This window comes from Cetorhinus maximus, chromosome 2, assembly GCF_964194155.1.
Source record: "Cetorhinus maximus chromosome 2, sCetMax3.hap1.1, whole genome shotgun sequence".
Classification (NCBI taxonomy): domain Eukaryota; kingdom Metazoa; phylum Chordata; class Chondrichthyes; order Lamniformes; family Cetorhinidae; genus Cetorhinus; species Cetorhinus maximus.
In genome coordinates, this window is record NC_135880.1 from 38,917,214 (window position 1) to 38,989,302 (window position 72,089).

At 42.1% G+C, this 72,089-nt stretch overlaps 2 protein-coding genes across 3 annotated transcripts in view; both read right to left on the bottom strand.

Annotated features, from left to right (window-relative positions):
* Window positions 1-16,268: 16,268 nt before the first annotated feature.
* On the bottom strand, window positions 16,269-41,151 carry crhbp (corticotropin releasing hormone binding protein). Its single transcript, XM_078563448.1, has 7 exons — window positions 40,846-41,151; window positions 40,011-40,101; window positions 38,306-38,463; window positions 34,400-34,610; window positions 25,067-25,209; window positions 21,429-21,546; window positions 16,269-18,193 (listed from the first exon to the last, which is right to left on the bottom strand). Exons 1-7 carry the CDS (start codon window positions 40,924-40,926, stop codon window positions 18,036-18,038), a joined length of 960 nt encoding a protein of 319 aa, XP_078419574.1. The 5' UTR covers window positions 40,927-41,151; the 3' UTR covers window positions 16,269-18,035.
* Window positions 41,152-67,515: 26,364 nt separating this feature from the next.
* s100z (S100 calcium binding protein Z) overlaps window positions 67,516-72,089 on the bottom strand; it is a 23,593-nt gene continuing 19,019 nt past the window's right edge. For both annotated transcript variants that reach the window (XM_078557659.1, XM_078557653.1), the window contains one exon: window positions 67,516-67,784. In XM_078557659.1, coding sequence (XP_078413785.1) covers window positions 67,623-67,784 — 162 coding nt within the window. In that variant the 3' untranslated portion in view covers window positions 67,516-67,622. The remainder of the gene's footprint in view (window positions 67,785-72,089) is intronic.

The following is a 72,089-nucleotide window of genomic DNA, read 5'->3' on the forward strand; positions in this document are numbered from 1 at the left end:
CAATATTCTAAGTGTAGCCTAACCAAGGTTCTATACAGCTGCAGCATGACTTCCCAGCTTTTATACTCAATATCCTTGCCAATGAAGGCAAGCATGCCATATGCCTTCCTGACTACCTTATCCACCTGCGTTGCCACTTTCAGTGACCTGTGGACCTGTACACCCAGATCCCTCTGCCTGTCAATGCACTTAAGGGTTCTGCCATATACTGTATAATTCCTGCCTGTATTAGACCTTCCAAAATGCATTACCTCGCATTTGTCCGGATTAAACTCCATCTGCCATTTCTCCGCCCAAGTCTCCAACTGATCTATATCCCATTGTATCCTTTGACAATCCTCTTCACTATCTGCAACTCCTCCAACCTTAGTGCCGTCTGCAAACTTACTAATTAGCCCAGTTACATTTTCCTCCAAATCATTTATGTATACTACAAACAGCAAAGGTCCCAGCACTGATCCCTGCGGAACTCCACTAGTCTCAGCTCTCCATTCAGAAAAGCACCCTTCCACTGCTACCCTCTGTCTTCTATGACCAAGCCAAATGGCCTAAAGTGTGTGAATTCGAGAAACACCATGGATACAAGCATTTACCTGTAGCATAAAACAGTGATAAAGCATTATTCAGCAGTAATAGAAATTGTTTTGCTTATCCAAATACCGTACCCTCCATGTTCCTGGTCCCAAAGCACTGTACTAGAATGAATCCATGAGTTGCTTGGCTCTGCTCAATAAGAGTCCATGGTGTTGGGGGTAGTGTATTAGCATGGACAGAGAATTGGCGAACTAATAGAGGACAGAGTGTTGGAAACAAGGGGCATTTTCAGGATGGCAACCTGTAATTAGTGGAGTGTCACAGGGATCAGTGCTGGGGCCACAATTATTTACAATATATACTAATGACTTGGATAAGAGAAATTAATGTACTGTCACCAGGTTTGGAGATGACACGAAAATATGTGGGAAGGTAAGTGGTGAGGATGACACAAAGAGTCTATAGAGGGATATTGACAGGATAAATGAGTGAGCAAAAACTTGGCAGATGGAATATAATTTGGGAAAATGTGAGGTTATGCATTTTGGCAGGAAGAGTAGAGGAACTGAATATTATTTAAATGGAGAAAGACTGCAGAAAGCTGCAGCACAGAGGGATTTGGGGGTCCTCATGCATGAATCACAAAAAGCTAGTATACAAGTTCAGCAGGTAATAGGGCAGGCAGATGGAATGTTGGCCTTTATTTCAAAGGGAATGGAGTATAAAAATAGGGAAGTCTTGCTAAAACTATACAAGGCACTAGTTAGACCACACCTAGAATACGGTGAACAATTTTGGTCCCGTTATCTAAGGAAAGTTACTGGCATTGGAAGCAGTCCTGAGAAGGTTCAATAGGTTGATCCCAGGTATGGAGGGATTTTCTTATGAGGAGAGGTTGAATAGGTTGGGCCTGTACTCATTGGAGTTTCGAAGAATGAGAGGTGACCTTATTGAAACATAAGATTCTTCGGGGGTTTGAGAGGGTAGATGCTGAAAGGTTGTTTCCCCTTGTGGGACAGTCTAGGACCAGAGGGCATAATCTCAGGATGAGGGATCGCCCATTTAAGACAGAGATGAGGAGGAATTTCTTCTCTCAGAGGCTAGTGAATCTGTGAAATTCTTTAATGCAGAGGGTTGTAAAGGTTGGGTCATTAAGTGTATTCAAGGCTGAGATGGACAGAGTTTTAATCAGAAAGGGAACCAAGGGTCATGGGGAAAAGGCAGGAAAGTGGAGTTGACGGTTATCAGATCAACCATGACCCCATTGAATGGCGGAGCAGACTTGATGGGCTGAATGGCCCACTTCTGCTTCTATGTCTTATTTATGGTCTTAATCCTGCTGTGAGTAACTCACCTCCTGACTCCCCAAAGCTTTCCTACCATCTACAAGGCACAAGTCAGGAGTGTGATGGAATACTCTCCACTTAGATGAGTGCAGTTCCAACAGCACTCAAGAAGCTTGACACCATCCAAGATAAAGCAGCCCGCTTGATTGTCACCCCATCCACAAACATTCACTTCCTCCACTAACAATGCGCAATGGCAGCACTGTACCATCTACAAGATGCACTCCAGGAATTCACCAAGGCTCCTTCGATCTTCCAAACCCATGACCACTACCATCTAGAAGGACAAGAGCTGCAGATAGATGGAAAAACCACTAGTTATAAGTTCCCCTCCAAGTCACTCACCATCCTAACTTGGAAATATATCACCGTTCCTTCACTGCCATGGATGAAAATCCTGGAACTGCACCCCCAGCAGCATTGTGGGTGTACCTACACCACAGTGGCTCAAGAGGGCAATTCACCACCACATTCTCAAGGACAATTAGGGATGGGCAATAAATGCTGGCCTAGCCAGCGATACCCATATCCCATGAATGAATAAAAAAAAATTGATTTGGCACATTTACTATACCCTGCACTAAGGCTGCATATTCTGTCCAATTCTGGGCGGTCCTCCCCTGTGGCAAGTTTGCAGGTGCGGAGGGCATTTAATCAGCCGGGATGGTGGCATGTGGAGGCCCCGACACCTTGCCACCTCCACTCTGATTAAATCCATGGCAGAAAGACCCATGGCCGTCCTTCCTGCCCCTTTACAAATTGAGGACCTTAAGTGGGCAATTAATACCTACTTAAGGGTCTCATCCCACTGCTGCTGGTAATAAAAAAATAATAGAGGGAAGTGGTGGCATAGTGGCATTATCACTGACTAGTATTTCAGAGACCCAGGGTAATCCTCTGGGACCTGGGTTTGAATCCCACAATGTCAGATGGTGAAATTTGAATTCAATAAAAAAATTTGGAATTCAAAGTCTTATGATGATCATGAAACCATTGCCAAAAACCCATCTGGTTCACTATTGCCCTTAAGGGAAGGAAATCTGCTGTCCTTACATGGTCTTGCCTACATGTGACTCCACCATGTGGTTGACTCTTAAATGCTCTCTGAACAAGGGATGGGCAATGAATGCTGGTCTAGCCGGCGATACCCAAATCCCATGAACAAATTTTTAAAATAAAGAAATTTTAAAAAAATCTGGTGGGCCTGTTGCACACAGGGAGCACAACAAGCAAATCTGTGCAAGTTGCTTGTGGTCTCCCGGGCAGGGGTTGGGGGAGGAGAGTGGTGGGGGTGGCGGTGGGGTGGGGTTGGGGTCCCACATTCAAAGGCACTCAGTGTTTGATTAAGGGACCCGAAAATGGAAGGGGGCCCGCTAAGAGCCATCCCCTACCCTTGCTTCAGACCCGCAATGCAGTCCCCCTCCCCTGTGAGCCCCCACCCCACAAAACTCCTCTTGCCATCACTCACCTCTGGCCTAGGGCGCTCTCCGATCCTGGGTCTCCGGTGGGTGTATTTTCCTCTGGTTGGCCGGCAGCTCACGGTAGGTGGGACTTCTCACCCTCAGGGTCCTGATTCTGTGGAACCCCCCCAATGGCCTATAAAACACCTAATGACCTATTATTCGGTGGACCTTCTCTAAAGGAAGTAACACAGGTATCTCGCCGGCTCTCTAGCTGGCGGCCGAGACCCCCATCGCCTCCACAAAATGTACCCCTCAAATTAGGTAAGTTCAATCAAGGCATTCAAGAGGGCATTAGATGATTATTTAAATAGAAACAAGGGTATGGGGAAAAGGCAGAAGAATGGCACAAAGTTATAATGCTCAGTTGGAGAGCTGGTGCAGGCATAATGGGCCAAATGGCCTCCTTCTGCACTGTATCAGTTCTGTGATTCTGTGAAATTATGCCTCAAATTGACTACCAGCAGAATACTTGGCCACTTTAAAGATGCCAAGCAGTCTCACCTAGCACTTCACATTTGAAGCTAAAAGTAAAGAAAGACTTGCATTTATATGGTGCCTGTCACGACCTCAGAATGTCCCAAAATACTTTACATCCAATGAAGTACTTCTGAAATGTAGTCACTGTTGTAAAGAGACAAAGGAACTTGTCAAAAAGAAGAATCATCATCCGATACCTTGTCATCATAAATAGAGTATTCCATCACACTCCTGACTTGTGCTTTGTGGATGATGGACAGGCTTTGAGAAGCGAGGAGATATGTTACTCACCGCAGAATTCCAAGCCTCTGACCTGCTCTTATAGCCACAGTATTTATGTGGCTGATCCAGTTTCCTGTCAATGGAAATCCTCAGGATGTTGATGGTGGAGGATTCAGCAATGATAATGCTGTTGAATACCAAGGTGAGGTGGTTGGATTCTCTCTTGTTGGAGATATAAACAGCTTCTTGATGTTTTGGTGCAGGGCTGTTGAGCATCCCTATAAAGGCCTGAAAATTGAATCAGGCATAAAAATTGATGTCCAAATTACCTACCAAATTTTCTCTACCAGTCACTTTTCCCCCTTAATAATTATTGATGATATAGCACATATAACAGTGATGAGTTTACATTTGAACTTAATTGGAAACTTAATATTCCTGGTCATAAAATTTTCAGGCGCGACCTGGAGGAAATAAAGGGATGTGGACCAGCAGTGTTACTGAAGATTCTATTGTAGGGCTGGAACATAAAGATATCCTAGAGTGTTAAGTTAAATCAAAATTCATGTAAATAGATTTAATAAATAGAAAGAGAAATGTTACAATTTTTAGTGTTCAATATGAACCCCTAACAGTGGAGATTATCTTGTTTTTTGTTTCAATGATGCACACAGGTCGTTGACATTGTAGCTGAGCTAACTTTAATGATAATATATTTTCCCTAACATGAAAACACATCTTCAGTAACTGAATTCTGTCAAGATAGGCTCCAACATGTGCTATCTGACCTTCAACCCCCAGGTCAGGTGACCCCTATCTAGTACAGAGTACTATATAGTATCTAATACTGGAGTCCACTACCACAATCAACTATTATCATGACATTTCCCTTTTTTAAAAAAAAACTTTTATATACCTCAAGTACACAAAGTCTCTTATTTATTCTTTCTAACTCTATTTTGATCAATTTGTTTTGCCTTTTACTCATCTCTGTATCTCTGTGGTTTTTTTTCCACAATTCTTCCACTGGATGTTCTGAATGAGGTGATTGTGAAGGACAAGGGGCCTTCTCCTGCTCTGTGTCACTATCACCCCTTGGATAGTTTTCAGGACTCTCAGGCTTTGTCTGGTTATCTGTTGCTTCACTGGTGCATTCTGGTTTTTGATCTTCAGCTACACTTTCTGGTTCTGCTTCAGTGCAGGGTTGCATTTCATTTGTTTTCCATAGGAATTTCCAGTTTCTCCTATACTGTTGCCTGTTTGTAGTCTGCACTATGTAAGACCTTGGTTCTCCTGTGATTCCTGAGACAACAGCAGGATTCCAGATCCCTTCATGCTGAATTCTCACTGTCTCTCCCATGTACAGTTCAGGCAGAGCTCGGATGCCTCGATCAAAGTTTCTGCTTCTGCTGTCTCAGTTTGAGGAGGTCCTGCATGGTGTAGCTCACTGGCTGTGGAAATAACAGTTGAAGTATGGTTGGAAGCTTAGTCTTCTCCCCATCAGGAGCTGTGCTGGGGATGATCCAATGCCCTCTATTGGAGTATTCCTGAAATCTAGCAGAGCCAGGTTCCATCCACCTTTGCCTTCTTCAACAGGTGTTTTAAGGTCTGCACAGTACGTTCCACTGTTCTGTTGGATTATGGATATTTGGGACTTGTCGAAATGTGGCAAAACTCCCAGTCTTGTGCAAATCTGTGAAACTCAGTGCCTGAGAATTGTGGACAGTTATCTGAGATTAGCAATTCAGGTATGTCATGGCAAGAAAAAATTGATTTTAAATGATTTATTACAGTGATGCTCTTACTATCACTTCTCAGCAGCACAAACTCAAAAAACTTTGAGTAATAATAGCTAGTAGTAGGTACTCACTGTGGCCAAATGTGAACAAGTCCACTCCAATTTTCTGCCAGGGCCTCTCTGGAACACTGTGTGGTTGAAGTGGTTCTTTTTGTTGTGACTTACTGTACTTTTGGCACACTGCACACACATTCACCATTTCCCTGATTTACGCTCCATTCCAGGCCAATACATTACATCTTGAACTCTTCTCCTGCATGTTTCTATGCCAAGGTGACTTTCATGTATGTGCTGCAACATGCCTTTCCTCAGTATTGCAGGAATTATAATCTTTTCTCCCTTGAAAAGCATTCCTTCTGCTATATGAAGTTCCTCCAGAAAGTTCCAGTACTCTTGCACAGCAGAAAGGGCTCTGCTCTGATGTGTGGGCCAACCAGTTTGCACAATCTACTGCAGTTTTCTCATCATGGTGTCGTTCGTTCTTGGTCGCTTCCCTGATTTCATCCAGTTTGGTTACAGCCACAGGTAAGTTCTTTGTCAGCAAGTGAACCTGTGCTTCCATTTCTTTATCCTCTTCCTCTGTGATGGGTAGGTATGCACAGTTTGTATTTAACTCTGACCTGCTACTTCTGCAGGCGCATTAGTAATCTTTGGATTCTTGGCGGTGCACAGCTCAGGGGTTTTTTAAGCATAGCTTCCAAAGGCTTAGGAACAGACTGTCGCTCCATGTCTTTGCTATAGACAAACTAGTGGAAGTGTTCTAAGCCAAACACAATTGTTAGCATTTCTTTCTCTATTTGGGCATACGGCTGCTGTGTTTCAATCATTGCCTTTAATGTGTATGCCACTAGTGCCCCATTTTGCAAGAGGATAGCTCCCAGACAGTCTTTGAAGCACCCACTGAGATCATGACCAGCTGACTGACATCATAATACCTTAACACTGGTGCTTGGATCACTGTTCTCTTCAGACTGGTCAAAGCTTCCCAGTGACTTTGTTCCCAGTGCCATTCCACATCATTTTGTAGAAGTTCTCTGTGAGGTGCTGTCAGATCTGACATGTTTGCAATGAATTTCCCAAGATAGGTCACCATTCCTAAAAACCTCTCCAAGCCTTTCTTAAGTTCTGGGGCTGGCATGTCCAAGACTGCTTGTTAGCACATGTCCCAAGTACTTGATTTCATGAAGACTTATTTTGCGCTTTTCCTTTTTCAACTTGAGGTTCCTTTCCCTAGCTCTGGCCAGCACCTGCCTCAGTCTGTGGTCATGTTCTTCTCGTTACGCTCCCCAGACCAGTACATCGTCGATGTAGGTTCCCACACCCTCTAACCCTTCAAAAAGCTGCTTCCCTGTTCTGTGGAACATCTCCGGAGCTGAATTAATACCAAAAGGTAAGCATAAAAACCTGTATCGCCCTTATGGTGTGTTGAAAGTACAGAGATAGGAGCTGTGTTCATCCAGCTTGACCTGCCAGAAGCCTGAACTCGCATCCAAGGCTGAATGGTCTTTAGCATCAGCTAGCTTACACATGATCTCTTCCACTGTGGGCAGCTGGTAAAGCTCTCTTTGTACTGCCTAGTTTAGGTCTCTGGGATCCAGACAGACTCACAGATTCCCACCTGATTTTTCTACAATTACAATTGGTTTAACCCACTTTGTCGGTTCTTCAATTTTCTTGATGATGTGAAGTTTTTCCATTCTGTCCAACTCTGCTTTCAGTCGATCTCTCAGCATTATTGGTATTTTCCTGGGCAGGTGTATTTTGGGTGTCACAGTTTCGTCAGTCTTGATGGTGTGTTCTCCTTTTAGGCAGACAATCCCATGGGACACACCTTTGTGCTCGCTCAGGATGTCATCAGTGGTGACAATTATTATTCCCTTGATTAGCTTCAGATTTTCACAAGCTTTGATTCCAAGAATGGGTTTTGCATCAGTTTTCACCACTATCACTGGAAGTGCTTGAGACTGTTTTTTTGTAGTTCACTTTAAGTGTGCACTTGCCTTCTACAGCTATTTTTTCACCTGTACAAGTCGACAGCTTCACTTTTGTTTTAGTTTGCTGTTTTTCTTTGCTTAGTGTACAATACAGGCTTATGGGAATGACATTTCCTTGTGCACCAACATATGCTATCTGACCTTCAACCCACAGGCCTGGTGACTCCATATCTAGTACAGAGTACTGTATAGTATCTAATACTGGAGTCCACTACCACAATCAACTATTATCATGACAGAGATGAGATGGGGGTGGAGATCAATGAATTTTAGAGAGACATGCAAGAACAACAGGGCAATAATATTGGGTAATTTTAACTACCTCAAGTTAATGTACATGGTCAAAGTAGGGAGCATTTTTTAGACCGGCCATTGAATAGCAATGAAGGGTTGTTTCCATCTTGCTGGAATGCATGCAAGACTGTTTGTATGTCACTAATCCAATAAAGAATTATTATCTTGTTTTAGTCTGAGAAATTAGCATTTCAATATAATTTAGAAATTCATGAATCAATCAAGGACAACCAACACAGATTTCTTCAAAGCAACTCATAGTCAACAAATTTTATATAGTTTTTTTGAAGAAGTAACCAATTGAATAGCAGTTGTGGTGTTTAGTTTTTAGAAGCTGTTTGGTAAGAAGTCTCAAGCCACTCATAAAAATTCAAACATTGGGTAGAAGAGGAAATGTAGCCGCATGGATAGAAAGCTGGCTAATGGACAGGAAACGCAATGAATGGAATCATCCTAGATTTGCGCTGTATGCTAAGAGGCAGGATAAAGAACATCTCACCCGTCGGCCACAATGGTAGCTTTTCACGCCGCATCATCCCAATCCTGCCTCATTAATCTTGCATTCCCAGGAATCACTGCGTTTTGATAGTGGGCGGGCTCTCATTCACCAGCCACACCGTCATCTCACCACTTCCTCACACCAGACGCTATATTTAAAGCCCAGCCACGCGCACACCTCTCGGTGCTTCCAGCCCAGGACTGCTGCACAAGCCCTGAAGACATCCCGGAAGAGGAATCTGCTGATAGCCCAATTGAAGGCATGCCACAGCACTCACTCACACCCTCCACCAGCGCCGAGACACCCACCTCGGTGGGACCTAGTACTGGAGTAGCCTCGGGGTCACAATCTTGTGAGAACATCGCACTTTCTGATCCACAGCAGGTGGCGCAAGGACTTCCCAGGTTTTTGGCACTCGGAGGACTGCTGGAGGCCAGAAATCTTCTGAGTCCGAGTCAAATGACGAGCCTCTGGACTTGGTCACACCTCAGTTGCTGGAGCTGCAAAGGCAAGCCTGGGAACATCAGGAAGGGTGTCCTCTGCGCTCCTCAGGTTGCAAGGCATGATGAAGCAGTCCTTCTGCCTTCAGGCTGAGATGATAGTGCTGGCATGTCAACGCATCGAGATCAACATTGGTAGGATGGCGGCTGCCATCCAGGACATCGCTCCTGCACTGCTGCGTGGGCTGAACTCCATCGCTGACGCCATAGTTGGCCTCCAACAGTGTCAACCCGAGAGGGGTACGGAACAGGTTGATCTCACTCTAGCTTCCCCTTCTCCTCAAGGAGTCAGCTAGGCACCCTTGGGCACCCGTAGGGAGGAGGATCAGCAGGTGCACAGCAGGCTGCCTCCATCTTTGCTGTGGATGTTGGGGGAGCACCAAGACGTAGTGGCAGGGTTACGAAGGTTAAGAAGATGTAGTTGCACAGCCTGGGCACGGGTGTTAATCACATGTTCATAATGTTCACTATTGTAAATAAACTCCCAAGAATGTCCCCTAGCCTATAGCGCCTTGTTCTGATGAGCTGTGTTCGTGGCACTCAGATGTGAAACCTTGGTCCCTGCACAAGATAAAGACAGGTCTCTCAGTCCAGGGCCTCTTCCCTGTGCTTTGTGCAACCTCCCCAGCACACTGATGGTGCGCCTACACAGTCACTGGACACATCAGTCATGCCTGCACCTCGATGGGGCTTATCATTGCTGCCAGAATGCCCTGGGCCAGCAGCACAGAGTTCTGTCATTCTCTCTTTGTGCTCTCAGCACCTTTGAGGTGTGTCCTCAGCATCTGTGTCGGGCAACAGTGCGGTCCTGAAAAGTTCAGCTCATGAAGGATCCCATAGGATCAGGAGAAGTTAAAGTTTCCCCTTTGCATTTCCATGATGTAACCCTGTTCACAGATAGGAGTCAGACATTCACAAAAGCTATGTGAGGATCTATGGAGTGTCCCCACTGTATGTTGTCATCATCCTCCTGGAAGGTAGGGACATTGGGCATCCACTGCGTCTCCATGACAGGAGCCTTATCACAGAGGGCATGTGTGCTGCCATAAGCTAGACTGGAGTCAAACGTTCACAGATGCAATACAAGGATCTAAGGAGGTTCCTCACTGCATGTCGTCATCATCCTCCGTGAATCTAGCAGCTACAAGGGGCTCCCAAGTGCGCCTGGCTCGTCTGGACAATGCACTGGCCTCATCGCCATCATCCTCGTCCTCAAGAACCTCATTACCCTCATCCACATCAATGTCCTCCTCATCAGAGGAGATCTCCAGCTTCTCCAACTCCACCTCAGCCAGCTCCTTTCCCCATTGCAGTGCCAGGTTATAAAGGGCACAGCAGGCGACGACGATGCATGAGACCCTATGTGGGCTATATTGCAGGGCTCCACCAGACTGGTCCAGGCACCGGAACCTCATTTTCAGCATCCCGATGGTTTGCCCCACCAAGTTGCGAGTTGGAGCATGAGCCTCGTTATACCTTCACTCTGCTGCAGTCTGAGGCCGCTGCATGGGTGTCATCAGCCACACCCTGGATACATTTGTGTGTGGAGGCTTGCGAGATCCCAAAGAGATCACCTATGGAGCCCTGAAAGGAGCCATGCAATAAAAATTGAGCAGCGCTGTCACTTTCACAGCCACTGGTAATGGATGCCCTTCATGTCCCCATGGTGCCAAATCCTGCAGCAGGTGGAAGATGTGACCTACAAGTTCCCTGGACATGCGTAGCCTCTGGCAACAATGGTTCTCGATCATCTGCATGAATGATAAGCGCCGTCTGTAGACCCTGGGTCAAGTTGGGCACCAACCAACGATGGCTTGCTGTGGCTCTTCAGCGGCATGCGCAGGAGCTGCAGCTGCCCCTTCTTCTTGAGGATGCTGCTCCTCTCTCTGCCCAGCCAGGCACCCCCGTCACAATCTTGTCCTTCATCTCCACTCTCTGTAAGCCATGAGGCACACAGCTAGGTCACCAGGCTCCGTGCTCCTGATGTACTCCTCATGCAGGATGAAAGAGAGAGATGCGTGGGTTAGCATGGGTGCTCTAAGAACCTGTCTTGGTTAAGTGTGGTAATCTGATGTGTAATGTATCTTTATGAATGTTATTAAGGAAGATCACATGATCTTAGTGTCCAATAGGAGAGTAGCGAGGGCTACCTCTGTAGTTAGTAGTGTAGAGATCGAGCTTGAAGTGTAAATACATGTTTAGTTGCTGCTGAGTACCTTTGTAAATAAACTAAGAGTCTCCACCTATGAAGTGTCTGCTGATCAACTCTAACAATAGTACCAACTCGGCCATAACTCATAACAATCATGTGAAGAGGATCCATAGGACCCAACAAACTGGCAACGAGGACTAAACAAGTTAAACAGAAGCAATCAAGGCAAATGAAATCGGCACTGTACCTTGCACAGTAATTATAAGTAGAAGTTCCATTCAAATCATCAAAGTAGTTCCCTCACAGAATGCTGCAATTAGGAAGAATTGATCCTTTGGATCCAACAAAAGACGATTGGTCTCACTACATTGAATGTCTCACGTTGTTTTTCCAAGCAAACGAGATTGCGGGGGAAGAGAAGAGGCGGGCGATCCTCTTAAGTACATGTGGAGATAAAACCTATGACTTGATTTGATGGCACCCAGCGCCCCAGACTTGAGAGATTTTGATGAATTGGTGGACCTTGTGAAGGGCTATTATCAATCAAAGCCCTCAGTAACGATGCAAAGGTCCAAGTTTAATTCAAGAAGTAGAACCCCAGGGGAGACAGTTGCAAGATATGTGGCAAGTTTGAAGCAATTAACGGAACATAGTGAGTTTGGTACTTCCCTAAACGACACGCTCAGAGATCGTATAGCGTGCGGTGTGAATGAGGATCCGATTCAGAAACGTTTGTTATCCGAAGCAAATTTGGATTTCAAGAAGGTGCTAGAGATAGCACTGGCAATGGAAAATGCAGTAAGAGATTCAAAAGCCATACAGGATGAGCAAAAGGGTGCCGTCCTCCACGTTGGGCGGGAAGCCCAGGCCAAAAAGGATGTGAAAATGCAAGACTCTGCCAAGAAGCAGGAAACAGCTCCGGCTAGTAGGAAAATGAGAAAAAATGATTTAGCAGCGAAAACAAGGAATAATTTCAATAGAGGTGGAAACAAGCAATCTTTTAATGATTAGCAGTTTAAAAAAATTGAATGTTTTTATTGTCATAGAAACAAACACATAGTGAGAAGTGCAAGGAAAGAGTCAATCAGATTTTTAAATAAAAGAAAACATCCAGTGAAAATGTCGAAGAGCCTGAAGCAATGAATTCAGATATTTATTCGTTGTATCATTTGAAGGTTGAAAAAACAGAGCCAATATATGTAACAGTGAAAGTGAATGGTAGACCTGTTCGAATGGAAGTGGACACAGGAGCTTCCACTATAGTAATTGGGGGACATATTTTCAGATATCTGAATAATGAGGAATATCAATTAAATTTAGAAGGAACAACTGCCCAATTAAAAACATACACGGGTGAAGACATCCAAGTCAAAGGTGTAAGCAGAGTAACTGTCCATTATGGAAGCCAATTAGTAAAGCTACCGCTGTTGGTATTAAGAGAGAGAGAACTAAGCCTTCTAAGGTGAAACTGGCTGAGGATAATGGAACACGAGGGGCCACTGAGATTCCAAAAGGAAGCTGGAAGTGTTCCTGTTTTGGAAAAGCAGTGTGTAAGGACTCAACAACCTGAAGAAATGCAGGCTGTCTTAAACCAAAACATGGAAGAACAGCAGAAGGGACTCGAAGAGACCCTGCTTAAGGACGGAGTTCGAGACGAGGTGAGCAACCTCTGAAAGGAAAAAGAAAACCTTTTGAAAGACCTTCACACGCAACAAGATTCCCTCAGGTCTAAGTTTGCACCTCTAGAAAAGCACAAAGAGGAACGGAAAGAATTCAGTACGTCCCTGAACAAAATGAAGAATGAGTTGGCAGAGAAGATACAACAATGCTTAATTCTCCAGGAGACAGCAAACAAATACAAAAAAGAGATGGAAGAACTGAAGAATCAGCTACATAAAGCCAAAGAGGCTTTGAAGGCAAAAGTCACAGAATTTTCCAAGAAGCAGACATTTGATGAGATTCTGGGAGACTCAACCACTGAGCTCAGACAAGTTGAGCTTGCTTTATTCTGGCCAATATTGAAAAGAAGGCCGAGATTCAAGTTAGCACCAGAAAGAAGAAGGCACATAGAAAGAAGACACAGAAACACAAATAAAACTTCAATCCTGACAGCATATAAGTATACTTTCGTACGTAAGCCTGGCAGTCAAATCGCAAACGCAGATGCACTTAGTCATTTGCCTTTACAAGAAAATGATGAGGAAGGCCCAGTTCCACAGGAACTTGTTTTGTTGTTAAATTTCTTAGTTTCCTCGCCGGTGTGCGCTCGACAGATCAGAGGCTGGACAAGTCGGGACCCAGCCCTATTTCAAGCATGAGAACAAGTGCTTCATGGTTGGTCACAGGAGCCTGTATCTGATGAAATGAAACTGTACTTTAACAGAAGACATGAAATAACCAGCCAGGACGGCATCTTATTGTGGGGAGCATGAATGATAGTTCCTCCAAAGGGAAGAGGGCCATTGCAAATTGAACTACACAGCGCACATCCAAGAATATCCCAAATGAAGACCATAGCTCGCAGCTATCTATGGTGGCCTGGGATGGATGGCAAAATAGAGAGTTTAGTGAAGAATTGTGTGCAATGTCAGCAACTGCAAAAGTTACCGTCAACAGCTCTGTTACGTCCTTGGGAGTGTCCAGGAAGTCCATGGCTGCGGTTACACATTGACCATGTGGGATCTTTCATGGGAATAATGTTTCTACTCATTGTTGATGCCCAGTCAAACTGAATGGACATATATGAGATGAAGTCACCAACGTCTTCTGCTACAATTGAGAAGTGACATCAAAGTTTTGCCATTAATGGACTACCAGAAGTAGTCATTTCTGATAAAGGCATGGCATTTATGATTGCTGAGTGTCAGCAGTTTATCAGCATCAATGGTATCACTAATGTAAAAACTTCACCGTACCGGGTGAAATAATTGTGGAAACTGGACCTCTATCTTACCAGGTGGAGGTGGAAGGCCAAGTCACATGGAGGCATGTGGGTCATCTAAGGAAGAGAGAAACAATGCACCAAGAAATGATTCCACCAGTGTTCACAACTGGGTCAGCGTTTTCTGTTGAGAGAACTCAACCCAGTACAGACATATCTGAAATTCCTTCAAGAGTGGAGGATACAGACCTGCAGGAGCCCACCGAAGCACCTGATGTTCAGGCAACTCCAGAAAAGGAGGTTCCTGACAAGGCATCTGAGGTTGTAAAGCTGAAGTGCTCTACATGCATAAGGAAACCCCCAGAAAGACTGAATTTGTAAATCACTTATCAGTGTAAATATTTTGCTATTTTGAGAAAATTGTAATTGTAAATATAAAATGTATTTCTGAGTAAAGGGGGAGGGATGTGGTAATCTGATGTGTAATATATCTTTAAGAAGGATGTTATTGACGAAGATCACATGATCTTAGTATCCAATAGGGCAGTAGCGCAGGCTACCTCTGTAGTTAGTAGTTAGTAGTGTAGAGATGGAGTTTGAAGTGTAAGCACATGTTTAGCTGCTGTTGAGAGCTTCCACCTATGAAGTCTCTGCTGATCAACTCTATCATTAGTACCACCTCGGCCACCACTGACAGCAAGCATGCAAAGAGGATCCATAGGCTCCAACATTACGTCTGAAGGCCCCGCTTGCTGGAGAGTGCTGGTTACTACTTTGATGGCCAGAGTTTAGTGCGCTGCATGGTTGCCCAAAACCCCACCCACCTCCACTCCACTCTACCTGACCGATTGGCGGCAGCTTGCCCATTGGACTGCATGCTGTGCTCTCAGCTCAGGCGCAGGCATTCTCCTAACCTGCAAGGTTGCACTGTTAGCTTGAACCATGGGGGAGACTGGTCCAAACCAGGATGATGGTATTGCAAAGGGCTGTGAGCACCTCCACCAGTGACTGCTCCATGGCCAGCTTTAGCAAGGAGATTGTACAATGCACCCAGTCATCCAGCTGTTCTGCAGTCCACTAAAACACTCACTAGTTTGCAGTCTGTGCCTGAGGGGTGAAAAGCTCTGGAGAATTTGGTGGAACTTTCATGCCTCTGCGTTACTTGAGTGGGCAGATAAGCTAGAGGCCAGGTTCCAAGCATGTCAATGTGGCTGTATCTGAACTGACTCAGCTGCTGAGGAATGATCACTTTATACGTTTCCCTAATGCATGGCCACTTCCTTCCCCCTGCACTCCTGCATGTGCTTGTGCACCACCATCAGACTGTGCTGCCATCTGCCCCCCCATAACTTGACTGAACGACAGTGCAGCCCTTGTCCCAGCACCGCACTGTCAGCCAGCCAGGAAAAAGCAACTTACCTGTGACCTCACCTGAGTGTGCAGCGCCTCTTCCTTGAAGTCGAACAGGTAGCCCTTGTGAGCACTGCGCAATGTTAGTGAGCACTCACCTCCGAGTTCCCCTCGAAGTTCAGCTTGCCAGGTGCATGCCCTTTAAATGCTATTGTGAAACACCCGGATGACCCAGCGTGAGGGGGATGATTCTGGCGAGCAGGGCTTATAATGATATCCAAATGTATTAAAATTGCGCTCCCACTGAGCAGCGGTGGGAAATGACAAGTGGAGCAGATGATCACAAACTTGTTTCACGACGTCGTGAAATCGATTTTTGGCCTTCTGGCCGTGTTGTCCGCTCACGCCCGCCATGATGCCCGACGCCAACGGGGATGGAAAATTCCGGCCAAAGTGTTGCAAAACCAACCCATATAAAACATGTTAGGTTGCAGTTTGAGATGTGATAATGTGACCTGAACTGTCTTGTTGGGCGGAGTTCTCCCATCCCATCATACCAACCAGGTCTTCCGGCCCAGCCGATGTAAACGGGGGTTTCAATGGATCGCTGGCCCTGCTATGGGAAACCCGCCATGGGGGGTGCTGGAGAATTCTGCCCGCTGAGTGCGGTAACTTTAATGTGAATCACAGAGAATAAAGAAGATGTAACAACAGGTGATACGACAAGTTGTCAATAAAACAGAACGTTTGAAAAAATAGATGGTCTATTTTACTTTATTTTGTCTTCGAGTTAAATATAGATGATTAAACTTCAATATACAGATTCTTATGCCATTCAAATGTTTATTAAAAGAATTTAATTATGACAACATACTAAATAATATGACTATACTTAATAATATTAAAACCTCTTATTAGAAATGCTGTATCAGCTACTTAAAGGGGAACACTTGTCTGAACTCTCCTTTCACTTCTTTGGGTGGAGTAGTTTTTCTTACTGGCAAGCTGGGAGTGACACCAGAAGGGGTGGGTTGGCGGTCTAATAGTTGGGAAACCAGAAAGTCTTTGTTTTTCTCACATATACTGGAGTCTTAACACACAGAACGCATCTTCTGTCATTCATAGATTACCTGCTCAGCCCGATTGACAGGTTTGGCTTCCAGTCAGGCAGGGAGCACAATGGTGGTGACTACAGGACCAGGTAGGTCAAATCCCAGACTCTTTGGCAGGGAAAGTGTCTGATCCTGGGGCATCGGATCATGGGGGAGGGGATAAATCAGTTCCCAGACTCTGGTGGGCGTCCAATCCCAGAACAAGTCTGAGCCTTGACCCAGAGTTATCCAAACCGAAGTGGGGCCCAATCTCCAATACCAGGTGGGGGTCCGATCCCTGACCCTGGTGGGTGTCTGATCATCAAGTGGGTTTGATCGCTCATCCCAGGGATATCTAATTCCAAAGGAATTCTGATCTCCAACCTCAGGGGTAGTGCAATGCCCAGCCCATGGTGGGCTAATCCCTGACCCAGGTGAGGGGGTTGGGGTGTCTGAACCTCAAATCATGGAATGTTCTGATCCAGGGGGTGTTTGTTTGGAGGTGGTGGGGATGTGATAGTGGGGGGAACTTGTGGAGGGGTGGGGGAAGACAGGAAGCAGTCCATATTTAAAATGTTAACTTTCCTCTTGGCAGTGGATTGGTTGCCACCCTATTTCCAGCTATAATAAAATCCAGAAGTCGCTGAGTTGGAGCCAGCATCCCAACGCACTCAGGATTTTTACCCATCTAAACCTTTAACCACCACCCAATCCCAACATTTTACCCAGGTTAAAATTCCCATCTTGCTCTTTGAAATCAATAGTCTAAATGTGTATGTGCCTCGCTTTTGGAATTTTAACATGAATTTGATACCTGAAAAAAGTTAGGCTGCTACCTCATCAATATTAACCAATGCAGTGTCTTTGACACAATTGTAGAGGGACTGGTGATCCTTCCTCTGAGGGATTTTAAGACTTTCCAAGTATATACTGAGTTTACAACTTCTTTCAGAACAAAACAAAATGACCACACCAGCATAGCACAGAATAAAGATTTTGCTGTTAATTATCTTTATTTACACAGTATTTGATTGCTTCACAAAGTGTTTTATACAATGCTGGTGGCCCAGTGTAACAGAATCGTTTTTAAACAATAAATATAAAGTAAGTATAATTTGATCTCACAATTGAAAGAAATAAGGTTTTAGCAAGCAATGGAACATTTTTCTGATGGTCTATTGACCATTCTAGCTGCTAATCTAACTAAACATTTACTGACTAATTGACTGGCAAAGCAGCAGGAACCCACCAAAGAGTCAATTAACCAGAAAGGCAATTTAACAGCTATCTGGCGAAGTTATAATAAATGAATTAACAAAGTAGTAACAAACGTCCACTACAGATCCCATAATGTATTTTTGACAGAATTACAGCTGTGCTACAGCTTTACTCCTTCAATCGGAGAGTGGGAGGAATATGTGGAGAGGGGTTCACTCAATCAGCAGCGTAGCAAAAATCCTCAACTCCGTTTTCATTTTGTTTGTCCAACTCATGCTGTGGCAGCTGGCGATACTCAAATGTGAGGCGATTTATGTACTTGCCACTGGACACAATGCGCACCACGGTGTTGTCACAGCCGATCTTCATCTGTGCTGTAATGAAAGATTTTTCAGTTTTAAAAAAATTGCTTTCAACTGGTTCTTAAAAGTCTACTGCTGTGAGTCTGACTGCAGTGGTTACCAGCAAGCACAGGAGGATTTGACAGAATTGTACAGCATACTAATCCCACCTTCTAAAGTTTAGCAAAGTTATACTATACAATCATAGGGGTAGAAATTGGATAAATCCCAAAGCCAGGCATGGGGCTCATGATGTCTTATTGACTCCACCCTTTCAAGGTGATGCAGGCAACACACAATCTTCACACTGTCTGTCAATTCTGATGGTGGTAGTGTGCAGCCAAGTGCTAAATGCGTAGCTGAGTGCCTCCACATCTCAGCAGAGGGCCCAGTTTCATCTGAGGCTGTCTTTCTTAAAGGGGAAGTGTATTCTGGCTGCAGGTGGTGCTGAAAGTGGCTGAGGAAGAACAGTGCAAATGATGCAACAGGGCAGAAAGCATGTACCAATATTCTCTGATGCAGCACTAGAGGCCTTGGTGCAGTGGGTGGACAGGAAGAGAGAGTTCCTCTACCTATAGGGGCCTGAGACCCACCAGACACTAAGAAGGCAGTGGGAGAGGTTAGTCACTGCTGTCATTCCAAACAGTCTAGCCCTGAGGACTTGGGAGCAGTGCAGGAGGAAGTTTAATGACCTCACAGGAATGGTCAAGGTCAGTGAATGCATCGTCAAATGTCATACCCTTACAAATGAACCACTAGTTTCCCACAGTGCTTCATTTACCACTCACCTACCAACATTCTCCATCAAGCATTCATACCAAACATCTCACCTCATCCTCACATACCTAATGTTGCAAATCTCACATCCACATCTCAGTTTGCCAACATTGCCAGCTATTCAACTGTGGAAGGCGCATCACCCATACACATTGCACCACACTCAATGACAACACTTTCCTCTTTCTTGCAAGACAAGGAGGCCCATACCAGCAGGGAAATGCATAACATCCTTGAAGGAGAAGGCTGTCATGTGGTCATGACATTGGCTTGATGCTGCCTTATCCACCTTTTCCTTTCATCCCACAATCTCTGCTGATATACAAGCTGCAGATGCTCTAAGCATGCGCATGTTGCTTAACACCATGTCCCCCCAACACCCTTCACCTCCACCTCACTCCCAGCACTACCTTTGTGCCTTTCTCCTTTCAGATACCCAAGAACTGCCATCTGGTCAAGAACTGATGCAGCAGAAGAGTGAAGTGCAAGAGCAGCAGGACACGAATGATAAAGAAACACCGTCATTCAATCTCACACTCACAACTACTTGCTGAGATACTTGAGATACTGGCACTGCATTTACTTTAGATGGTAGTGTAGAGGCAGGATCTGCATGTGATGAGTCATGGGGCATGAGTGGCGTGCAGCCAAGGCTGGGGGAAAAGGGTAGCACAATTGCCAGCTCCCCAGAAGGAGTCAAAGTCCTGGAACTCTCTCCCTAACAGCACTGTGGGTGTACCTACACTACATGGACTGCAGCGGTTCAAGAAGGCAGCTCACCACCACCTTCTCAAGGGCAATTAGGGATGAGCAATAAATGCTGGCCCAGCCAGCGAAGCCCACATCCCATGAAGACGGGTATATGGTGTTAGGTCGCAGGTCAGCCATGATCTTAACGAATGGTGGAACAGGCTGAGGGAGCTAAATGTCCTACTCCTGTACAAAGGTTTTGTTGCAGAGGACACAAATGAAGATTTTGATAGAGCAACATATAGGAAAAGGCTGATGAACATGCACACAAAAATGCTTGTTGCTCTGACAAGTCTGAGAGAGTCAGAAGCTATGTTGCAGCCATTGTATAGGAGCACTAAGCCAGACAAAAACACCCACAAGACAGGAATAAGGGGATGCATAAGAATGATTAGTTGGTCATATAGAACATTGAATGGCTTGTTTGATAAAGCTGGTTTGGAATGGCAATTTTGTGGTGGCTTTTATTTGAGCATTGTGGCCAAGCAGTGGTGGTCAGTGACAGAGTGAAGTTCAGGTGGGGCTGCTGTAGAATGGAGATTTTGGGTTGTGTTCAGTGAAACTGTAAATGAGATTGGCAGGTTGGAAACAGGATATGTTCTGTTGCCTTGCTGCAAAGCCATAGCTGCACAAAGGCAATCTGTGCCATTATTGTGGCAAAGCCAATGACGCGAAGACAATGGGCTCCCTTCTCCTGGCATGAGAGCATCAGCCGCCTCCCTTATGCAACAATGGACAGTTAATTGGGAGATGTTACAGATGTTGTCTGCTCCAGCTTGGAAAGATTCTGACATAAAGAAATTCAGGGCCACAGTGACCTGCTCTGCCACTGGCAGAGGTTGCAGGTCTGCCTACAAGAAGCAGTAGATTTCCATGTACACCTCTTTTTAAAATTGAGTCAATGCACACAATGCTTCTGGGTTAGGCTGAGGTAAGAGAAATGCTACTCCGAAACCCTGGGTGGAGAGGACATTAAGAACCCTTCCACCCCCATCTCCTCCTCCATCTATGAGCACCTCGTCCTAATCTGTTTTGCCTCTACTCCTTCTGTCTCACATGCCGTGATCCCTGGGGGAATGGCTACTACAGAACCCATGATTGAGAGCAAGCCTGACTAAGACCCCTGAAGTCAAAACCAAGGCCTTCCCCATGTGCAGCACCATTCCCTGTTGACGTCATCAACTTGAAACAATTTGCAAACCACCAATCACTTCTACAAACTCATACAGAGCCAACAGAAATGAATCAGCAACAAGCGTGCGAGAATTGTATTAAAATTACCAGACGCTGATGTTTTATGCAGTGAAACAAATTGAGTACTTAGTTATTAGATCAAAAATCTGCCTCATACCTCAACTCCATTGGGCAGGCACAAATTGAAAGGAAATAAAATTCTGACAGAAAGGGTTACTTGGGATAAGACAAAGTTGAATTTAAAATGTTGACATCATAGAACCACACAGCACAGAAGGAAACCTTTCAGCCCATCACATCTCTATGAAGGAGCTAACCGATTGTCCCACTCAACTGCTCTTTCACGATAGCCCTGCAAATCCCAATAAACATCACAAATGATCAGCACATCATTAATAAACTGTAATAAATATTTAGACATAAATATTTATTTATCTCTCTTTTTTTTAAAATGTCCTTCCAGAAATGGAAATATATATTTTTAAAGTAGAAGTGTCCTGTTAACCCACCTGTGGATGGTTGGATTTATGGAATCAATCTCTCTCACCTGGTCCACTGAAAGAGTAGCAAATGTCAGCCACTGGGTACATCCTGCTGGGGTCCAGTCTATTCCCTCCCAAAAGTTGCACAAAATCAGTTGCTCCACCACAGCTTTTAACAGGTATCTAATGAAGACGACACAAGGAAATCCATACAGCTCATTCATGTGTGGTAATCGATAGAGGGTAAATCACAAAGTAATCTACTAAGATCCACATTCGACAGAAGGTAAAGATATTGGTCATGTCAGTTTAGCTTGAAAGAAAATGTAAATTCTAACCGAAAGGCTTTATGTTGTTACGATACCTATAGAGATCGATAATTTATAAAAAGAAATTTGAAATTCCAGTGATTGGTTGAAAGGATCACACAGCAAGATTTCAATTTTAAGACTTTGACTGTAACACATTAACTAAAAACAAAATTGCTAAAACACTATGTCATTAGGCAACTTACACTCTAAACCACGTAAAAGATCGCCCATTTAACATGTAAAATGACTGAAAATCTCCTTGCCATGGGTTATACTTTAATCTGTCCTTTGAGTGGACACTTCATTCTCCAGGAACCAGCCCAAAGGGATACTTAGCTCTTTTTTCCTTTGCCAGCCGAATAACTTCTAATACCTGAACTTTCACGGTTTGTGTTACTCTGCAGAGCCAAAACTAGATGTCTCTTTTAGCTTCGTTTAAACCCTCACAACCTTGGCCTCTTCAATTTGAGCGCAAGCTCCTACCAGCATTTTGTGTGGTGAACAACAGAGCCTCTATCTCTCTGCTCCCTTTCTCTCAGATTCTTGCAGACCCTGTTTGTTAGGTTCAGTGATATTCTTAGGAAAACCTGCAACCTGATCTTGCAATGGCTTCCCAAGGACTCTTCCCTCTCAATGCCCATCTCCAAGGCAATATGAATCACATGGATCGTGTATCCAGGTAGAAATGCTAATTAGCTATACTCTAGATCCCAACTTCATTCTATTTTGGAATTAAATAGATAATTTAAATATAACTGTTTAAAAAACCTGATATTTCTTACACCTCCCTGGGGCTAGGAGACTAACAGAGTATCCACTGTCAGCACAGCCATTCTTTCTTTCCAGTAAAACCATCTGGGCCCCCTTTAACAACTAAGCCACCCAAGCTTGTTGTCTGCAGAACAGGTCACATGACCACTTTCATTCCTCCATCTTACCCTAAATTAAAGACACAGTCCCAAAATGTTCAAACTTCACATTTGTAACAATGTTGGTTGATGTTTACATTGATGAAATGAATCCATCCTGTATTTATTTGTTCTAAAGACATAAAAAGTCTCTCTCCTCGGGTGAGGTAGATATGGAATTACCTGAATCAAACTTCACATTATAGCCCACTGGGTACAACTTGGAAACATGTTCCAGATGTCATATCTGTCAGCGGATGTGTGATAATTCTGCAGGAGTTTCATGTTCAATGTGCTGAACATTAACAGGTAGGTTGCCATGGGAATAGAGACGGTAGCGAGGTGAAGATTCTATCTGTATTGAAACAGCTGTCCTTGCTATTCCAGTTATACTATACAGCTTATATAGCTATGAAGCTGTTTTTGGCTTTGCATCAACATAAGCTGTGAAGTATAATTCAGATGTCAAGTTGCTTGAATTCAATTTATCAAAGTGGTCTGAACCCACCTCCAGGGGGTCGTGTCACACTGCTTTGGCATCTCACCAACTGCAGTATAATTCACAGATGAAAGTTAAAATTGTCTTGTTAGCAGAGAGCCAGCCAACAGTTGGATGCCTGTGAGCAGGGCTTTACATATGTTCACAAATTCACACAAGCAGAAATCCATTTTCACTGGCCAGAGAATGACACAAAACCTAATGAATCCTTGTCATTTTCAGTAGCTACCTTCAATATGATGAGGAGCTGAATCCTAGTGTGTGACAGTGAAGATTAACAGTATATTCCTATCTAAGGTAACATAGAAACATAGAACCATAGAAAAGTACAGCACAGAAAGAGATATATATAAATATAATATATATACATATATATTATATATATATATATATATATACACTGTGGATTGCAATGAATATAGCTATGATTGTTGAAACCAGGCACCAAGATACATTCAACTTCTGAGAGTTGATTATATTTGTACAAAATTACTATATTGCAGATTTGTGATCTAGGCTTATTTTAGTATGCGCTATGAACAATTATTTTGTGAAGGTCATAATAATCCCCATACAGGGGAATTTGCTAAATTTTCTCAATTTGCTTTTTTCTGTGGGTGTGAATATTTTGCTCATCAGTTGAGAAATGAAACATTTTCCACTTTTTGCATCAAGTGTTAGCAACAAGCACTCTAGGTCAAGTACAGTTAGCTATTAGCAGATTATAGCTGCTCTTACCCCACCATTTCTATTCTATCCCAACATAATGCCTTTAACCTGACAGCAGGAAAACATTTACTAGTATCACATTTTCATTTCCTATTTCAACAAAAACATCAATAACTTGCATTTATATAGCACCTTAAACATAAACATCTCGAGGCACTTCATAGGAGCGTTATAAAGCTTTCAGTGACATAAGGAGATATTTAGGCAGATGATCAAAAGCTTGGTCAAAAAGGGAAGTTTCAAGTAGCAGCTTAAAGAGAGGTAGAGAGGCGGAGAGGTTTAGGGAGGGAATTCCAGAGCTTAGGCCCTAGGCAGCTGAAGGCACTGCTGCCAGGAGTGATTCAAATCGAGCATGCTCAAAAGGCCAGAGTTGGAGGGATTACAGAGATAAAGAGGGGCAAGGCCTTGGAGGGATCTGAAAACAAGGATGAGAATTTCAAAATCGAGACATCGCTTAACTTGGAGCTAATGTAGGTCAGAAAGCACAAACATGATAGGTGAACCAGACTTGGTGCAAGTTAGGACATGGGCAGCAGAGCTTTGGATGACCTCAAGTTTAGAGGATAGAACATGGGAGGCTGGCCAGCAGTGTATTGCAACGGTCAAGTCTAGAAGGAACAAAGGCATGAATGGGGGATTCAGCAGATGAGCTGAGGCAGAGGAATGGAGTCAGGCAATGTTACTGAGGTGGAAATAGGCAGCCTCAGCGATGACAGGTAAATGTGGTCAAACATTCATCTTGTGGTCAGCTATGACAGCAAGGTTATGAACATTATGGTTCAGCCTCAGGCAGTTGCCAGCAAGAGGGATGGAGCTGGTGGCTAAGAAATTGAGTTTATAGCAATGACAATCATCTTTGTAACCTCTGCAGTGAGACTGGCAAGTTAATAGCAATTAGCATCAAACCAGGGATGATTCTGTGCTATATGCCTATGCTTTTATGAGCCAGGATTGAGATAACAAAATTCTAGCTGATGTTCCATTATCCCAATCCAGAGAAAGCACCTTTATAACTTCTCACCCTCCTCAGTCCTTGGGAAGTTTCTGAGCAGTTTTCATGTGTTGTCATGTATTTGCCCCCATCCCTAAAATATCCAAAATCCTGCAACCTGTAAGGTTCTTCAAATTTTGCAGATCCAGCAGCATGCTTTTCATAATGTTTTTAAAAATAAATTATACATGTGCTAAAGTATTATGTGATGTGATAAATTACACAAAATTGTAACCCAACCTTCATCCCTGTGGATAATAATTACCTGCAGGTCATTGAAATGTCCCAGGGTCAGCTCAGAGATCATGATTTCAGTTGGGTAAATGATGGAAAAGCTGCAGTTTCTCTTCTGATGAGGAATGACCATCGTGAATCTTCCATCAGGAGTCTGCGAAATCACGTTACAAGCTTTGTGGAAGAGCAAACAATATTTCAGAGCCAGAATAGCTACAAAAGTACAAGCTCTTCAGCTCTTAAAGGCCTGCACTGGAGTTCTCCACTTTGAATGCCAACCTTTTTTCCATCATTATTTTATTTTGCTTGTTCTATTTATTTTCATCTTCATTATAATTTTACTCATTTTCACCAGTCCATTTTCCAAACATGGTGAAACAGAGTTTTCGCCTCCTTCTGTGGATCAGGTGGGTAGCAGTGGGAAGTGGATCATGAACATAAGAACATAAGAAATAAGGACAGGAGTAGACCATTCAGCCCCTCAAACCTGCTCCACCATTCAGTAAGATCATGGCTGATCTCCTTGTGTTTTGATTTCCACGTTCCCATCTACCCCCGATAACCTTTGATTCCCTTGCCTAACAAGAATCTATCTACCTCCGCCTTAAAAATATTTAATGACCCTGCCTCCATGGCCTTCTGAGGCAGAGAGTTCCAAAATCGCGTAACCCTCTGAGAGAAAAAATTTCTCCTCATCTCTGTCCTAAAAGAGCGATCCCTAATTTTAAAACAGTGCCCTCTAGTTCAGGACTCACCTACAAGAAGAAACATCCTTTCGATGTCCACCTTGTCAAGGCCGTTCAGGATCTTGTACACTTCAATCAAATCACCCCTCACTCTTCTAAACTCCAGTGGAAACAGGCCCAGTCTGTCCAACCTTTCCTCATAAGACAACACTCTCATTCCAGGTATCAATCTAGTAAACCTCCTTTGAACCGCCTCCAATGTATTTACATCCTTCCTTAAATAAGGAGACCAAAACTGCACACAGTATTCAAGGTGCCATCTGTATAACTGAAGCATAACATCCTTACTTTTATGTTCAATCCCTCTCATAATAAAGGATAGCATTCCATTAGCCTTCTTAATTACTTGCTGTACGTGCAACCAACTATTTGTGACTCATGCATTCGAACACCTAGATCCCTCTGCATCTCAGAATTATGCAGCCATTCTCCATTTAACTAATATTCTGCTTTTTTGTTCTTCCAAAGTGCCAAAGTGAACAATTTTACATTTTCCCACATTAAGCCCCATTTGCCAGATCTTTGCTCACTCACTAAACCTATCTATATCCATCTGCAACCTCCTCATGTTCTCTTCACAACATATTTTCCTACCTATCTTTGTGTCATCTGCAAATTTAGCTACCATGTCTTCACTCCCCTCACCTAAGTCATTGATGTAAATCGCAAAAAGTTGAGTCCCCAGCACAGATCCTTGTGGGACTCCACTCGTCACATCCTGCCAATCCAAATAAGACCCATTTATGTACACTCTGCTTTCTGCCAGCCAGTCTATCTTCTATGCATGCTAATATATTACCCCCTACACCATGTCCTCTTATTTTCCGTAATAACTTTTGATGTAGCATCTTATCAAATGCCTTCTGGAAATCCAAGTACAATACATGGATATGTTTCATCATGCCATTCCCATTTCCCCATCTGGAGACACCTGTGACATACAATACGCCAACCTATTTTTCAATTAACTCTTGTAAAAGATATGTAAATACCAGATATACATTGTCTGATGTATTTTTCTTCACCTGTGCCATGGCAATGCTAGGTGCCAAGGATGCCTGTTCACCTCTGGAACCCAGCCCTGCTACAGGGGTGGAGAGAAATACTTTACATTTTAAAAATCCAAAATGCCTGTAAAATCAATCGATTGCAGAGACCAGAAGGGCGATTCCAAACGTAAAAACATTCTGGATTTGAGGCCCAATACTGGCAGACTCCCTAGTGCAACCTGGGCATCCTACCAAAAGGAAGTTAATGACTTGCATAATTGGCCCGAATCAGGAACACATCAATTTGGTGAATAATTGAGCCATCCCACTTCCACAAGGGAGTAAAATGTGGGCCAAAGTATTCTAAAGAAACTGAAGTTCATTACTCCTATCAACAATTCAACTAAAGTAAGGCATTGAATATAATGTTCAAACAGATATGGGAATGCTGTGCCCTTTTTAAGATAATGTTCCATCACTATTGATATATAGATGTACAAACTGAACATCATTGTGGCTATTCTTTGTGGACGAAATTTGGGTTGTGTTCTCCTGCACCCAATCTTTCCTGAAATATTGCTGGCACTTGAAGTACTGCACATTCACTATGTCCCACATGGCATCTATTAGTACACGTCAGACATTGGATTACTCCCTAATCTTACAAACCATGCATGAATCAATTACTTCAAACAATTGGAGTTAATAACCAAACAGGGTGCATATACAGTTAACGTAGTTTGCAATGTTGAAAAGATAAATGTGTTGGAACACATTTTCTAGAGAAAAAGAATTATAAGCCTATTTGAACACTATTGTGTGCTATATTACTTTTGTTTGAGGGGCTAATATACAATTCTCATAACGCATTTGCTCAGCTCGAGCCATGAACTGATTAATGGTTGTGTAATGTTTAAAAAGCCAACATGCATGAAGCTATACTCAACGCTTGTTGCGCCCATCAGAGCACGTGGTAGCTACTTAGAAAGCTTGCTTTTCTTCTAGGCTGCAATGAAAGCTTCATTATACCTTTCGATTAAAGCATATTGTTTTAAGTGAATTCTTGGTTGACAGTCAATTTCCAAGGATGAGTTCTATATGCAAGGCTAGGAATTAATCCTGGTAGGTTTTCAGGTCCAGACTCAGTGGGCAGGAATTTGGGTTGGGATCCCAAGGTTGGGTCAAAGGGGGGGTCAGAGCCCCACACTGCATGTAGAAAAGTCACCCATCAGTGATTTGCTCCAAAGTAGCCAATTAGTGGGCAGAAGGTTGGCCCACCCTCCAGTTAAGGATGGCAGGTGGGCTCTGGAAGCTGGAGGGCCAAAAGAAGGGTCTCCAGCTCAGGCGATGAAGCCTGCAGTTGCGGTAATGCACCTCTTGGTGCATTTTAAAACCTTTAAATTAAAAATGGCCTCAGCAGCCAGGCCACCACAGAGGAGGGAGAACCCCTCCATACGGCAGCCTGTGCCACAGCTGGGGGCAGGGAGACAGAGAAGACTTTAAAAGCCTACTTGGAGCTCTGGCCTCCCATTTATCCACTGGAAGCTGGCCTAGTTCCTGGGCATGAGGGGCCCCAAGGCCGACTGGAAAATTCCAGTCGGCCTCTGACAATAGGCCTTAAGTGGGCATTTAATTGGCTACCTGCCATATGCTGGCCACCATCCTACCTAGAGAAAAATGGCCTGGTGGCAGAATGGTGCCAGCAAACTGGCACACTGACGACGGTGCAAATTTTTGTGTCTGCCTGCTTCTGTGCTCACCCCCCTTGAGGGGGGCAGTGGGGGGTGGGGGGGGGGGGGTGGTGGGGGGTGGTGTGGGATGCGGGTGGTGGTGGTGGAGGCGCAAAAACCTTGCCCAGTGTTGCAGAGGGAGCATGCGGCCAAAGCAAGAGGCCCGAGGATCAATAGATCAATAGATCAATAGAAGTTGGTTCTCGGAACTCGTCTGCAACATTAGGATGAGCTGCTGCTAGTCGCCCTTCCATGGGCAGCCGCCTAATGGGAGGTGTGAATTTTGCTGCACCTGTCTCGCTGCTAGAAATCCTCACGTCCATAATGATTGGGGAGTTCGAATGCTCCAGGGAATGCTTAAATGAATTAGACAGTGGGACCTGACATGCGCAGGCGGTCTCATTGCTGAATTAGTGCTCTTTGTGCCTGTTTTATGCCCGACAAACAAACATAACACATACCAATTTCTATGCCATTCTCTTTGGCTAGACATCCAGTTAGTATTGTCTTTATTTTGCAATAATAAACAATATGAACATATTTGGTAAAATGTAAATATTGCACAATTTTCACAGCTCAGTTTAACTTCTCCTGTGTTCTCTTTAAGAGAAAAACAATCCAGCAGGTTCCACTGCAAAATATTACAGAGGTTTTGTAGATGACTAATGGCATACTGATAAATTATTTTTCGAAATATAATAATGTGTATAATATTCATGTTTATTACCATAACCTAATGAATTCAGAATGATCAAACACTGCATGTGGGTACATTTTTAAAGTTCCCAATAGCTGTCTGTGCTACTGATGTTAGTCTAATAATGCCATTCAATTGATTTATAGTATATGACTAAAATCTAGACGCTACAATTTTTCACAGCGATGTGCTATGCCTATTCAATGGAACAAAGATGTCCCAATCCTTCCTCATTTTTAAATGTTTGTCTTACCCATGCTTGAAATGTTCTCAAAAAGACTATCATAAATATATTTTTATATTCCAGTTGTTCTCATGTTATCACAAAACCACAAAATTGTTGCAGCTCAGAATGAGGCCATTTGGCCCATCGTGTCTGCACCGGCTCTCCGAATGAACAATTCACCTAGTTCCATTCTCCCCATAATGCTGCACATTCTTCCTTTTCAGATAACAGTCAAATTCCCTTTTGAACGCTTCAGTTGAACCTGCCTCCACTACACTCTCAGGCAGTGCATTCCAGACCCTAACCATTGGATGCGTGATAAAGTTTTTCCTCATATCAATTTTGTTTCTTTTACTAATTACTTTAAAACCATGACCTTTCATTCTCGATCCTTTCATGAATGGGAACAGTTTCTGTCCAAACGCCTCATTATTTTGAATACCTCCATCAGATCATCTCTCAACCATCTTTTCTCTAAAGAAAACATTCCTAACTTCTCCAATTGATCTTCATAATTGAAGTTCCTCATCATTGGGACCATTCCCGTGAATCTTTTCTGCACCCTCACATCCTTCCAAAAGTACAGCGCCCAGAATTGTACGCAATATTCCAGTTGAGGCCAAACTATTATCTTATACAAGTTCAACATAATCTCCTTGCTCTAATACTCGATGCCCCTAAGCCCAGGGTACTATATGCTTTATTAACAACTCTCTCAAACGGTTCCGCCACCTTCAATGACTTATGCACATAAACACCCAGGTCCCTCTGCTCTTGCAATGTCTTTAGAGTTACCCTTTATTTATTTTGTCTCTCCATTTACTTCCTACCAAAATGAATCACTTCACATATCGCTGCATTGAGCTTCATCTGTCCACCCATTCCATCACTTGTCTGTGTCCTTTAGAAGTTTTACACTATCCTCCCCACAGTTCACAATGCTTACAGGTTTTGTGTTGTCCGCAAGCTTTGAAATTATGCCCTGTACACCAAGGTCTAAGTCATTAACATATATCAGGAAAAGCACGGGTCTTAACACTGACCCCTGGGGAACTCCACTACAAACCTTCCTTCAGCACAAAAAATATCCATTAACCAACACTCTTTGTTTCCTGTCGCCCAGCAAATTCTGTATCCATGTTACTAGTGTCCCTTTTATTCCATGAGCTATAACTTTGCTCACAAGTCTGTTGTGTGGCACTGTATCACATGCCTTTTGGAAGTCCATGTACACCACATCAATAGCATTATTCACATCAACCCTCTTCAAAAAACTCCAGCAACTTTTAAACATATTTTCCTTTAAGAAATCCATGCTGCCTTTCCTTAATTAACCCACATTTGTCCATGTGACTATTAATTTTGTCCCGAATTATTGATTCTAGTTCCCCACCAACAAAGTTAATCTGACTGGCCTGTAGTTGCTGGGCTAATCTTTAGCCCTTTTTTTGAACAAGGGTGTAACATTTGCAATTCTCCAGTCCTCTGGCACCACTCCCGAGTCTAAGGAAGACTGAAAAATTTTGGCCAGTGCCTCTGCAAATTCCACTCTCACTTCTTGCAGTGTTCTTGGGTGCATCTCATCTGGTCCCAGCGCTTTATGAATTTTAAGTACAGATAACCTGTCCAATACCACCTCCTTTTCAATTTTCAATCCTTCTCATGTCTGAGCTACCTCCTTTTTTACCTTGGCCTTGGTAGCATCTTCTTCCTTCGTAAAGACAGATGCAAAATATTCATTTAATACCTCAGCAATGCCCCCTGCCTTCATAAACCCCCTTTTTGGTCTCTAATTGGCCCCACTCCTCTTTTTACCATCCTCCTACAATTTATATGCCTATACAATCTATTGCCACATGTGCACTGCATGTCCAGTCTTATAATGTGGTTAATGGGTATCCTGGGGAATAATGACAGTATTAGGGTGTCCTTCTGCATTTTTCTTTCAAGTCACTATCAGGTAAGCATTTGTTGTGCAACTAGATTTATCAGCCTGGGTGAGGTATGAACCTTTTCCAAGTTTTAAAAGCTCCTGTTAGCTAGTAATTGACCGCATCCTACGTCCCTCCCTCCACATCTCTCTGTTATTTTGGTAAGTAATTAAATCTATTTGACTTTCTATCATTTCTCCCCCTTGGATGTCCTTCATTTATTAGATGATTGGGTTGCCTCGATGATCTACATTCTATTTCATACTTTCACTTTGATGACAGAGGTAAACTTTGTGTCTAAGGATAAAATGTCTCTCTCCCTACCACCCCAACCAGCCCCTCACAATTTGCACAACCCCCATTCTTCATGTTTCTTTTGTTCAATTGATGGATTAGACAATCAACAGATCAGGTCAAAATTTTGCAGCCCTGCCACAAGCAGCCATGAATGGTGGTGGACAATTAAAAAACTAATGGAAGGATGACATTTTATAAATATTCTCAATAATGATGAAGCCCAGCGTGTGAATGCAAAAGGCAAGGCTGAAATGTTTGCAACTATCGTTGGCCAGAATTGTTAAGTGGAAGATCCATTCCAGCCTCCTCCTGAGGTCCTCGCTATCATAGAAGCCAGTCTTCAGCCAATTTGATTCACTCTATGTGATAAAGGAATCACACAGGTTAGGCTATGGGCCCCAACAACATCCTGGCTGTAGTGCTGAAGACTTGTGTTCCTGAACTAGCTGCAGCCCTAGCCAAGCTGTTCCATTGAGCTACAACACTGGCATATTGGTACTGTGGCTACAAAGACAGGTCAGCAGTCAGTAACAGCTCCTGACTCCTCAAAACCTGTGCACCATCTAACAGGGTGTGATGGAATACTCTCCACTTGTCTGGATGAGTGCAGCTCCAGTAACACTCAGTTCAGCACCGTCTAAGACAAAGCAGCCCACTCGATCCGCACCCCTTGGCCCATTTTAAACATTCATTCCTACCATCAACCCACAGTGTCAGCAGTGTGTACCATATACAAGGTCCACTGCAGTAACCCACCAAGGCCCGTTCGACAGCATCTTCCAAATCTTCTACCTCTACCACCTCGAAGGACAAGGGTAGCAGACTCATGGGAACATTACCAACTGCCAGTTTCTCTCTAAGCCACACACCATCCTGACATGGAACTATATGGCCATTTCTTCACTGTCATTCGGTCAAAAGCCTAGAACTCTCTTCCGAACAGCACCGTGGGTGTGTTGCTGAAAAAAGACACTTGTTGTCAAAGCTTTTCATCTTGCACTCAACAACATGTCTTTTTTCAAGCAATACTCAAGTTCTGTACTACCAGAAGACTGTGGGTGTACCTACGCTCGATAAAGCAGCGATTCAAGAAGGCGGCTCACCAATTCCTCAAGGACAATAGGAATGGACAACAAAATGCTGGCCTTGCCAGTGATGGTCACATCCCATGAACAACAAAAAACCTGCCTGACAATATGAAAAATTGCCTAGGTATATCTTGTCCACAAAAAGCAGGACAAATCCAATATGCAATTACCACACCATTAGCCCACTCTCAATCAACTGCAAAGTGCTGGGAGGTGTTGTCGGCACTGTTATTAAGTAGTACTTACTCACCTATAACCTGTTCACCGATGCTCAGTTTGGATTCCTCTAGGGCCACTTGGCTTCAGATTTCATTACAGCCTTAGTCCAAACACGGATAGAATGGCTGCGTTCCAGAGGCAAGGTGAAAGGCAGCATTTCACTGAGTGTGGCATGTACCAGAAGCTTCTCTACTTTTATTGCTTCTCAGAAAACCACACACATTTTCCCATGCCTAGGCTCATTTCTCCCTCTCCATCAAAAAGATCTTTCTGATTATTAGAGAGAGAGGAAGGAAGGTGCTTGAAAGAATGGATTACTGCACCACTTACGCTGCTCGTATCCTGGACCTGTCTCTCAGCATTCACTTTTCTCTAATGATCCTAATTCTGTCTCGATCCCATGCTCTTGTTACATTTTGGCAGCACCTCCCAAACCTCTGATTGCCATCATCTTGAAGGGCAGTGGATGCATGACAACACTATCACCTCCAAATTCCCCTTTAAGTCACACAACATCCTGACTTGGACATATATTACCACTCCTTCATTGGTGCTTGGTCAAAGTCTAGGGAACTTGGAGGTGAGGTGCTCCCATGCAGCTGCTGTTTGAGGTGGTGGAGGTTAAGGGCTAAAGCTAAAGAAGCCCTAGTCAGTTGTTGCAGTGCATTCTGTAGATAGAACATACTGAAGTTATGGTATGCCAGTGGTGAAGGGAGTGAATGTTTAGGCACACAGACGAATGGTGGTGTACCGTAATTCAAATCTAACGTGGGATTTAGATTATGTACATTCTTAAGAATGCATATAGGCTGGGTGGAACTTTGAACTTCAGGAGGAGTGTAACTGGGAAAAACATTTGACTCAATGGAAAGGAAGTAGGTAGTTGTGTAATGGCAGCAATCCAAATATTGCCCGCTTTGCACCCCTACAGAGTTAAGAATTCAGGCCGATCAGCCCTCTACTCGATGCTCGAATTGTAAGAAGTAAGGTCATCATCAAATTTCAATCAGAAATCTATGTTGACCTCAGCTTGAATGGCAGTGAGATGTTACAACTAGCCTCAGCATCATGGACGAGGAAGGGGGGAGGAAATAAAAGGCAAATCAACCAGGGTTCCCACTCTTTTCCTATCCAGTGGCCCATCTTGGAAAATTCTTGCATCTGGATGTCAGGCAAGCTGTGGTAACCTCCCCTCCCACAAACACACACATACAGTTAAATAACGTTCTCCAAGGCCATGACAACACTGAGCTAAAGCTGCCAGTGGTAAGGAAACTGTAACCCAGCATGAATGCCTTCAGGAGACAACAGTGAGAAATGGGAATATAGCATTCAGAGAGCAAAGAGTTAACTCCTAAAAGGCATTATGATAATTTATCACTACCAAATGGTACATAGCGTGCAAAAATATTCCTCAAAATAAATATCTCTTTATACTTACGGAAAGGATTGATTAATTTCTTTACTGTTAAGGAAAATCCATTTCCAGGCGTGTGAATTCTGAAGAACAGCATTGCCACATTTTGAGAGGACCTGATTATTGTCCTGATATTGTTGCTATCACAAAAATCAATGTAACGCTCTGAGGTGGGGAGGGGGTGATCCAAGGTGCTTGGAAATTTCTCACCCTTCAATATCCAGCCATCAAAGACCTGTGCATCAATACAAAATGATTTAGGAGAGCAGAAGGGATAAAAAGAGAAAATGTTGGAAATTTTCAATAGGTCAGGCAGTATCTGTGGAGAGAGAAACAAGAGTTAGCCTTTCAGGTCTATGACCTTTCATCAGTCCTGATGGAAGGCCACCCACCTGAAAAGTTGGGATGGATTTAGTCATCATGGCGGGGGTCTCACAGAGGGTGATCCCACTTCAGGGATCTACAGGGCCCAGGGCCACCTCTTGCCCATGGCAGCTATCCCTATCCCTAGTGCCCCCAGCCATCTGCCACCTCTCCACCACTGGCGAGATGGCATGGCGGCAGGAAGACGACAGGCACACGCCACCCTCCACCTTTCCGCTCCCCTAGAGGGCTGTTAAAATCCAGCCTGTTAACTCTGTTTCCTTCTATCTTGCTATTGATGCTGCCTGGCCGAATGAGTATTTTTAGCATTTCCTGTTTTCTTTATTTCATATTCCTGGTATCTGCAGTATTTTGCTTTTTTAACAGAAGAAGGAACTTGCAATTAGATATGTACAACACCTTTCACACAGCCTAAGGACATCACAAAGCACATCACAGCCAGTGAACGGTGTTGGAGTCAGTCACTGTTGCAATGCATGAATATTTCAAAATCCAGTAGAAACAAAAAGACACACAGGCCTGAATTTTCAGCTCGGTGGGTGGGTGCGATCGGCGGGCCTGGGAGCAGTCGGGAAACGGGTCACTGACCGGAATTAACCCATGGCCGCGATTTCATGCTGGCCGGCCAATTAACAGCCAGCCAGTGTGAAACGCACGCCGAAAAGCTCAGTGCTGTCAGGGTGGGGGCGGGAAGGGTCAATGCGGGTGCTGACATCAACGCTGGCGTGGGCCAGCGCTGACAGAAAGCTCTCTGAAGGCAGAGAGATGTCTCAGGGAGCTGAAAACCTGAAAAAGCAAAAACAAAGGTTTCAAAAGCTGAAAAATGCATCATAATCAATCACCTAAAAATTTAACTAATGGAAATGCTGTCCACAGAAATTTACCTATATTTTATTTTATTATGGAAATCTCATCCCGCCCATGGGTGAGGTTTGATGAAAAATGCAAAGGCCGCTTGGCCAATTCGCCTGTCTGCCAATCGTAAAGTTGGACAGGCAATGAAAAATCAGAGTAAATTGCGCTGTTAATGGGCTTAATTGCCTCTTAATTGTCGGCAGGCACTCTTCCGACTTTTGCACACGCTTGCTGACTGAAATATCACGCGAATGCGGGATGACACCGGGACGCTCACCCGACATCATCCTGCAATATTTTACGCCTGATCGTGTCGGCCACGTGCCTGCCCATGAGGCGTAAAATTCAGCCCACAATTACTGAATATTTGAAATAAAACAGAAAGGTGGGAAACGCAACCAGTCATATCAGCATCTGAAAGCAAAAGATGGGATAATGTTAATTCATCTTTTTCTACAAAATGTTGATCAGCCTACTCTTTATTTCCCAAATTTTCTCTTTTCTTCAATTCAGCAATAACTGGCAATATTTAATGAAATTGGAATTGTGTATAAACAGAATGGGGTTGGTTTGAAAACTTTGATGTCACATGCACTCTGAGACAGGATTTATTTATCCACCTGGGCTATCTTAATTGTTGTAGGATGAGTCTGTCACAGTTACACAAGTTTCACTGTTTGTATTGCTTTTTAGATAACTACACACATGTTCCCATATCAAGCCCAGGATTTGGGAAGGAAATCTGCCATCCTCACCTGGTCTGGCCTACATGTGACTCCAGAACCATAGCAATGTGGTTGACTCTGAACAAGGGCAATAAATGCTGGCCAAGCCAGCGATACCCACATCCCACAAACAAATTTTAAAAATTTCAAGCCCAAGATTCCTTTTTTATTTCTATCTTTTTTGCTTATTCGTGGAGGAAGGAATGAATGGAGTATTGCACAGTCCATCTTGTTCTGCTTTTTATCTCAATCCATCTCTCAGCAATCCATTTCTCTAATCACTCTACTTCCACTTAGATGCCCTCCCCTTGTTACAGTTCAGCAGCACCTTCCAAACCTATGATCTCTACACTTAGAAGGGCAACCGGATGCAAGGGACGACCATCACCTCCACGTCATACACTATCCTGACTTGGAATTATCATCATTCTTTCACCTTCGCCGGGTCAAAGTCCTGGAACTCCTTCCCTAACAACCTTGTGGGAGCCCTTTGTGTCCACCACACAGACTGCAGTGATTCAAGGAGACGACAAAAAATCCTGGCCTTGCCAGTAATGCCCATGTTCCAAAAAAGTGAAACTTTTCCATCATAACTTCCTCCCATCATGCTTTGTTCCTAACCTGCCTCGAGGTCTTTCATTCGCTAAGCATTATCATCACCAACTCTCCCCTATTTTTTGCTGATTTTTAAAATCATCGTCTATCTCTCACTCTGCAAATATCTCTTGCCTCCCATGGCTGATGTTGGCCCACTTGCTTTCTTTCCTCTTGAGCATATGTTTTTGATCCCATCTACTGCCAACTTCTTTCCAGGGCTGTCAATGTGAAATGGAGTCTGGCAGCATTACACAGCTGCCTAGTCCAGCTTCAGGCCTTTACTTTTTCCTGTGGCCCTGCTCCTTCGTAAACAGTGAAATAAGTTATCCTTTCTTTAAACACAAAGGACTTTGGGAGGCAGAAGAAGAGTTACACAATGTTTGGTTTGCATAGGAAAGAGAATGAAGAGCTAAAGTTAACTGAGAAATAAACTAGCATGTTGATCTTGGATCTCTGAGCACATCAGGAACTGACGAGCTGAAGTTGGATGTCACTCAATGTGTTAGTTCTCAGTAATAGAGGAGATTATGGAATATGCCAGGAAGTAGCAAATAGGTTTTAAGAGCTTGTTATTTGAAAGAGGAATGAAAGACCGAGGGAGGTGAGGAGTTCCACATGGTTTTCTTCTGCCAAAGAACAGGAAAACTATTAACCTAACACTGGACTGAAGCAGGCAGGATCATGTCAGATACCTGTTTTACACCCTGCTTGATTTTCCTCTTCATTGAAACCAATGGAGAGAATAATCGAGCTGAGTTTAAAATTGGCATCTGACTTGAAGCACCCATTTTCCACCCAGCAAGTTAGGTTAAAATTGCCCCCAATGTGTTAAGAGACCGTAAAGATCAAGAGGGGAAAATTCAGAGGTACGCCGAGTGTAATATTATTGTTTAACTGGGAAAACGGGCTTCAACTGAGAGAGAAAAGAGTGGACTCTGGAAGCAAGAGTGTCACTGTCCATCAGAAAAATCAGTGTTTTCTTATCCAGCAATGCATGAACTGTTGCAAGAGTTTCCCCAGAGGGTGAGCATTATTCTGACCTTGGATGGACCTTGTTTTAAAAGAAAGTTAAAAATTGTGGAGGTGAAAATAAATTATGACATGAAAGAGGAAACAGGGTATCTTGGAGGCAACTTTAGCACTGAAGGAATTGTGAGGGATCCATTTAAATTAGGGGAGATAGTAAGACCAAGAACCATCAATAGGTGAACAAAATTAACAAAGAATGGAACCATCAAACATAGGAGGTAACAGTACTAATCAGATTAGGCTTGCTTAGACATAAAATAAGCAATATGTATTTGAAACAGCCTTATTTATTAAAGCTTGAATGATTTTTTTTTTAAATAGCAAGCTTGTTTGTGCTTACCTTGAGGAAGTCTCCACCTTGACAGTCTATGTTGACATAATTATATTCAAGGGAGATAATCTCATCTGGATTGCCAATGAAGAAGGTACCACAATGGAGCTGTGGCTGATCGGCACTGAATGTGAACCGTCCATCTACACTCAGCATGTCAATACATTCTGTAGGCATTAAGTAAGCATTAAACATAAGCTATCTGATGTCCAAAGTGGAGGGCTACAATTACATTTACTAGAAGCCAGTTCTGTCACTTCCAAATTAAAAGTCTAAAAGTGAAAACAATACATTTGTTAACATTCATTTTTACAATCTGCTGATTATAACAGTAAGTTTAGTAAAGATTGAGAATTGATGAATAGCCTGCCTTATCACCTTTTAGATGACGGTTATAATTCTTCAAAATTATTATGAGTGAGCTGAGCATCACAGCTGTGTTTTTAGAAGATATCTGCTATCGAAGAGTAGGCTTCACCATTAATTTCCTTTTCAACAAGTCAAACTCTTACGTAGTTTAGACAATAATGGCGTAATTCGGAAACAGAGCTGACGGAGTTTTATTTTACTCATTCATGGGATGTGGGCAGTCGTTGGCTGGGCCAACATTTATTGCCCATCCCTAATTGCCTGTGAGAAGGTGAGCTGCCTTCCTGAACCGCTGCAGTTATTGTGCTCCTCATTTGTAAGGGAGTCAAACTAGCAGAAGCAATTAAAATGGTTGCACATGATACCATGGGCTGTTGCTATTAATTCAACACTTGCCATGCCGGTCTCAATAACTCCTCCAAACCAATTCTTGAACAATCGCATAATCAGGGCTCTTTCTTTAAAAACAGAAGTGTTATATTCTATGAACAAAAAATTAAGGGTTGTTGGAATTATCAAGAAATTGTGCCTGGTTATAAAAGTATCACTGATGGCAAAGCTTACTTTTAATTGCCAAGGAATGCAATTATTTCCATCTCTCCCACCCACCCCAGGAATCTCATTTAGGAATTTTCACTCCAAACTAACCTGAGCCAATATGGTACTTGTAGGATACCAACAGCAGGCATAATGTGACAAATTCCATTGCTTTACAACCTCATGTGGGCATTTAGGACACTGGCATCTGGGGCAGCCAGCTCACCTGCACGTATCGCTTTCATTTTGGCTATTTTGGCCCTATCACAGGCAAATTCTCGTCTAAACTAGAATTCAGAGTATTCCCATTCTTTTCTACCCTGTTTTGCAGATTTCCAGCACTCGCAGTTGCTTTCTACTTCAGAGTGAGGCCGGGCGACGTGCAAACCCCATTCATTCCAATTTGGAGAACATACATGAATTTAACACCCCAAATAGGCCCGGTGATCGGATTTGAAGCTGTGATTTAGAACAGAAACAAGCGAAGGTAAATTTGGTCACTGTTCACAAATCGTTTAAATCTAACTCGCCCAATTGTCAACAGTACATGAGTCAACAAACCAATGGGCAAGATTATAACTGGAGCACCCATATGACGAGAAGCGGGTTTAAAAACGAACAAGTCAGGTATTTAGTTTAATATCGCACACCTATAACCAGGCAGCAGTAACCTGAACACTTCCAGGGTTAACTTGGGGACTGCAGTTTCAGAATCTGTGTTTAGCTTGTATAACCATCTGAGCCGAAACGGTTCAGGGTGTGTGAATCCTCCAACCAATACAAACCGCAATCAGCCCATAATACTCACTCAGATTTCGGCTGTAGACGTACCCTTGAGGAAGTTCTCGCTTCAGCTCGGGGTTCAGAAGCCCTAAAGTGTCCTCGATTATTTCATTTTTCTTTAAAAAGTTGGAAATAATATGTTAAATTTCACAGATGTGCACATATTCAAAAAGAAAACATTATAAAGCCGTGGACGTGAGCTTTTTGCAAACTTTCGTCGAAATGTATTAAACTGGATTCTTCAAATAATAGCTGATAGCTCCGATTTAAGACCGTACACAAACAGATCAGACACAAGCACATCTCCCTACAGCTTCCGTCAATCAAATTTCAACAAAACTTATCCCCTTACCTTTCAGATCAGCAATATTTCATTAGCTTTATCTATTGTGCAGCACCTGCATCAGGATTATTTTTTAAAACCCGCATAAGGGTCGCTTGTGCGCGCTGCTAATCTGAGTTGATAGATAATCTTAATCTAATTTCAAAACCCCGGTTGAAAACAAAATTTAAATAAAGCGCTCTCTCTAAAGTGTCTCACTACCTCGCAAGAAAGCTTTAAGGGGGTCTGGAAATGAGGCAAGTCAAAATAACGTGGACATAGGCATTAGAAGTAGTACAGGATTGAGAATGGGTTGCTTAAATTAACACGTGCTTGCGATGGTTATCAGTTGAATATAAAAAGAGAACAGGTTTATTTCAGCGCACAGCGGGAACGAAAGAAGAACTTCGGAATATAGTTAAAACAAATTCTTATCACAGAAATAAAGACTAAAAGAGACAGACGACTGTCTGGATGAACACATGGGTGGACAGAGGAATTCCTGCCTCCCAGACACTGACTGATGGTAGTGTCCCACCTCAATGTATCTGGCTTGTCCCTGGAGAGTCACCAGCCACAGCAGCAAGATGTGTAGCGGAACCTTGAAGCCAGAAGACATCTTTCTTTCTGTCTGTCTCGGCGTGTTAGCAGCTTGCAGTCACTGACGAGTATTGGAGAACATGATTGAAATTGGCCTTTTATACTCCGTTGAAAGCTGTCTGTAATTTATGCTGGGGGTAGAAGTCGTTGATAACAATCGAGTTACTAGGCTACCCGATCGCTTTTACCTAAGTTACGTGAATGTGACGGTGGCAGAACACAGATTCTCATTACCACATTGACTGAAAAAAAATCAGCCCACATGTTCACTTTAAATGCAATATGACACCAGTAGCGATAAGCCGAACAGCAAGCTTCTATCAGCATACCATATAACTGCAATTAAAAACACAACGTTCAACACTTATTATTCCACTTTATAACCTGAAATAACTTGAATATGAATATTCCCTTATAACTGCGCTTTTTATTTATTTTAAAACCATGTCAACATAATCCGGAGGCAAAAGCAAAATACTGCGGATGGTGGAAATCTGAAGTAGAAACAGAAAATGCTGGAAAAGCTCTCGGGTCTGGCAGCATCTGTGCAGAGGGAAACAGAACCTGACGAAGAGTCATATTAGACTGGAAAGTTAACTCTGTTTCTGTCTCCACAGGTGCTGCTAGACCTGCAGAGTTTTTGCAGCATTTTCTGTTTTTATTCAACATCTTCTGATTGAACTTCCACCCCCCACCACACTACGCCGACTAGCCAGTTAGGAACATAGGAACAGGAGAAGGCCATTCAGCCGATCGAACCTGCTCCACCATTCAATATGATCTTGGCTGATCAAACACTTCAATACCTTTTACCCACACTATCCCCACAACCCTTTACATTACTGTTAGTCAGAAATCTATCAATCTCTACCTTAAACATATTCAATGACTGAGCTTCCATGGCCCTATGGTATAGAGAATTCTAAAGATTCACAACCCTCTGAGTAAAGATATTGCTCCTCATCTCGGTCCTAAGTGGCTTCCACCTTATTTTGAAATTGTGTCCCCTGGTTCTGGACTCCCCAACCAGGGGAAACATCTTACCCGCATCTACACTGTCTATGCCTGTAAGTATTTTGTAGGTTTCAATGAGATCACCTCTCATTTTTTGAAACTCTAGAGAATACAGATCCAGTTTCCACAACCTCTCTTCATAAGACAGTCCCAGCATCCCTGGAACAAGTCTTTGGTGCATTCCCTCTTTGCCAATAATATCCTTCCTGAGGTAAGGGGACAAAAACTGCACACAGGACTCCAGGTGCAGTCTAACTAAGCTTCCATACAATTGAAGCAAGACCTCACTACTCCTGTACTTAAATCCTCTTGTGATAAAAGCTAACATTCCATTAACCTTCCTAATTGCCTGCTGCACCTGCATGTTAGTCTTCAGTGACTTATGGACAAGGACACCCAGGTCCCTTTATACATCTACATTGGGTACCATGGGGACTGGAGTGTTTTATTGACCCTCTTAATCACATTTTGGTTTAATATTTGTAAGTTTCCTTTAAATTTTGTCTTTTGTTTTTTCAATTTCCCTATAAGGGGTTGCCTTTTACTGTGTCCCTGATTTTGTTAATTTAGTTTAATTGGTTGTAACCCAAAAGGGTTACACTTTCTAATCCCTTGCCATTTAAGAAATACTCTGCACATCTGTTACTTCTACCAAAGTGGATAACCTCACATTTTTCCCCATTATATTCAATCTGCCATGTTCTCACCCAATCACTAAGTCTGTCCAAATCCTCCTGTAGCCGCTTTACATCTTCCTCACAACACACATTCCTGCCTAGTTTTGTATCATCCACAAACTTGGAAATATTACATTTGGTCCCCATGTCCAAATCATTGATATATATTGTGAGCAGCTGAGGCCCAAGCACTGATCCTTGTGGTACCTCACTAGCCACAGTCTGCCAATGTGAGAATGACCCATTTTTTCCTACTCTCTGTTTTCTGCCTGTTAGAAAATCCCTAATCCATGCCAGTATATTGCCTCCTATCTCATGAGCTTTTATTTTGCTAATCAGCTTCCTGTGGGGGACTTTATCAAAAGCCATTTGAAAATTCAAGTATACTACATCCATCAACTCTATCAAATAAGTAACATCCCCAAAAAACTCCAACACATTTGTAAAACATGATTTCCCATTTGCAAATTCATGTTGCCTATGCCCAATCAGATCATTATTATCCAAGTATCCATTTATCACATCCTTTATAATAGATTCTAGCATTTACTCTACTACTGATGTAAGGCTAACAGGTCTGTAGTTCCCTGTGTTCTCTCTCCTTCCCTTCTTAAATAGTGGGGTGACATTTGCTACCTTCTAATCTTCAGGAACCTTGAAGGAATGTATAGGTGTTGTAAGCTATGTAATAGTTCTTTGGATACTATCCATTGTCTATGTACAGTCATACCTTGTAATGTATTTTCCCAATCCACCTCGGCCAATTTGTCCCTCATACCTTCATAATTTCCTTTATTCAACTTTAACACCCTTGCTTCAGAGTGAACTACCTCACTTACAAATACAATGTAAAATTCTATCATATTGTGGTCACTCATCCCTAAAGGTTCTTTTACAACAAGATTATTAATTAGCCCTTTTTCATTACATTATACTAGATCTAAAATAGCCTGTCCTCTAGTTGGCTCCTCAACATACTGCCCTAGAAAACCATAACCCTAACACATTCCAGAAACTCGTCTTCCACAGCATTAGTACTCAGTTGGTTTAACCAGTCTATATGCAGATTGAAGTCACCCATGATTACTGTATTGCCCATGCTACATGCTCCTCTCATCTCCTGATTAATACCATGCCCCACATTACCACTACTGTTTGGTGGCCTATAAACAATTCCATCCAATGTCAGCTGCTGTTTTTTGCTGTTTCTTAGCTCCAGCCAAACAGATTCCACACATTGTTCTTCCAATCTGAGATCCTCCCTTACTAATGCACTGCTCCCATTTCTTATTATCAGCACAATTCCACCTCCTTTCCCTTCTAGCCTGTCCTTCCTAAGCGTTGAATACCCTTGAATATTCAGTTCTCTTTCTTGGTAACCATGCAGCCATGTTTCCGTAATGGCAATTATATCATACCCATTTACCTCTATTTGTGTCTTTAGATCATCTACCTTATTGCAAATGCTGCGCGCATTCAGATGCCCTTAACCTCATCTTTTTGACATCATTCTACATTCGAAGCATACTCAATGCTCTGCTTTGTTTCTCCTGCCTTCTAGTTCCACTACTACTTCCTGGACAGAATTTAGCTTTTGGCTGGCGAGTGGGCCCCAGCCGAATCCCGCCGCCGAAACGGGGCCTGCTGCCATTTTGAGTGGGCAGGCCAATTAAGGCCCGCCCAGCGGCCTGCCCAACAGGAAGCGCTATGCGCTTCCTGTTCCAGGGGAGGAGGGAATCCCCAACTGTCAAACTGCGCTCTTTCGCACGCATGCACTGCTCTCTGAGGCAAAGTCCTGTCTCAGAGAGTTTAGTGAAAGGTAAGTAAAGTCAAAAAATAGAGACATTTTAAAATTATTAACATGTCCCCCTCATGTGAATGTCACACGAGATGGGACATGTTGATAACAAACTCATACATTTTTACAAAACGGTAATGAAACTTCATCCTGCCAGTCAACCATATTGCTATGGGTCTGGAGTCACATGTAGGCCAGGCCAGGTAAAGATGGCAGATTTTATTCCCTAAAGGACATTAGTGAACCAGATGGGTTTTTACAACAATCAGTAATGGTTTCATGGTCATCATCAGATTTTTAATTCCAGATTTGTATTGAATTCAGATTTCACCATGGTGGGATTTGAACCCATGTCGCCAGAGTATTAGCCTGGGGGGTCTCTGGAATTCTAGTCAGTGACAATACCACTATGCCACTGCCTCCCTTTTACTATACTTATGCTAACTTTATTTTACTTTGGTTTACTTTATTACTTTATTTCACTTTAACTTTACTTCCCTATTGCTAGTGTTCCTTACTGAAATCCAGGTAGCTACTTCTTTATTAATGATATGCTTTTCTAGTTTTAAGCTATTTAAACACACTCCCTAACAGCAGATTCTCACCAAACAATGAACTTACAGTTTTTCTGTGATGTCACTCCTGGATTTTTTTTCTTTCAAACTCAGCCCACTGCTCTAGTAGAGGTGTCCCTCTCAGGTCTGGCTGTCTCCATTCTTGGAAGGTGAGTGAGGGCCCCAAGCCTTGCCTCTATTTATCCACTGCCTTAGTAGAGGTGTCCTTCGCAGGTCCGGCTGTCTTCACTCTTGGAAGGTGAGTGAGGGCCACGAGCCTCACTCTCTATTTATCTGCTGCCCGAGTAGAGGTGTCACTCACAGGTCCAGCTGTCTCTGCTCCCAGAAGGTCAGTGAAGGCCCTCAGCCTTGCCCTCTATATGTCTGCTGCCTGAGTATAAAACAAATGGGAACTCTTCAAACAACATAACACTTAAATAAGAAAAGAGTTAACAAAATGAGCATTGGTCCTATAGAGGATGCATCTGGGGAGTTGATAATGGAAAGTAGGGAGATGGCGAATGAATTAAACAGGTATTTTGCTTGGGTCTTCACTATAGAGGACACGAGTAACATCCTGGAAATAGCTGTAAATCAGGAAATGGAAGCGGGCAGGAATACGGGAAAATTACAATCACCAGGGAAGTGGTATTGAGCAAATTGTTGGGGCTGCGGGCTGACAAATCATCAGGTTCAGATGGACTTCACCCTAAGGTCTTGAAGGAAGTGGCTAGTGAGAAAGTTGATGCACTGGTTTTAATTTTTCAAAATTCCTGAGATTTGGGGAAGGTTCCATTAGATTGGAAAATAGCAAACATTATTCCAAAAGGGAGGGAAACAGAAAGCAGGAAACTTTCAGTCAGTTATCCTAACATCTGTCTTATGGAAAATGTTAGAAGCTATTATCAAAGATATTATAGCAGGGCACTGAGAAAAAATCAAGGCAATCAGTCAGAGTTAACATGGTTTTGTAAAAGGGAAATCATGTTTAACCAATTTTTTGGAATTTTTTGAAGGAGTTGCATGTGCTGTGGATGAAGGGGAACTGGTGGATGTACTGTACTTAGATTTCCAGAAGGCATTTGATAAAGTGCCACATCAAAGGTTATTGCAGAAAATAAAAGCTCATGGTGTAGGGAGTGACATATTGGCATGGATAGAAGATTGGTTAGCTAACAGGGAGCAGAGAGTTGGCATAAATGGGTCTTTTTCTGGTTGGCTGGATGTGACGAGTGGTGTCCCATAGGGATCAGTGCTGGGGTCTCAACTTTTTACAATTTATATAAATAACTTGGATGAAGGGACCGAAGGAATGGTGGCTAAATTTGCTGATGACACAAAGATAGGTAGGAAACTAACTTGTGAAGAGGATTTAAGGAGGCTACAAAGTGACATGGGTAGGTTAAATGAATGGGCAAAGATCTGGAAAATGGATATAGTATGGGCAAATGTGAAATTGGACATTTTGGCAGGAAGAATAAAAAAGAAGCTTATTATCTAAATGGTGAGAGACTGCAGAGCTTTGAGATTCTGGGGGATTTGGGTGTCCCAGTGCATGAATCACAGAAGATTAGCAGGTAATTAGGAAAGCTAATAAAGTGTTATCATTTATGGTGAGGGGAATTGATTACAAAAGTAGGGATGTTATGCTTCAGTTGTACAGGGCATTGGTGAGACCACATTTGGAGTATTGTGTACGGTATTGGCCTCCTTATTTAAAGAAAGATGTAAATACGTTAGAAGCTGTTCAGAGAAGGTTTATTAGATTAATACCTGGAATGGGCAGGTTGTCTTATGAGGAAAGGCTGGACAGGTTAGGATTGCATCCACTGGAATTTAGAAGATTAATAGGCGACTTGATTGAAACATTTAAGATCCTGAGGGTCCTTGACAGGGTGGATGTGGAGAGGATATTTCCTCATGTGGGAGAATCTAGAACTAGGGGTACCTGTTTAAAAATAAAGGGTCGCTCACTTAAGACAGAGATGAGGATAATTTTTTTCTCTGAGGGTTGTGATTCTTTGGAAATCTCTTCCTGAAAAGGCAGTGGAAGTAGAGTCTTTGAATATTTTTAAGGCATAGCTAGGTAGATTTTTGATTAACAAGGGGGTGAAAGGTTATCGGGAGTAGGCAGGAATGTGGGGTTGAGGTTACATTCAGATCAGCCATAATTTTATTGAATAGCAGAGCAGGCTCGAGGGGCCGAGTGGCCTACTCCTGCTCCTAATTCATATGTTCGTATGTTTGTATGTTCGTATGACAGGTCTGATGGAGTCTTCGGGTTATAAGCCCATTCTGTTATTCTGTTGTATCACTGCACCATCTTGCCATTGTATATCCCAGAAAAGCTAAGCAAGGGAAAAAATGCACTTCTGTTAATGCTACTTCGCTTAATGTGAGCATCTTTATGAAATGTGATTACTTCAAATGCCACAAAAACAAAAAATGCTGGAAAAACCCAGCAGGTCTGACAGCATCTGTGGAGAAAGACAGAGTTTACGTTTCGAGTCCATATGACTCTTCTTCAGATTATTTCAAATGCCTTTACAAACGTACAGATCTAGAGCATTCAGGTTGTACCTGATGACATGCCTTAATTTCTCTCAGTGGTATAAACAGGGTGAAAAGACATATCACTTAACATAAACATACATAAATGCAAGGTTTTTTTTTTGGTATTTTGTGCTTAAGTTCTCTACGAGTGAAAGGGGGCACTTTTGTTTGGCTTTGGGGTCGGTGAAACTGGGACAAAGTCAAAAGAGAAATTAGCTCTGTTCTCCCAGAAGATCTTGGGGCCAGTAAAATAAAATAATTACACTGAAAATTCACGGATTGGACAACACATGAGAGCAATAAGGTCCATAAAAGCAGCAAGATACAGTATTCAGTATTTACCAGGGAGATAGAACATGAATGATGTTGAATGATGAGCGTTGAGATACACGTAACTAAAATAAAAAAGGGATGTACAAGATAAGCTGAACAAATTCGAAGAGAATAAAGCCCCTGATCTAGGTTGATTGTATCCACATGTTTTAAATGAGAAGAGATAGCAGTGGCACCCATATTACTACAGTCTTTAATAATAATAGAAAAAGGTGTAGTGCCAGAGGACTAGCAGATAGCTAATGTAATTCCTGTATTAAAGAAGGCGGACAGGACATGTCCAGGGAACTAGACTCATTAGCTTATCAGTGATAGAAAAACTAATGGAATCATTACTAAAGGAGAGAATAGGTGAACATCTAGAAATGAGAAATATAATAAAGAATAGTCAGCATGGATTTCAAAAGGGAAAATAATGCTTGACCTGTTGAATGTTTTGAAGAGGTAATGGAGACAGTAGACTTGGTAATGCAGTCGGTATGGTTTATTTGAATTTTCAAAAGGCCTTTGATAAGGTGCCTCATAATAGACTAATGTTAAAGCTTAGACTACGTGGAGTCAGGGGACAAGTGGTATAGTTAGTTGGCTTCAAGACAGAAAGTAGAGAATGGGAGTAAAGGGGTAGTTATTCAGGGTGGCAGAAGGGGGAAGTGGTGTTCCACAAGAATGAGTGCTGGGGTCACTGTAGTTTACCACTCATATTAACAATTTGGACTTTGGAATCAAAAACACAATTTCTAGATTTGCAGATGACATCAAATTGGTGGGGCAGAGTGGAAGATAGTCAAAACTGAGGATGGCTGCAACAAATTACAAGAGGGTGTTAATAAACTTGCAAAATGGGCAAATAATTGACAAATTTATTTCAACACATAAATGTGAGGTAGTATGTTTTGGTAGAAAGAAAGGATAGGTCACTTATTATTTGGAAGGTGCTTGTCTAGTTGGGGTAGAGGAACAAAGGGATCTCAGAGTATAAATACATCAATCACTAAAAGTTGTACCACAGATTAGCAAGGTCATTTAAAAAAAAGTAAAGCAAGCACTAGTTTCATTTCTAGTGGGATAGAATTGAGAAGTAGGGAAGTTATGCTAAACCTGTAAGGTACCTTTGTTAGACCACACTGTGGAGTTAGTGTGCAATTCTGGTCACCATATAATAAAAAGGATTTAGAGGCATTGGAAAGAATGTAGAGAAAAGTAACAATGATGATGCCAGAAATGCAAGGGTATACATATGTGAAAAGGATTGACAGACTGCATGTTTTCTCTTGTAAAATAAGGCTAAGGGGTGACCCTGTAGTGGTCTCTAGAATTACGAAAGGTTTCAATAGAGTGGATACAGAGAGAATGATTCCTCTTTGTAGGGAAGAGCATAACCATAGGCCATCAATATAAGAATCATAGAATGGTTACAGCACAGAAGGAGGCCTTTCAGCCATCATGTCTGTGCCACTCCCCCTCCTTTTCCCTCATAGCCCTGCACATTCTTCCCTGCAGATAACAATCCAATTCCCTCTTGAAAGCCTCGATTGAACCTGCCTCCACCACACTCTCAGGCAGTGCACTCTAGATCCTAACCACTCATTACATGAAAACATTTTTTCTCATGTCACCATTGATGCTTTTACCAATTACCTTAAATCTATGCTGTCTTGTTCTCGATCCTCCCACCAATGGGAACAGTTTCTCCTTATCTACTCTGTTCAGACCCATCGTGGTTTTGAATACCTCTATCAAATCTCCTCTCAACCTTCTCTTATCCAAGAAAAACAGTCTCAACTTCTCCAATCTATCTACATAATTGAAGTTTTTCATCCCTGGAACCATTCTTGTGAATCTTCTCTGCACCCTTTCTAATGCCCTCACATCCTTCCTAAGGTGTGGCACACAGAACTGTTCACAATACTACGGATGAGGCCAAATCAGTGTTTTATACAAGTTTAAAGTAACTTGCTTTTGTATTCTATGCCCCTTATGATAAAGCCTAGGAAGCTTATGCTTTATTAACCACTCTCTCAACTTGTCCGACCACCTTCAATCATTTATGCTCATATATTCTGCTCCTGCACCCATTTTAGAATTGTTCCCGTTGCTTTATATTGTTTCTCCACATTCTACTAAAATGAATCATGTCACGCTTCTCTGCATTAAATTTCATTTACCACTTGTCTGCTCATTCCACCAACCTGTCTATGTTCTTTTGAAGTTCTACACTATCCTCCTCACAGTTCATATTACTTTCAAGTTTTGTATTTTTCACAAATTTTGAACACCAAGGTCCAAGTTATTAATATATATCAGGAACAGCAGGGGCTCTAACACCCATCCCTGGGGAACTCCACTATAAACCTTCCTCCCGTCTGCAAAACAACCATTAACCACTACTCTTTGTTTCCTGCCACTCGGCCAATTTCGTACCAATGTTGTTAGTGTCCCTTTTATTCCATGAGCTCTAACTTTGCTCGCAAGTCTGTTGTGTGGCATTTTATCAAATGCCTTTTGAAAGTTCATGTGCACCATATTAACAGCATTACTCTCATCAACTCTTTCTGTTACCTCATCAAAAAACTCAAGCAAGTTAGTTAAACATGGTTTTCGCTTAACAACTCATTGCTGGCTTTCTTTAATTTACCTGCATTTGTCCAAGTGACTATTAATTTTCCTGAATTATCTTTTCTAAAAGCTTCTCCACCACTGAGGTTAAACTGACTGGCCTAATCGTTGCTGGGCTTACCTTTACACCCTTTTTTGAACATGGGTGTTACACTTGCAATTCTCCAGTCCTCTGACACAATCCCTAAGTTTAAGGAAAACTGGAAAGTTAGGGCCAGTGCCTCTGCAATTTCCATTCTCAATTTTATCAGTGTCCTGGGATGCATCTCATCGGGTTCTGGTGCCTTATCAACTTTAGGTACAAGCTGCCTATCTAATACCACCTTTTCAATTTTAAACATTTTTAGTGTCTGAATTACCTCCTCTTTCACCATGACCTGTGCGGCATCTTCCTTGGTACAGACGGATACAAAATATTCAGTTAATACCTCAGCCATGCCCCCTGCCTCCATGTGTAAATCCCCTTTTTAGTCCTTAATCGGCCCCACTCTTTTTACTGATTATATGCCTAAAGAAGAATTTTGGATTCCTTTTTATGTTAGCTGCCTGTCTCTTCTCATACTCTCTCTATGCTTCTCTTATTTGCCTTTTCAATTCTTGTCTGAACCTTCTATATTCAGTCTTGTTCTTGGCTGTATTTTGCACTGACATCTGTCATAAGCACACTTTTTCTGCTATACCTTAATCTTTATCTCTTTCATCATCCATGGAGCACTGGATTTGTTTGCCTTCCCTTTCCCCTTCTTGGGAATATACCTTGTCACTGCCTGAACTATCTCTTCTTTAAAGGCAGCCCATTGTTCAGTTATAATTTTTCCACCAGCCTTTGATTCAATTTTAGCTGGGTTAGTTCTATCCTTACCCTATTTTCTTTAGCATAACTTCAGACACATGTTTTTTCTCCTTGGGGAATAGTGGGGAAGTGTTGGAAGGATTCCTGGGCTGATTATCAGCCCATTGAACCGCTTCACCAACACTCTTTCTGTGGTCAACAAGTCCTGATGTGAGACTTGAACCCAGGGTTTCTGGCCTAGAGGTAGAGACACTACCGCTGTGTCACAAGACCCCCCTTACCCCATTGAAGTTGGCTTTTGTCCCAGTTAATTATTCTTACTCTGGATTGTTCCTCGTCCTTTTCCATAGCCAACCTATAGCTTATGGCCCAATATAAGATAGTCACCAAGAAATCTAATCGAGAATTCAGAAGACACTTCTTCACCCAAAGATTGGTAAGAATGTGGAACTCCCTACTGCAGGGAGTGGTTAAAGTGAATAGTCTAGATGCACTTAAAGGGAAATTGCATATGAGCGAGAAGGGAATAGATGGTTAATATTTTTAGATTTAGATGAGGAAAGACGGAAGAAACTCAAGTGGAGCATAACCAATGGTATGGACTGGTTGGGCTGAATGGCCTGTTTCTGTGCCATATTTCCTATGTAGTCCTGCATTATGAATGCACCTTCCATGGCCATTAATTCCTGGAGTGGAACCTGAAGCTGGAGCTTCTGATATATACACACACTTTGTACTTCTTTATATATCCTGCACCACTCAAATATTCTGGGAGAACATGTGCCATTTTATGTTGTCATCCAACAACAGAGGTATAGGCTTAAAAACAAAATCCATGAAAGTTTAAAATGCTTTAATTGATGGCAAATTTGAGATAGTTATAATTACAGTGCAAATCTGGCCTGAATTTGCTGTTGGGGCTGCTGAGAAAACTGAAGAAAGCAGTATGAGGTCCCAAGGTATAGAAATACATTTCAGTTAAGAGTTGGTTTAGGCCTTGACACCACCTGGCTTGAAGCAATGTCACGAACACTGAACTTGTAAATTGTAAATCCATTCTAAGAAATTATTGGAGTTTAAATCATTGATTATAATTTTGCACATAGATCCCTAATGTACCCATTGTAGTCCAATCTTACTCTTTCAACCTCCTAAGTTCAGTATCTGGGGAAGCAATGGTACTGAATCAGAATATCTAAAAGAAATGAAACTACCTTCTCAATTCATTAATGTACCAAAATCTCCTTTACTTCAACCTACAGTCAAATGTTTTTATGGAATTAAACAGTCTAGAGCCAAAGGTAGGGTTAAAAAAAAATGACTGTTTACTTTCTGAATAATTGGGATTACAAAATACAACCATAGGTGTCTTTCTGTATCAAAAGCATAATTCCTAAAATTAGTTAAAAAAAAAGGGTCTCCAAACCAAGTTTACTCTTTCTGTAAACTCTGATAGGAGGAGTGAATATCAGTTCCTCTATTTAACCGTCATGATTTCCCCATACCCAACTTTCATACAAATTAGCATTGTCATTGATTGTTCTCAATGCATTTCATGTCATAAGGGAGATAATAACAAGTAAAACTATGACAGGTAAATTCCAGAATATCAATCAAACACTAGAATCCATATGATTTAATACATTGTGGTTCACAATTATATAAAAATAAGGCAAAGCTTGCATTTATGTAGTACCTAATTTCCCAATCTCAGGATGTCCCAAGACACTTTACAGCTGATGAAGTGTAGTTACTGTTGTAATGTATGAAATGTGATAGCCAATTTGTGTACAGCAAGCTCCCACAAACAGCAATGAAGTAATGATCAGATAATATTTTTTAATGATGTTGATTGAGGGGTAAATATTGGCCAGGACACCAGGGATAAATTATATCATTCTTATATAGCTTCTTCAATGCATCAAAATGACCAAGGTCCTTCACAAAAATGTAGAGAACGCACACAAAGCAGGAGCAGGAGTAGGAATAAAGTTAAAGGAATAACTGTAAGATTAGTCTTAGTAATAGGTTGTGAACAAGTTTTTGAATGTGAGGAGAAGCATAGCAAGGTGTAAGGGTTTAGGAAAGGAATTGCAAAAAGTAGGGTCATGGTAGTATTAAAAATCCCCATAGAGACATAATAACTTTTAAAAAGAAATTTGAATTTCCAGTGACTAAACTCTATTTCGTAAGCAACTTTTACTACAAACTACAGAAAAATTCCCTTGTTAATGCTTTAATGCGACCAAAAATGCGGGCACGAACCCGACACAAACGAACGTAAAATATCGTACAACAACGACAGGCGAGCATCCCGATGTCATCGTGCACTCCCACGATATTTCGCTAGGTGGGTGCGTGTGGGAGTCAGCAGCGTGCCCGCCGACAACTAACAGGACTAGTCAAGCCATTAAAGTAATAATTAAATGAAACTTTTCACTGCCCATCCAACCTAACGGTTGGCAGGGCGATTTTTAGCGAAACCTCATCCACGGGCGGGATGAAGTTTCGCTCAGTGATTTAAAAAAAATAAAAACTTTTCAACCTAATTTTTAACACGTCCCTGCTCACGTGACACATGAGGGGACATGTTATCAACATTTTTAAATTATTTATTTTTTTATTTTCAAAAATCTTCATCTCCCTGAGGCAGCTCTGTGCCTTCAGGGAGCTTTCACTGAGCACATCCATGTGCATGTGCGAACATCAGTGCTTGCGCTCCTCCCGCCCCCAGCGCGGCAGCACTGAGCACTGCATCACGCATTTCATGCTGGCTGGCTGTTAATTGGTCAGCCAGTATGAAATTGCAGTCGGAGCCCGATCACAGGTGGCAGTTGGCTAACCGACCACTCCCGGGCCCGCCCGCCAAGCCCCCCTCACCACTGGAAAATCCTGGCCTTAGTTTCTGAGAACTTGCCCCCTTTCTATTCCTTTCTCAGCCATGTAACTTCTACTCCCCAAACTGACTTTCATGGTGAGGGATAAATTGGAGATTCTTCCCTCGAGCTAAAGCTAGGTGAATCTTCAAATCTCATTTAAATCCTCACGAACCTGGTCTCTTCAATCTGAGCGCGAGTTTCCACCCAGATTTTGCGTGGTGAACAATAGAGATTTGCTGTCTCCATCTCCTCTGTCTTCCTGTCTCCCTGTCTACCTGTTCTCTCAAATTATTGCAGACTGAGACTGTTTGTGAGATTCAGCGATATTTCAAGAAAATGGCCTCTAAGCCGATCCTAAAATGGCTTCCTGTGGACTCTTCCCCTCTCAAAGGCCATCTCCATGGCCACATGAATCACATAGGCCTTGTATCCAGGTAGAAATGCTAATTAGCTATACTTTTCATTCTCTCTTGAAGCTAAATAGACAGTTTGAGATATAATTATTTACAAAACCTGACATTCATAACACCTTCCTGGGTCTTTGGACATTAACAGTCAGTCCACCATCAGCACAGATGCTTTGGTCATTGTTTATGTGAATACTTTGCACTTCATTCCCAGTAAAACAAACTGGACTCCCCATTAACCTTTAAAATGCGAGCTTTAATCTGTAAAACGCAAGCTTGCTGTCAGCAGAATTCAGAACCAGGGGTCGAAGAAGTGTCATATGGACTCGAAACGTTAACTCTGTTTCTCTCTCCACAAATGCTGCCAGACCTGCGGAGTTTTTCCAGCATTTTTTGTTTTTATTTTAGAACCGGAGTCAACTGACCCCCTTCATTCCCCTTTTTACCCTAAATTAAAGGCACAGACCCAAAACATAACAATCTTCTAAAAACTTGCATTTGTAACAGTAGAGAAATGCTTTGTTATTATTAATAAAGAATTGGGATGAGGAATGCATAGTAAGCAGAGTCAGAAAAGTGGAGGATGCAAGTTATAGCATAATAAAGTAGCAGAGATAAGTAGAGTGATGTCACGGAAGAGCTTATAAAAGAGGAGGAGCATTTGGAGGACTGCCAGTGAATGAAGGGGAACAAAGCAGTATAACTGAGTGGAGCTTAGTTTGGGTTCTTTTTTAAAATTCTTTTATGGGATGTAGGCATTGCTGGCAAGACCATTATTTGTGGCCCATCCCTAATTGCCCTTGAAGTGAATGGCTTGTTAGGCCATGTCAGAGGGCAGTTAAGAGTCAACCGCATTACTGTGGATCTGTCACTTGTTGGCCAGACCAGGTAAGGGTGGCAGATTTCTTTCCCTAAAGGACATTAGTGAATCTGATGGGTTTTTACAACAATTGATGATAGTTCCATGGTCACCATTGCTGAGACTGGCTTTCATTTCCATATTGTATTGTATCCAAATTGAATTTAAATTCCACCAGCTTCTATTAAACCCATATCCATGGAGCATTAGCCTGGGCCCATGGATTACTAGCCTAGTCACATTACCACACTGCCACCATCTCCCCTTCATCCCAAAGGATGTAGGCAGTAGGTTATTGGGTAACGTTTATGTACTGTGGAGCCTGGGAATCCAGTGAGGAGAAAGTCACAGATCGATAGTATTCCATAGTGTTCCACCTGTGCCAGATGCAGAGAAAAAAGAATAAAACTGATTTATAATATGAGGGCAAACTATTAAATGATATCTGCAATGCACCGCCAATACAAGTTTGAGCTGGCAAATGGGGAGCTGCTTAGGCAGGTACATAAAGCTTGAAATGTTGTCATACACTAATCATGGGGAATTTGAATATCCCACAGGTTGAATGAACATATCAGAACTGTATCGGAAGAGAAATGTGAGAATATATTTTTAAAAATCAATGAATCAGGCAGGAATGGCTTCTCATACAACTTGAGAGTTAGGCTACGAGAGTCAGATTTTGTTGGATTTGGTATTTAGCAATCAACCAAAGCTGGTTACCAAATTGGAAGTAACTCTTTAAAAATGCTTTACTAATGTGCCAAGAAATGTGCATAGATCTTGACTTAAATAATCTGGCAATACGATTCTTATCACAACTAAATTATTAATGATGTAGTAATTTAATCTCAATGAAAGGAAACATTCAACAAAAACATGATCTACACAGAATTAATCAGACTTATGAAATGTCTTTATGAAAAATTTGGCAGTAGGTTAAACCTTATGTTGAACAATCTGAATTAAATTAATTGGATCACATCTTACCCTTGGCTCAGGATATATGCGAGTGTTTTCTTTAGGTTAGGAACCTGGTGTAATTAGAAATATGATGCTCAAATAGGGTATACATTTATTCTGAGTTCACATTTGTAAGGGGCAATGACCTAAATTTGATTTACTGGAAAGAAGCCTCGCCTGCTTAGAGTACATATCAAATATTCCAAACCATGCAACACAAGATATGGTAACCATTTAAAAGGAAGGTTGGAAGCCTGTCTGCAGAGTGGCTGGAATATAACCAATAAGTTGGTGTGGGCAAGGTTCCTCCAAGTTGAAAAATTCCCTTCAATGCTTTATGCCTGACAGGCAATAGATTCTTGCAGACCTAGCCTTGGGAAAAGATGGGCATCAATCTGATTTAGCAGCTTTATTGTTTTTGAGTAATTGCTGCAGAACTTTCTGCACTGGTGCTTTAAAAAGTTTGACAAAACATTTGGTATTACAATTCCAGGAAGAATGAATTGATCTTCTTCTTGTGTACAGGCTTTGTAATCCTCACAGCAAATATCACCACGCTTCGTATAAATGTCATAAGTGCATGATAAAAGATTTACCTTCAAGTTTCTTGATTTATATGAGCAGTAGCACACTCGTGAATATGATACCTGGTTGCTTAACATCTGTGATACTTAAGAATAAATCAATGTACACACTTTATGTTGAAAAGTCTAACCAAAGGATCCACATAAAGGATCATTATGGAACCATCTGTGGCTGAAAAACCTGATATTCAGTCAAGGGGCAATTCCGTGATCTGCTGCTCTGTCAGTTGGGAGCAGTGGGTGCACCTCAGGAAATTTCAGGTTGACATTTGATAATTTTTTGACTACTATAGATGGAAATTTATGGGCTGCGAGATTGTGATTTTTGGGATGTGGGGTGGAATTTTACGTCAGCAGGACTTTTTCAATGGACTGATGAACGGCTCGCCGCATTTTATGGCCCCACCTGCATAAAATTCCGCTTGTGATCACAGTGAGTACAACAGACCCCTGGCAGTGGCAGATCACAGCATCACATTTCCAATGTCTAAGCTCATGCACACAACAACAAAAATAACAAACACCACATGGGCAAGGTATCTGAAACATTTGGAACCATAACCTGCCACAAGTCAATGACTTCAGACGAAGACAGGAGAATATGGAAAAAAGGATTCAACAATGTTCTCAGGAGGTGAACATCTGGGTGCAATTTGTAACATGTAAAACACTGAGGGGTCAATTTCAAATAGATAGACTTGCCTGTTGGAAGTTCACATCATAAATTGAGGTATGCAACTCTTTTGGTTGAACAATCGCGGTCAATACACTTGTGTATTTCCATTATGGATTCTTGACGGGTGAGGCATCCTTCTGCTGATTCGTTATCTTATCATTTACTTCAAAGTTCTATAGTAAAATTGAAATGCTAGTGATAGAATCCTTCAAATTTGGTTTCAGTTTTCCTCTTATATTTAAAACATTACTGCCAAAGTGCCATCTTTCATTCTTTTTGATAAATTATACAATTTAAATAACAATCACATTGCACTAATGACCTTTGATTTGAGTCAGTAAAGTGGAATGTTTCTGTTGACCTTTCTTTTGTTCATAATTCTATCTATCCTCCTAAAGGCACTCATTTTCTAATCCTTTTATAGCAGACTAAAGTTTAATCCATATCTACTTATCTATACAACATGACCAAAAGCAGGACTGATAGCAGTTAATCCCTGTCACTTTAAAGATTAACTTAAATCTAAAAGAAAACTAATGATGTTCAGGTTGAATGTTATGAAGTCAATTCACTTGGCAATAGTTATTCTCAAATACACGTGAAAATGAAACATTCCTGGGGTTATTCTCAGTAAATGGAATGACGCACACTACAAATCTGATTTAGTGCTGTAAAGTATAAAAAGGCAAAACATTGCCTTGAGGACAGATACTGATGTGTTCAGTGGCATATATCGTTTCTAACCTTTCAATATCTGACTATAACAGACATTGCTGAATATTGATTTGTGAACCATAGAATGCAACAAATGTCATTCTAGAGTTCCCTTTCCATACAGAAGTGGCTTTGATCATAGATATGGGAAGCTAGTTCAAGTGCTGGTGAGATTGCATGATACACTGAAACGTCAGTGGGTATGTTTTGCCCACCCATCATACTGTGAGGTTGAAAAAACATCAAATTAACTTTCAGGGTGATGATTCTAAGGGATTTTAAAGAATCTGTAACTTTACATTCAATACCAGCATAAAGCAAAGCATGAATTTAACAAACAGCTGCTTAATACATTGTAACCCATGTAAGCTGAGTTTCCTGCTTTCTGTCTCCCTCCCTTTTTGAATAAAGGAGTTGCATTTGCTATTTTCCAATCTAATGGCACATTCCCTGAATCTAGGGAATTTTGGAAAATGCATCAACTATCTCACTTGCCACTTCTTTCAAGACCCTAGGGCGAAGTCCATCCTGACCTGGGGATTTGTCAGCCTGCAGCCCCAACAATTTGCTCAATACCACTTCCCTGGTGATTGTAATTTTCCCAACTTCCTCCCTCCCTTTCATTTCCTGATTTACAGCTATTTCCACGATGTTACTTGTGTCCTCTATAGTGAAGACAAGCAAAATACCTGTTTAACTCATCTGCCATCTCCATACTTTCCGTTATCAATTCCCCAGGCACACTTTCAATAGGACAAATGCTCACTTTGTTAACTCTTTTCTTATTTAAATACCTATAGAGCAGAATTTTACAACAGCGGGATTTTATGTTCGCGCTGAAGTCGATGGGATTTATAATGTCTTGTCGCATTTTACGGCCCCGTCCCTGCCAAAACGGGGCCGTAAAATCCTGCCCATAGAAACTCTTGCTATCCATCTTTATATTGCTAGCTAGCTTTCTCTTGTACACTATTTTTTCCCTCTTTATTAATCCTTTTGTCATTCTTGCTGTTCTTTATATTCTTTCCAATCTTCTGACCTGTCACCCGTCTAGGCATAATTACATGCTTTTCCTTTAAGTTTGATACTGTCTTTAACTTTTTTAGTTAACCACAGGTAGTGGGCCCTCTCCTTGGAATTTTTCTTTCTAATTGGAATGTATCTATTCTGTGTATTCTGAAATATCCCTTTGAATGCCTGCCACTGAACTTCTATTGATGTATCCCTCATTTGCCAGCTCACGTTAGCTAGCTCCACTTTCATGCCCTCATAATTGCCCTTATTTAAGTTTAAAATACTAGTTTAGGACACACTCTTTTCTCCCTCAAAATGAATGTAAAATTCAATCATATTATTGTTGTTGCTGCCTAGGGGTAGCCTTCACTAGGAGGTTATCAATTAATCCCATCTTGTTGCTCAATGCCAGGTCTAGAATAGCCTGCTTTCTGGTTGGCTCCAGAAAGTGTTATTCGAAGAAACTATCCAGAAAACATTCTATGAACTCCTCATCTACACTACTTTTGCCCATCTGATTTTTCCAGTCTATATGTAGATTAAAATCCCCCCATAATTATTGCTGTACCTTTCTAGCAAGCTCCCATTATCTCTTCTTTTATACTCTGTCCTACCATGTAGTTACAATTAGAGGACTTGTACATCACTCCCACAAGTGACTTCTTGCCTTTATCATTTCTCATCTCACCCAAAACCGTTTCTACACCCTGGTTTGTTGAACTTTGATCATCCCTCTCTAATGTGCTAATGCCATCATTAATTAACAGAACCGCCCCTCCACCTCTTCTTAACTCCCTGTCCTTTCTAAATGTCATGTACTCTTTAAGATTCAGGTCCCAATCTATGTCATTCTGTAGCCATGTCTCTGTAATGGCTATCAGATCATACTTATTTATTTCTATTTGCACTGTCAGTTCATCTGTTTTGTTTCGAATGCTACATGCGTTTAGCCTTTCTCAAAAGTAAGGTTAAAAAAAATGCTTGCTGGACTAGTGTAAGAGCGATGAGCTGTGCATAATATATATGACAGGATTTGTCCTCAGGGCTCGCTGTGTCCACGTATATATGGGCTGCTCAAAACACACAAAAGTGATGTCTCTCTACGCCCTATCTTATCTATGACCGGTTCTGCACAGCATGAATTGGCCAAATGGTTGGGCGAGTTGTTTCAACCAGTTTTGATCAAGTTTTCCACATACACAGTGAAGGACTCTTTCACATTTGCAAAGACCATACAGGACTCGCATATCAATAGCAATGCTGTGTTCATGTGCTCATTTGACATTGCTGGCCTATTCACCTCTTCTATTAAGGAAACCATAGATATTTGTACTGCAGCACTATATCATGCTGATCTAGACCCGCCATCATTGTGTGAATCAGTATTCATTGAGCTTATGAACTCGGCAACTCCCGCAATTGAATTCAGCTTTAATGACACCATGTATGCCCAGATAGTTATTGCCATGGGATCCGCTCTAGGCCCAGCTCTCATAAACATCTTTGTTGGGTTACATGAGAAATGTATCTTCGATGGAATGACACCTAGCCTCCTACTCCTTTCATATTTTCGATATGTTCATGATATGTTTGCTATATTTAAATCCGCAGCTGCGTGTAATAATTTCCTTGCGTGTCTTAATGGGCTCCATCCTGTGCTCAAATTCATCTTTGAAATGGAGCAGACAAATGAACGCCACTCCCTTGACATACTAGTTGAGAAATCTGCTCAAGGGGGCTCCCTACTACTGTCTACCGCAAGCATACCTTCACTGGTCGGATACACGTGTTGGGATTCTTACAGTTCCACGCAATGTAAGATTGGCCTTATCAGCAACCTTATAAAAGGGCCTGAGCTATTTGCTCACCATACAAGCTTGATGCTGAAATGGGGCGCATCAAAGACATCCTGCAGGATAATGGTCACCCTGAACAGGTCATTTTGCGCTGTATATCACACAAACTCATGAACGGGCCTAAGACCATCACTTTCGGCCCTGAAAAGTGACCAGCCTACCTCTGATTACCCCGCAGTGAAGCTAGCTGTTTCACGCTGCTACTGTGCAGTAGCAACATGAGTGGTGTTCACCACTTAACCTGGCCTTCAAGTCAAAAAGACATTCTGCCTATCACACAAATGAGTAATGTGGTGTGTGAATTTCAGTGCCAGTGTAGTGCTAGGTATGTGGGCTGTGCATCCCAAAGACTAGCAAATCATATCAAACAGCATGCCCCTTCTGCTGTTCACAACAGGCAAGGTATAGACCGTACTCAACCAGCCCGTGCTTGCTAAACTCAAAACACAGTGTCCAACATCAGATGTGATTCTGCCATTAGGCAACATTTGCTAAATAATCCTCAATGTGTTAAGAATTATGCTGATAACCAATTTAAAATTGTCAGTATGGCTCGCAGTATGGTGCATTTGTGTGTACTGGAAGCTACATATATTAATACACAGGGCCCTGTTCTTTGCATGTACACACATTGTGCCTGTTTCAGCTAAACAAAATAAGTAACTGCCATTCATTGGTTCATTCCTGAGGGCAATGTCATAACCAGTGAGATTCAAGCTGCCTAGTTTAAATTTCAAACAGTTAACTGTCAGTCATCATCAACTGGTGCATTCTCCATGGCACCATCTCTACCAATCAGAGTCCACTTGCCAACCAACCAGCACTCTCTTCTCAAACAGTATAAATATGTTGTTTCTCCTGACATTGGTATTTTCTTGCAAATTGTCCTGATGAGTGCAAGATGAAAAGCTTCAACAAAAAAACCTCTTTTTTCAGCAATACTCAAGTTTTGGACTATCAAATGGCAACTTAATTATTTTGGCCTTAATTTCAATGATTTACATGTAAATTAGTAGCACTAGAAAATGTTTCATACATTGTCAAACTGAAAATCTGATGGCACTTAAAGCCACTACTTGCTTAGCTAAGGCACCTCGTTTGTAAATGACTCCCAGACATTTGGTGTATGTGCTTGGCTGAGGAGCCAATGGTGCGAAGCTACCGTCTGTGGGATTATGACTGAACGCCTCTAAGTCAGAATCCCGCCTAAAAGTAACGATACCCTAGCGCCGCGGATCACTGGTTGGCCTGGGATAGCCGATTCCAGTCGGTGCGTAGTGCCGCTCGATTCAGGGCTGGAGTGCGGCCGGATGGGCGCCGCCTCTCTCCTGTTACCGCACAGCATGTTCGTGGGGAACCTGGTGCTAAATCATTCGTAGACGACCTGATTCTGGCTCAGGGTTTCGTACGTAGCAGAGCAGCTACCTCGCTGCGATCTATTGAAAGTGATCCCTTGAGCCAAACTTTTGTCGAAAAAAAAAATAGAAAAAAAAGACTCCTCGATGACTGCTAACCAAAGCAGAAACATTCATTAAGAATTGCAGTGCCAATTGTGTCCACTAAGGAATGGGTTGCCTCATTCTTCAACAACAGCAACTTACGTTTACAAAGCACCTTTATCATAGTAAAAATGTCCTCAGTTTCAAATAAACTATCGAGGTTTTTAAATGGAGATTGGACTTAGCATTGCATAGTAAAGTTAGAGTGGAATAGAGGATTCTGGGATCTTGTGCCAAACAAAGCCTTGGTTCAGTTATTTTTAAGAAAATGAGACAGAAAAATGTCATTGAAACAGAAGCCTGTGGTTTGTAACTGCTGTCTTCACTAATTGGGTATCTTAATAGGATTGCCATCTCTGGCTGGACATATTCCGGGAGATGTCATCACATGACCTCTACCTTCAACTGCCCCTCACCCAGACTCCTGCCATTGGCCACCCAACTTGTCAATCATCACAGAGTCCTGCCTTCCCCAGGCTTTTTAATGTGCCATGGTTTTGAGTTTTGAAAATCTTGTCATCTACCCAAACATTTACAAAGTTCCAATCCATCGTTGAACGCCTCCCTAAGCTCTGAGTGCACTACTGGCAGCTCTCTGAGGTGGGACTTACTATCCCTGAAAGACAGAAATCCCACCTCCTGCCTATTAATGGCCAATCAGCAGTTAAATCACGGCAGGGAAGCTGTCCTTCCCCTGGTTGGGCTCCCCCCAGTTTTTTACCCATGGAGTGGGGACCAAGGCACCTCATTTAATTCAGCCCACAAGTTCAAATCCCACAGCTGCTGAGGAGTTTAAACATCAACTGAATAAATACGGAATAAAAAAACTTGTATCAGTAATGGTGACTATGAAACCACTGGATTCTTGTTAAAACTCTTCTAGTTCACTAATGTCCTTTGAGGAAGGAAGCCTGCTACCCTTTTCTGGTCTGCCCTATATATAACTCCAGACACACAGCAATGTAGTTGTCTCTTAACTGCTCTCTGAGTGATCTAATAAGATGTTCATTTGTATCAAAAAAACCACTATGGGCGGAATTGTCCCAGACTTGCACAAAGTGCAATAGTGGGTGGGAGAAAAGTTGTTTTACCTGCTGGCTGCAATGGCTGGGTTTTGTGCCTTATTGTTTCATTCCTGCCTCATTAATTACGCAGCCACAGGAAATGCACCGTCTCACTGGTGGGCGGCCTCCGATTTGTCCACCGCTCCATTACCCCGCCGCTTCCTCATGTAAGGGTGCCAAATTTAAACTGCAACCGCACACACACTTCTCAATGCTTGCAGCCCAGGACTGCTCCAGTGAAGACATGGCCCCAAAAGCCAAGAAGGGTGCAGCACCCCGATTCAGTGACACATGCCTGGGATGCCTTCTCGATACTGTGGAGGCCTGCAGTAATGTCCTCTACCTCCGTTCTGGCCGCAGGAGGCCCATCAGTCTCACCACTCCGGCTTGGGAGGCGGTGGCACAGGTGGTCAGTACCAATGCTGCAAAACAAGAGGTCGGCCATCCAGTGCAGAAAACGGATGAATGGCCTCTTCCTGCCACTAGAGTAAAACAACCATCTTATCACACTGAACTCACGCACTCATAAGGCCACCACACATTCACTGACATCTCAGTCAATGCCAACTCAAGTGACATCACCACTCACTCTGCCACACACAGCCTTACGCCTCCATCTGGCCTCATCTCCTCTGGAGACTGCCTCCTCAGCCCTCACCATCTTGAGGCAATTTGCACAGATCAACATGTGCCCCCACACACAGCCTGGGATACCCTCCTTCCCCAGTACAGCCCTCGTCCTGTAGCCTCTTCCCTTGCCTGAGGTCACTACACCCCTTTCCCCAAGCAAACCCTAGCCCTGCAGCTGGTGCAAAGCCACCCCCACTTTACAGCTGGTCTGGTAGGTAGAGGCCTGCCCGTGAGCCACTCTAAAAGTGATGTGGTGCCTGCAAAGTCTGGCACTGGTGACTGTGAGCACTGCCCGAAGCAAGGTAGGCAAACAAACCTCCCGAGTGAAGTGCTGCTCATCAGATGCACATCGCTTATGTACAGCATCGCTTATGTACAGTTGTGAAACATGTCAGCGTGCAATCACACCGATGTGCCTGGGTGATCGAGGTGGGGGGAATGATTCCAGTGAGCTAGGCTTATAATGAGATGCTAAGATATTGAAATTAGGTTCCTGATGTGCGGCAGCAGGAAACACAGCTTGTTGATGGGTGGAGAAGACAATCGCAAACTGTGGCATGAAACCGATTTTTGGCCCAACACCAACAGAGCCAGAAAATTCCAGCCTTTGTTTCTGATTCATTAGGTGTGGGCATTCCAGCATTTATTGCCCATCCCTAAGTGCCCTTATTCAGAGGGCATTTAAGAGTTAGTCACACTGCTGTGGCTCTGGAGTCACATGTAGGCCAGGCAAGGGCATCAGATTTCCTTCCCTAAGGGACATTAGTCAGCCAGATGGGTTTTTACAACAACTGCCAACAGTTTCATGGTCATCATTAGACTTTTAATCCCAGATTTTTATTGAATTGAAATTCCACCATCTGCTATCATGGGATTTGAACCCTGACTCCCAGAGCCTTACTGGGTCACTAGCCCAGCAACAATACCACTATGCCATCACCTCCCTGTACATGGAGTGCAGTGGCTCTCCAAGGACAAATAGGGACACAGTAATTAAAGCTGGACTTGTCAGCAACACCCAAATCTCATTAATGAGTTAAAAAAGGTTTATTTCTCATTTTGCGGTGTTTAATATTGAGATGAATTTTAAAATATTCTTGACCGTGGTATGTGATAGCAATGCGCTTCCTCGAACTTTGTTCTTTACAAACGTTTCCTGTGGCTAATCATAAGAATAATAGGTGAAGTGACTCACTCATATTAACAGCCAAAGATGCTCTTTACAGAATATGATTCAGCTACTTTATTTAAAATGGGGTATTCGTTATTGTTCACCCACTTGAATTGCAGGCATGCAGGTTTGATTATTTGTTATTTTGCTTGCTTGTAAGTGACTCTTAGCATGGATTGCCTGAGAAATAGCCAAGCTTTTTTCATTTATGTCATAGGCCAATCGGAACCAACGCACAGAGATAAGTGGAGTCCATTACACAAGCACACTATATCTATCATTCACCCTTCCCTGAAAATGCCTGATGAGTGTAATGGTGATTAAACATAGAAGTTACAAAAAAATGCAATTCATATGCACATTTATCACACTGCTGAGGTAACCAACTTGAACCATCAAGTTAATAGGTTTGCATAAGACTTGATAAATGTCCCTTATATAGCCTTTATGAACGATATTTTCAGATAAATATAATTTTGTTTGTTTAGAGAGCAAAATACTCCATCCTTCTTACTTAATTCCAGACACAGGCATATGAATTTGAAACACCACTTAACTTTATTGTGTTTGGGTTGTAAAGTAAAATTCAGTTTCTGCACTTAAATAAGTGTTTGGTCATTTTAATAGATGCTGCTGTTAAACAGTTCCCACTTCAGCAACTACTGCTAATTGTGAAGGATAACTTGTTTGTCCAATCCTCACTGGTGCCATAAAGCTGCAGTATGAGTCACTTTACAGTAGTGATAATAATAATGGCCTCTTGCATAACTCTTATGCAACAAATGGCTTGATTTCCTGTTTGTGTCCTGACATTTCCATCTTATACTTTTTTATAAGAGTTAGGAATTAAACAATTCATACCAGCTCCAGGAATCAATGCAGAAAGACTTAAAATTGCTGTTTGTGGCTGAGGTGTGCATTAATTTAAAACTTAATTTAGAAGTTTTATTTCAGGTCGGTAAGAAGCTCAAAGACCACTTAAAGTGTCAGCATTGCTCAGTTGATACCATTCTCACCTTTAACTCAGAGGATTGTGAGTTAATGCCCTACCCCAAGATATTGCACATAATTGTGGCTGACACATCAGTGCAGTACTGAGTGTGTACTGCATTGTCAGGGGTACTACTTGCTTTATAAAATATTAAATTGAGATTCTATTTTAAGTTAAATAATCTCTTGCACTATTCATTGAAGAACTAAATGTTCTCCTGCTGTTGTAGGTAATATTGTTCCATCAATCATCACCAGGGAAAAACAAATTAAATGGCCATTCATTTCATTGCTATTTGCAGCTTGCAAATTGTTAGTCATGCATATTTTTCTTTTCAAAACTTTGAACAATGCTGATTAACATTAAAATCAAAAATATTTGCAATTTAACCTGAATTTCAAACCAAATTATTCAAAAATGAAGAACACTAAATACTCAGTTTATCCCATGTGTGGGAGGCATTCATTATATGGCTGATTTTACAAATTCAGATGACTGACTGGGAGAATCATCTATTAGGTACACATATGAAGGAAGCAAAGCAGCATGCCTTTGATTTCCTAATACACATATCCAGCTTGCAAGGCTCCTAACTGGCAGCATGCACTCATAAATAATAGATTAATACGTGTTTATGACTTAATGGCACAAGAATGGAATGAACTCAGGTTTTCACTGTTCGTTTTAGTGCATCATCTGTGTAGAAGATGAAAAACTATTCCAACCATTTTAATTGGAACAGACACAGGCAGGAACTGTAATACATGACACTAAATTCTACACTCCCTTGATCATTCTTTATCACTGACTGACGTATAAATTATCAAGTTATCCTTTCCCTCTGGATTTTAGGGTGTTTTTTTAATATAAGCTGGTGTAAAATAACTTCTAAATAAGGCATTTGTGCAACCCATAGACATTTTATTGCCTTCAAAGTGAAGTATATATTCTTACTTAAAAGTACATAGACATAGAAGTTATAGCAGTTCTACAAAGGAAAGGGATAAGCTTGTATCAATTTTTTAACATGGTGTTCACCAACATATCCGTTTAAGATATTTTCAGTTCCATTAGGCTTTCCCTTTTTTTCTTAGTTGCTCTTCAAAGAACTCATTGCAGGCAACAGTCAGAGCAGCAACTAAAATAACAAATTCATTGAAGTCCACCTCATTGTCTTTATTGGAATCAAGGTCTTTCATAATTTTGTCCACGAGAGATGGATCCTTCTGAGACTGGAGAAAGGAAGGAAGAAGATAATTAGACACATTTAACTTAATGAATGGTACAACTCATTGAAGAGAATTAATGTCAATCATACAGCAATTGTTTAGGTACCACTGCCTCACGCAACATTGTTGAATATTAAAAAAGGAAAAGCATAGAAAACAAAATATACAATTAATTTTTAAATGAAAATTTGGCCCCAATATTTCAATTGGAAATTAAAACAGAAAATGCTGCCAGACTCAGCAGGTTTGGCAGCATCTGTGGTGAGAGAAACAGAGTTAACGTTTCGAGTCTATATGACTTCTTCAGGGCTAAAGAGAAGTAGAAATGTGATGGATTTTATACTGTTTAAGAGAGGGTGGGAGCTCAGGAGAGATTGACAAAGATGTTATGGGCACAAGTATAAATTGGAGTTGGGTAGGCTGTCCCTTGTACACTATTAAGTGTCACTAAATACACCCAGGTAGGAAAAAATGTGGATATTAAAGCTTTATCCAGCACTTATTACAGAATGGGAGATAAGGCCTATATCAAAGTTACAATAGCTACCATTTCATGGATTAGCAAATTAAGTTCCAAATAAATACTTGTTCTGCTGTTAAAAAAAACGTTCACTGAATTATTTTATCACGCACTCCCTAAAAGCTGTGTTTTTATTAATAATTATGCGCAGGCATACTTTTTTAGCTGACAGTCAATAATTTCCTTTTGAAATCATTGATCGTCTCTGCTGCCACCATGCTCCTGGGCAGGGAAGTCCAGCATTGTTGCTGCAGTTGCCCAATTGCTAGAAACAAAGGGCAGGATTTTGTCCTTTAGTTCGGGACAAATGGGGATCACAACCTCACACTATGATGTGAACAGATGCCCAGCAGTTGTTTTGAGGTGCCTCTCTCCAATTTATTAAACTTTTAAATTTAAAAGTGCCTTCAGCAGCTGGGCCACTATTGTGGAGCGGGAGCCCCTTCACAGGACGGCCTGAGGCTACTGCTGTGGCCAGGCAAGTGGGGAAGGCCACAAAGCCTGCCTGGAGCCCTGGACCCTGGTCTGCCAATGCAAGGCTGCCCCCGGACAGCTGGCTTAGTCCCCACTACTTTCAGGGGCCCACAACTGGCCTCTGGCAATAGGCCTTATTAGGCCTTTGAAGAGCCTTAAGAGGCGATCTGCCACTTGCGGATGGGTAGCCCTAACATTCTGCCACTCTGCCTATGGGAGAATGGCCTGGGGGCAGGAGGGTGCCGGCAACCAACATACTGGCCAAGGTGTTAATTTTCACACCTGCCTGCCTCCGCACTCACCTCCATCAGGGCCTTAACATCTTGCCAAAAGAAGTTGGAAACAAAGTAGAAAATTGGGAGTAGAGGGCAGGATTTGAAAGATGACAAATTTTACTTTGTTTAAACAATTACCTTGAGACCCGAACATATACGATTTTGCTATACTTTGAAACTATGATGTATAATTCAGATAGCTGGCCTGTTTTGGGATAGTTTCAGTGATCAGCAAGGTCTGGTAACTTTTAAAGCAATCTTCCATTTGTTCATAGAATCGAAGAGCCATGGAATAGTTAGAGCACAGAAGGAGGCTATTTTGGCCCACCCTGTCCATGTTGGCTCTCTATAAAAGGAACTCAGCTAGTTTCACTCCTGTGCTGTTTCCCTGCAGGTTCTTATCCATTACCCTTTCGATTGAATCTGCCTGCACCACACTCTCAGGCAATGCACACAAGATCCTAGCCACATACTGTATATGTAAGTTTCTCCTCCTTTGTTTCTTTCACCAATCACCTTAAATTGGTGTCCTCTGTTTCTTGATCCTTCTGCCAATGGGAATAGTTTTCCCTTAAGTATTCTAGACCCTCACGAGTGTTAACGTCTCTTATCAACTGTCCTCTCAACCTTCACTTCCCCAAGGAGAACATCCTCAGCCTCTCCAAACTATCCATGTAATTGAAGTCCCTCATTCCTGGAACCATTGTCATAAATCTTTTCTAAACTCTCTCCAAAGCCTTCATTTCCTTCCTAAAGTACGACACAATACTCCAGGTGAGGTCAAATCTGTTTTATAATGATTTACCATTCCTTGCTTTTGTACTCAATGCCTCTATTTATAAAGCCCAGGATCTTGTATGCTTAACCACTTTCTCAACCTTCAATAATTTATGCACATATATGCCCAGGTCTTTCTGTTCTTTCACTCCCTTTAGAATCGCACCTTTTATTTGATGCTGCCTCTCCTCATTCTTCCTACCAAGATGTATCACTTCACACTTTTTTGCATTAAACTTCATCTGCCATATGCTCACTCACTCATGAAGTCTACCACTATTTTCCTTACAGTTCACAATAATTGCAAGTTTTGCATCATCTGCGAATTTTGAAATTGTACACCCAGTCGAAGTCATTAATATATATGAAGAAAAGCGAGGGTCCTAGTGCCAACTCCTGGGGAACATCACTTACCCTCCTCAAGTCCGAATAACAATCATTCACCACTGCACTGTGTTTGCTGTCCCTCAGCCAACTTCCCCTTTTATTCCACAGTTTCAATTTTGCTGGCAAGACTATCATGTGGCACATTATTAAATGGACTTCTAGAAGTTTATGTGCACCACACCAATCAAAGCAACTTCACACTCATGGTGGATGCACCTTTACTAGCGTACAGTAGCAGTGTTAGAACTCATATAATTCATACTACAGCAGACAACATCCACAGGAACATGTAAGAAGGAATCCTTCCAGATGGAAAGAAAATAGAACTGAGCCTTCTTTGGCCTTGCTTAGTTCTTGAGTTCCTCCTGTTAGAATGGCATCGCAGTGGCCACCTCAATTGCACCTCTGTAGGAATGGGTCACCCACCCCAAATATTTAAATAATCCTGTCACCAACAATTTAAAATAGTCAACTCAGGGAACAACCATAGCTGAATTTTCACTCCCTCCCCCGATAATTCAAGAAAGGGAACAGGGACACCAAAAACTCATATTTGTGCACCATTTTAGTATATTTTTTAATGATTATACAGTGGAATAGGTTTGTATTTCCAATAGAAAAACTCTTTCTCAAAGCACCAAAAGAGCAGAAACCAGATAACTCTTAGCGATAATAGCAGATGGATGCGTTTAAATGATTTTCCTCATCTGCTATATTAATAGCGGACATTAAACCTGTTATTTTGAGCAAGTTAAATCACTCTGTTAGAATAATAGAGTATTATCATTTGAGCATAGTAAGCCTTTATCTGCTCTTATCCCCAATGGCAATTTGCAGCTTCATTTGTTAGAAAATGCTTGAAATGTGTAGCATAAAAAAAGGTTAATGTTTATGTGTGACCCTTTATCAGAATTCAGCTCTACTTTCTGTTTTTTAATGATACTGATTCACTCTTATCCACACAGAAGCTCCTCACAAATAGCGGTTGTTTATTTAAAATAGTTACATCAGCATACTCTCAACTCATGTAACCCCAAGCCTGCCTCTAGACTGTTAGATGGTAGGGACAGGGTGTAGATGTATTACAAGGACATTTTTTTTTAAAAAAAGAAAAAGATGGGATTTCTAATGCCTTTTTGCTGGTTGGATTTTAATAAACTGTAATACTATTAAGACAATGGAAAGACTGCCAGCCAGCAGAATATACAACAAAAACAAAGTACCTGGAAAAACTCAGCAGGTCTGACTGCATCTGCAGAGAGGGATACAGTTGACGTTTCGAGTCCGTATGAGCCTTCATCAGAACTAAGACATATAGAAATGAGGTGAAACATAAGCAGGTAGAGGGGGGTGGGACAGGTAGAGCTCAATGGGGGGCCAGTGATAGGTGGAGGCCAAGAAGAGACTGCCAAAGATGTCATAGACAAAAGGACAAAGGGGTGTTGACGGAGGTGATATTATCTAAGGAATATGCTAATGGGGACATAAAGGGTAGCAAGCAGGACAAGCTAGTGGCAGATGGCCCTTGTGGGGGTGGGGTGGGGGGAAGGGATCGAAATGGGCTAAAAAGTGGAGATGAAACAATAGGTCGAAATAAATTTAAAAATAGGTGGGAAAAGAAAAATATATTTGTAAAAAAGTTATAAATTATTGGAAAAAGGGGGATCGGAAAGGGGGTGGGGATGGAGGAGAGAGTTCATGAACTGAACTCAATGTTAAGTCCGGAAGACTGTAAAGTGCTGAGGAACAGCATCTCATCTTCCGACTAGGCACTTTACAGTCTTCCGGACTTAATTTTTCCAATAATTTATAATTTTTTAACAAATATATTTTTCTTTTTCCACCTATTTTTAAATTTATTTTGATCTATTGTTT

Coding starts and splice junctions, on each gene's coding strand:
- crhbp (XM_078563448.1), bottom strand. CDS start 40,926: ATGTCTTCTGGCTTCAAGGTTCCGCTACACATCTTGCTGCTGTGGCTG. Junction 34,611..38,305: donor AAGGTGGAGACTTCCTCAAG/GTAAGCACAAAC, acceptor ATTGATGCACAG/GTCTTTGATGGCTGGATATT. Junction 21,547..25,066: donor GACATTTCAATGACCTGCAG/GTAATTATTATC, acceptor CGTCTTCATTAG/ATACCTGTTAAAAGCTGTGG.